The following is a 72,089-nucleotide window of genomic DNA, read 5'->3' on the forward strand; positions in this document are numbered from 1 at the left end:
AATACACCTTTTGAGGCTAGTTCGCCATAAAAAAAACTAAGAAGAAGAAGTCTGCTGGACACTGAGAGGTAGGAAGTCAAAGCCACGCCCAGACCTGATAATAGAGCTGTTGCCACTTCATAAGGTGGGGCTGAAAGGGTGTAAGGTCAGTTTTCTGTGGGTCTCAGCTCATGTTGGAGTAGGGGGAAATGAGACAACAGATAAGGTTGCTTTGAAGAGGGAGGAGGTAGAGGTTATGGTCCCGTTAGAGGGATGGAATGTATGAGCATCAAAGCAGAGGGGTTACACAGGAGTTGCAATGTGAGTGGGAGAGAGAGGAGCTAAGAAGGCAGTTTTTCTCTATCCAGAATTCTGTGTGGAAGGTCGGTTGGTATCTGGGAGTGAAAGGATGGATGGGGTTCTGTTGACAAGGCTGAGGTTGGGTCATTGTGGATTGGGAAGTGAGTTATTGTTAGTGGGGAAACACCCAGATAGCAAGTATGAGGAATGTGGTGAGGTAGCAGTAGTCTAAACTACTTAAGTAAAAATACTTTGAAGTACTACTTGAGAAGTTTTTTGGGGGAATCTGTACTTTACTTTACTATTTATATTTTTGACAACTTTTACTTCACTACATTCCTAAAGAAAATATTGTATTTTTTACTTTCCCTGACACCAAAAGTGCTCACTACATTTTTAAGGCTTAGCAGAACAGGAAAATTGTGAAATTCATGCACTTATCAAGAGAACACATGGTCATCCCTACTGCCTATGTTCTGGCAGACTCACTAAACATACATGCATCTTTTTAAAATAATGTCTTAGTGTTTTAAAACATTTTTATAACAAGAAATTGTGCCTTCTGGTTTGCTTAATACAAGGAATTTAAAATAATTTATACTTTTACTTGAGATAAGTATATTTTAGAAATTAAATTAACTTTTGATACTTAAGTATATTTAAAACCAAATACTTTTAGACTTTTACTCAAGTAATATTTTACTGGGTGACTTTAACTTTTACTTTAGTAACTTTCTATTAAGGCAGTGGTTCCCAAACTTGTTATAGTCCCGTACCCCTTCAGACATTCAACCTCCAGCTGTGTACCCCCTCTAGCACTAGGGTCAGATCACTCTCAAACATAGTTTTTTGCCATCATTGTAAGCCTGCCACACACACACTATACGATACATTTATTAAACATAAGAATGAGTGTGAGTTTTTGCCACAACCAGGCTCGTGGGAAGTGTCAAAGAGCTCTTATATGGCCAGGGCACAAATAATAATCAGTCATTTTGCTCTTTATTTAGCCATCTTACATATAAAACCTTATTTGTTCATTGAAAATTGTGAATAACTCACCACGGGTTAATGAGAAGGGTGTACTTGAAAGGATGCACATAGCTCTGCAATGTTGGGTTGTATTGGAGAGTCTCAGTCTTAAATCATTTTCCACACACAGTCTGTATTTTCCACACACTGTGCCTGTATTTAGTATTCATGCTATTGAGGGCCAAGAATCCACTCTCACATAGGTACGTGGTTGCAAAGAGCATCAGTGTCTTATTAACAGGCGATTTGCCAAGGCAGGATACTCTGAGCGCAGCCCAATCCAGAAATCTGGCAGTAGCTTTGGATTAAATTCAATTTTCACAGAACCACTTGTTGCAATTTTGATGAGGCTCTCTTGTTCAGATATCAGTAAGTGGACTGGAGCCAGGGCATGAAAGGGATAATGAATCCAGTTGTTTGTGTCATCTGTTTTGGGAAAGTACTAGCTTAATTGCGCACCTAACTAACTCAGGTGCTTCGCTATATCACATTTGACATTGTCCGTGAGCTTGAGTTCATTTGCACACAAAAAGTCATACAATGATGGAAAGACCTGTGTGTTGTCCTTGTTAATGCAGACAGATAAGAGCTACAACTTCTTAATCATAGCCTCAATTTTGTCCCGCACATTGAATATAGTTGCGGAGAGTCACTGTAATCCTAGATTCAGATCATTCAGGCGAGAAAAAACATCACCCGGATAGGCCAGTCGTGTGAGAAACTCGCCATCATGCAAGCGGTCAGACAAGTGAAAATGATGGTCAGTAAAGAAAACTTTAAACTTGTCTCTCAATTTAAAAAAACATTGTCAATACTTTGCCCCTTGATAACAAGTGCACTTCTGTATGTTGTAAAAGCGTTACATGGTCGCTGCCCATATCATTGCATAATGCAGAAAAAACACAAGAGTTCAGGGGCTTTGCTTGAACAAAGTTAACCATTTTCACTGTAGTGTCCAAAACGTCTTTCAAGCTGTCAGGTATTCCCTTGACAGCAAGAGCCTCTTGGTTGATGCTGCAGTATACCCAAGTAGTGTTGGGAGCTACTGCTTCCACGTGCTTTACCACTCCACTATGTCTCCCTGTCATGGCTTTCGCACCATCAGTACAGATACCAACACATCTTGACCACCAAAGTCCATTTGATGTCACAAAGCTGTCCAGTACATTAAGAATATCCTCTCCTGTTGTCTTGGTTTCCAGTGGTTTGCAGAAGAGGATGTCTTCCTTAATTGACTCCCCATAAATGTAACGGACATATACAAGGAGCTGTGCAGGCCCGCCACATCTGTTGACTCATCCAGCTGTAACGCATAGAATTCACTGGCTTGTATGCGAAGCAGTAATTGTTTCAAATGATCTCCTGCCATGTCACTGATGCGTTGTGAAACTGTGTTGTTTGATGGAGAGATTGTCTGTATAGTTCTTTGGGCCTTTTCCCCCAGCATTGTCCCAGCCATATCCACGGCAGCAGGAAGAATTAAGTCCTCCACAATAGTATGGGGCTTGCCTGTCCTAGCCACTCGGTAGCTCACCATATAAGATACTTCTAGCCCCTTCTTATTAACAGTATCTGTTGCTTTTATACATGTCTTACTACTCGAAAGTCATCTTAAATTCTCACTCCAAAAACTCCTGTGGCTTATTTTTCAAATTGGAATGTTTTGTTTCTAAATGTCTGTGCAAGGTGAAGGTTTCATCGAGTTGTGAGATAGTACTTTTGCACATATAACACACTGTGGCTGTGGCTGAGATACCAATGTGGCTGCTATTTCTTCTCTCATGATGTTAACATCTTTGTCCGTATTTAAAAAGACAATCGACTCTTCCTTCAGAACACATTCAGCATACTGAGGAAATAATTTGATAGGCATTTCAGTTTTCCCCCCCCAAAATATTTTACACTTAAGATTCTAATTTGCAATTATACAAAGACACAGCTATAATATAATGTGACAGTTCTGTTTTGCCTTGCAGTCTCAAGATAAAGGAGGGGGGGGGGGAGAATTTCTTCAGGCAAGAAATTAGCCTTGACAAACTCCTTCCCACTTCTTATTTCCTTAATTTTGTGGCTAGAGTCAAATACTTTCTGTGGCACATATCAGAGTCAAATGCTTTCTATACAACAAACTTCACGTCAGGATAGGCAACATTGAAGTTTACATTGAAGTTTACATTGAAGGTACCGTCCACGAAAGTGAATCTTAATCGAACCTAACCTTCATGGACAAAAATATAAAACCATGGAAGTAGTCATTATGTATAATGCACTTTGTAATATTCATGTTATACCAGTGCAGTGGTATATTTTTATGTAACCAACAACCGCACCAATTTTAGCATAGCGTTAATTAGCACCCATATGCACGTGAGCTAGCTAATTAGCAATAGCATCCTTTTGCACGTGAGCTAGCTAATTGCTTACAATGAGGGAATCTTATTTAGACAAATTTGACTACTTGAGCAGTAAGCCTAGGTTTACATGTACAGTTATGTAATCATTTTCTGTGTTTCTTCAATGTATGCTTTGTGTTTTGCTGGCTCTAAATGTGTATCGTTGATGCCGACGGCCATTCCCTAAGTTACACATAGCGAGTCTACACAGCCTACACATAGTATATACAGTAATTAAATGAAATGCCTACTGCTTATTTCATGCCTTTCTAATTATCGTGCATTTTATGTCTATGCTTATTTTCTTTGATGTACAGAGTGGAGGGCGAGTCCCAAAATGAAAAAATGCAGCAGCAGTTGACTGCATCACTGCCCCTTCTGCACATATAAAGCTGAGCAATATATGGCCAACAACCACATCAAAGGTCATGCTTCAGTGAGGCGTAGAGGTACTATTTAATTCTTTGTTTATTGAATATATTTGACATTCACGTTTTTTTGCCTTATTTTTTCAATTACATCAGTGTATTTAATGAAATTGTATAACATGTTACTTTACTGTTATTCTTCTCTTTCAGAGTTAACAATCATAAAGTGTGGCTTCAGTTGTAGAAATGCGACTGTCAGGGGGGAGCATTTAGGCACAACACCGGAAACAGACAAGTACACGGAAGTGAACAAGGCTAAGAACAACTTCCACGTTAGCGGTTTTATTTAGACGTTTTAACATCCTGGAACTCAACATCGGATTAATTGAACCGCACATCATCACCTCGTGTAGTGTTTAGTTCGAGTTTGAGAAAGGATTTATTTGATAGCTAACTAGCTAACAATGGCTAACTGTATGATTTTTCACAATCAAATTGCCTCCATCATGGAGGTTCTAGCGAATGCAGCCGTGGCAGAGATCTGTAAACTCGTAGACGACGACTATGCAGTGTTTCGTTTGGAAATAACTCAAAGCCAGAAAGAAAACAGGGCATTGCGGAGGAAACTACTGGAATCAAAGGTGGCACGGGAGCGCGCAGAAAGGACAACGCGAGAGCGCGTCCTCGCCAGTCGTCCCAGTAGTGTCAAGATTGTCGAACGATACAGAGGAATGGCAAGAGGTACATTTAACTGAAGGACGAGGATGCATGGCCTGTCGCGGTTCATAGCGTAGTGCCTGTCACCTCGTTCACCAATGCAGATATGTTCAGATGTGTTACCCAGAATTATGTCTGTATATTGTATATAGAACAAGTAGAATCGGACAGTCGCTTTAAAAACAAAAAACAATTGAACAAAACAAATGTAGGCATCTGGCAGTTCTTGGGCGATGGTCTTCCACAGCTTTGATGATAGGCAGTTCAGAAAGGTATTACCTTGAGAGGGAGCATACAGTGCATTCGGAAAGTATTCAGAACCCTTGACTTTTTCCACATTTTGTTACATTACAGCCTTATTTAAAAATGTATTAAATGAACCTTTTTCCTCAATCTACACACAATACCCCATAATGACAAAGCAAAAACAGGTTTTTAATATTTTTTTCAAATGTATAAAAAATATAACAGAAACACCTTATTTACTTAAGTATTCAGACCCTTTTCTATGAGACTCGAAATTAAGCTCAGGTGCCTCCTGTTTCTAGTGATCATCCTTGAGATGTTTCAATTTGATTGGAGTCTATCTGTGGTAAATTCAATTGATTGGACATGATTTGGAAAGGCACACACTTGTCTATATAAGGTCCTACATTTGACAGTGCATGTCAGAGAAAAAAACAAGCCGTGAGGTCGAAGGAATTGTCCGTAGAGCCCTGAGACAGGATTGCGTTAAGGCACCGATCTGAGGAAGGGTACCCCAAAACAATTCTGCAGCATTGAAGGTTCCAAGAACACAGTGGCCTCCATCATTCTTAATGGAAGAAGTTTAAAAACACCAAGGCTCTTCCTAGAGCTGGCTGCCTGGCCAAACTGGGCAATCGGGGGAGAAGGGCTTGGTCAGGGAAGTGACCACTCTGACAGAGCTCCAGAGTTCCTCTGTGGAGATGGGAGGACCTCTCGGAAGGACAACCATCTCTGCAGCACTCCACAAATCAGGCCTTTATGGTAGAGTGGCCAAACGGATGCCACTCCTCAGTAAAAGGCACATGACAGCCCACTTGGAGTTATCCAACAGGCACCTAAAGTCTCTCAGACCATGAGAAACAAGATTCTCTGGTCTGATTAAACCAAGATTGAACTTTTCATCCTGAATGCCAAGTGTTGCATCTGGAGGAAACATGGCACCCTCTCTACAGTGATGCATGGTGGTGGCAGCATCATGCTGTGGGGATGTTTGTCAGCGGCAGGGACTGGGAGACTAGCCAGGATAGAGGGAAAGATGAACAGAGCAAAGTACAGAGAGATCCTTGATGAAAACCTGCTCCAGAGTGTTCAGGACCTCCGACTGCGGCGATGGTTCACCTTCCAACAGGACAATGACCCTAAGCACACAGCCAAAACAATGCAGAAGTTGCTTCGGGACAATGTCCTTGAGTGGCCCAGCCAGAGCCCAGACTTAAACCCACTCAAACATCTCTGGAGAAACCTGAAAATAGCTGGGCAGCGACACTCCCCATCCAACCTGACAGATCTTGAGAGGATCTGCAGAGAAGAATGGGAGAAGCTCCCCAAATACAGGTGTGCCAAGCTTGTAGCATCATACCCAAGAAGACGCTAGGCTGTAATCACTGCCAAAAGCTGCTTCAACAAAGTACTGAGTAAAGGGTCTGAATGTGTATGTTAATGTGACAGCAGTTATTTTTAAAACATTTCTAAAAACCTGTTTTGTCTTTGTCATTATGGGGTATTGTGTGTAGATTGATAAGGGGGAAAAAAACAAATGAATACATTTTAGAATAATGCTGTAATGTAACAAAATGTGGAAAAAGTCAAGGGGTCTGAATACTTTCTGAATTCAGGACAGCCAGTCTGGGCAGCGTGGTAGAGACAATACAATATTTACTGAGATCTCTACATAGGATGGTCCAAGTCAGTTTTAGATAGAACACCTGCCTGTGCGGAAAACAACCTATGGTTACCTACATTGCCTTCAGAAAGTATTCATACCCCTTGATTATTCCACATTTTGTCGTGTTACAGGCGGAATTCAAAATGGATTCAAAATATTTTTCTCTCAACCATCTACACACAATACCCCGTTATGATAATGTTGTAACATGTTATTTGAAATTTGTTGCAAATTTGTTGATAATGAAATACAGAAATGTCTAAGTTACATAAGTATTCACACCACTGAGTCACCTTTTAGAACTGTGAATCTTTGAGTAAGTCTCTAGGAGCTTTCCATGCCTGTATTGTGCAACATTTGCCCATTATTCTTTTCACAATTCTTCAAGCTCTGTCAAATTGGTAGTTGATCATTGCTAGACATCCCTTTTTTAGCTCTTGCCATAGATTTTCTAGGAGATTGAAATCAAAACTGTAACTCGGCCACTCAGGAACATTCACTGTGTTCTTGGTAAGCAACTCCAGTGTAGATTTGGCCTTGTGTTTTTGGTTATTGTCCTGCTGAATGGTGAATTAGTCTCCCAGTGTCTGCTGGAAAGCAGACTGAACCAGGTTGTCCTCTAGGATTTTGCCTGTGCTTAGCTCCATTCCGTTTATTTTTTATCCTGAAAAACTCCCCAGCCCTTAATGATTACAAGCATACCCGTAACATGATGCAGCCACCACTATGTTTGAAAATATGGAGAGTGGTACTCAGTAATGTGTTGTTGGATTTGTCCCAAACATAACACTTTGTATTGAGGACAAAAAGTTAATAGCTTTGCCATTTAATTTGCACTATTACTTTAGTGCCTTGTTGCAAACAGGATGCATGTTTTTGAATATTGTTATTCTGTACAGGCTTCCTTCTTTTCACTCTGTCTATTAGGTTAGTATTGTGGACTAAATACAATGTTTTTCATCCATCCTCAGTTCTCTCGTCACAACCATTAAACGCTGTAACTGTTTTAAAGTCACCATTGGCCTCATGGTGAAATCCCTGAGCGGTTTCTTTCCTCCGGCATCTGACTTAGGAAGGACACCTGTATCATTAAAGTGGCTGGGTGTTTTGATACGCCATCCAAAGTGTAATGAATACCTTTACCATGCTCAAAGAGATATTCAAAGTCTGCTTTTTTAAATGTTTTACCTATCTACCAATAGGTGCCCTTTGCGAGGCATTGGAAAACCTCCCTGGTCTTTGTGGTTGAATCTGTGTTTGAAATCCACTGCTCGACTGATGGACCTTACAGATAACTGTATGAGTATAGAGATGAGGTAGTCATTCAAAAATCATATTAAACACTATTATTGCACACATTGAGTCCATGCAACTCATTGTGACTTTTTAAGCAAATCTTTACTCCTGAACTTATTTAGGCTTGCCATAACAAATGGGTTGAATACATTAAACTCAAACTCATTTCAGCTTTTAAATTGAAATAATTTGTTTAAAAAAATTATGAAAAACAATTCCAATTTAACACTATGGGGCACTGAGCACTGTGTGTAGGCCAGTGACTAAAAAACATACATGTAATCCATTTTAAATACTGTAGGCTGTAACACAAAATGTGAAAAAGGAGTGTGAATGCTTGCTTAAGGCACTTGTAGGTTACCACATTGGTTCACAGAAAAAACTTGATCATTTTCAAACAATTTTCTTGTCTGCTGTTTTAGTAAATTACAAAACTCCATTTAAGAAAAATGCATTTTTAACATTGCCTGCTTCAGAGAGAGAGAGTCCGGTGAACAGGTCAGGGTTCCAAAGCCGCATGCAGAACAGTTGAAACTGGAGCAGAAGCACAACCAGGTGGACTGGGGACAGCAAGGAGTTCAGGCCATGTAGTCCTGAGGCATGGTCCCAGGGTTCAGGTCCTCCGAGAGGCAGAGAGAGAGAATTAGTGGGAGCAAACTTAAATTCACACAGGACACCGGATAAGACAGGAGAAATACTACAGACATAACAGACTGACCCTAGTCGCCCGACACAAACAGTTGCAGCATAAATACGATACCCCCAGACAGGGCCAACCAGGCAGGATATAACCCCACCCACTTTGCCAAAGCACAACCCCCACACCCCTACAGGGATATCTTCAAACCACCAACTTACTACCCTGAGACAAGGCTGAGTATAGCCCGCGAAGATCTCCCCCAAGGCATGAATCCGAGGGGTGCGCCAAACCCGGAGAGGAAGATCACGTCAGTGACTCAACCCACTTAAGTGACGCACCCCTCCTAGGGACGGAATGGAAGACTACCAGTATGCCAGTGACTAGCAGTAAAACCTTGTAATCAGCCCTTGCCTTAACAAGAAGCCAATTTAGAGAGGCTAGCACTGGAGTAATACGATCAAATATTTTGGTTCTAGTCAAGATTCTAGCAGCCGTATTTAGCACTAACTGAAGTTTATATAGTGCTTTATCCAGGTAGCCGGAAAGTAGAGTATTGCAGTAGTCTAATCTAGAAGACAGAAGCATGGATTCACTTTCCTGCATCATTTTTGGACTGAAAGTTTCTTATTTTTGCAATGTTACGTAGATGGAGAAAAAAAACTGTCATTGAAATAGTCTTGATATGTTCGTCAAAAGAGAGATCAGGGTACAGAGTAATGCAGAGGACCTTCACAGTTTTATTTAAGACGACTGTACAACCATCAAGATTGTCAGATCCAACAGAAGATCTCTCTGTTTCTTGGGACCTAGAACTAGCATGTCTGTTTTGTCCGAGTTTTGCCTCCATCCACTTCCTTATGTCTGAAACAGGTTTCCAGGGAGGGCAATTTTGGGGCTTCACCATGTTTCTTCAAAATGTACAGCTGTGTAGCGTCCTCATAGCAGTGAAATTTAACATCATGTTTCCGAATGACATCACCAAGAGATCAAATATATAGTGAAAACAATAGTGGTCCTAAAACGGAACCTTGAGGAACACCGAAACTTACAGTTGATTTGTCAGAGGACAAACCATCCACAGAGACAAACTGATATCTTTCCGACAGATACGATCTAAACCAGGCCAGAACTCGTCCATGTAGACCAATTTGGGTATCCAATCTTTCCAAAATAATGTCATGATTGATGGTGTCAAAAGCAGCACTAAGGTCTAGGAGCACGAGGACAGATGCAGAGCCTTGGTCTAACGCCATTAAAAGTTAATTTACCACCTTCACGAGTGAAGTCTCAGTGCTATGAAGGGGTCTGAAACCAGACTGAAGTGTTTGTCTTCAGGAAGGAAGTAAGTTGATGCGCAACATCTTTTTCTTACATTTTTGAGAGGAATGGGAGATTCAATATAGGCCGATTTAGTTTTTAGAATATTTTCTTGGTTAAATTTGGCGTTTTTAAAGAGAGGCTTTATTACTGCCACTTTTAGTGAGTTTGGTACACATCCGGTGGATAGGAATCCCTTTATGTTCAACATAGGAGGGCCAAGCACAGGAAGCAGCTCTTTCAGTAGTATAGTTGGAATAGGGTCCAGTATTCAGCTTGAAGGTTTAGAGGCCATTACTATTTTCATGAATGTGCCAAGAGATATAGAATTAAAGAACTTTGATCCTAGGTGCTGGCAGTGTTGTACAGACTCAGGACAACTGAACTTGGGAGAAATACTCAGATTTAAAGAGGAGTCCGTCATTTGCTTTCTAATGATCATGATCTTTTCGTCAATGAAGTTAGTGTATTTATTACTGCTGAAGTGAAAGCCATCCTCTCTTGGGAAATGTTTTTTAGTTAGCTTTGCGACAGTATAATTTGTTTGGGGGGGGATTGTTCTTATTCTCCTCAATTAAGTTGGGAAAATAGGATGATCGAGCAGTATTGCGGGCTCTTCGATATTGTATGGTACTGTCTTTCCAAGCTAGTCGGAAGACTTTCAGTTTGGTGTAGCGCCATTTCCGTTCCAATTTTCTGGAATCTTGCTTCAGGGCTCGGTTATTTTCTGTATACCTGGAAGCAAGTTTCTTACGACAAATGTTTTTTGTTTTTAGGGGTGCGACTGCATCTAGGGTATTACGCAAGGTTAAATTTAGTTCATCCATTAGGTGGTTAACCGATTGTTGTACTCTGATGTCCTTGGGTAGGTGGAGGGAGTCTGGAAGGGCATCTAGGAATCTTTGGGTTATCCGAGAATTTATAGCACGGCTTTTGATGATACTTGGTTGGGGTCTGAGCAGATTATTTGTTGCGATTGGAAACGTAATAAAATGGTGGTCCGATAGTCCAGGATTATGAGGAAAAACATTAAGATCCACAATATTTATTCCACGGGACAACTAGGTCCAGAGTATGACTGTGGCAGTGAGTAGTTCCGGAAACATCTTGGGCAAAACCCCACTGAGTCGATGATGGCTCCGAAAGCCTTTTGGAGTGGTGGGTCTGTGGACTTTTCCATGTGAATATTAAAGTCACCAAAAATGTGAATATTATCTGCCATGACTACAAGGTCCGATAGGAATTCAGGGAACACTGTATATGGCCCAGGAAAACAGTAGCTATAAAAAGTAGGAGTAGGCTGCATAGATTTCATGACTAGAAGCTCAAAATATGTAAACTTAGTCGTTTTTGAAATTGAAATGCGCAGGGGATTTGGTCACTAGTGTAACCAGGAGGAGAGGCCTCTTCACACAGTAAATTCATCAGGCTTAAGCCATGTTTCAGTCAGGCCAATCACATCAAGATTATGATCAGTGATTAGTTTATTGACTATAACTGCCTTGGAAGTGAGGAATCTAACATTAAGTAATCCTATTTTGTGATATCACAATCTCTTTCAATAATGACAGGAATGGAGGAGGTCTTTATTCCAGTGAGATTGCTTATGCGAACACCGCCATGTTTAGTTTTGCCCAATCTAGATCGAGGCACACGGTCTCAATGGGGATAGCTGAGCTGACAACACTGACTGTGCTAGTGGCAGACTCCACTAAGCTGGCAGGCTGGCTAACAGCCTGCTGCCTGGCCTTTACCCTATCTCATTGTGGAGCTAGAGGAGTTAGAGCCCTGTCTATGTTCATAGATAAGATGAGAGCACCCCTCCAGCTAGGATTGAGATCGTGACTCCTGAGCAGGCCAGGCATGGTCCTGTTTATGGGTGAGTCCCAGAAAGAGGGACAATTATCTACAAATTCTATCTTTTTGGGAGGGGCCGAAAACTGTTTTCAACCAGCGATTGAGATGTGATAGTCTGTTGTAGAGCTCATCACTCCCCCTAACTGGGAGGGGGGCAGAGACAATTACTCGATGCCGGCACATCTTTCTAGCTGATTTACACACGGAAGCTATGTTGCACTTGGTGACCTCTGACTGTTACATCCTAACATCGTTGGTGCCGAGGTGGATAACAATATCCCTATACTCGCCAGTTTTAGCCTTAGCCAACACCATCTTAAGATTACCATTTACTTCTGTAGCCCTGCCCCCTGGTAAACAGTGTATGATCTCTGGGTGATTCTTTTTAAGTCTAACACGGAACACAAACCGGCTGCGCGCGTGCACCATCGTACATAAATGTATTTTGTCCCCCCACACCAAACGCGATCATGACAGGCAGGTTAAAATATCAAAACAAACTCTGAACCAATTATATTAATTTGGGGACAGGTCGAAAAGCATTAAACATTTATGGAAATTTAGTTAGCTAGCTTGCACTTGCTAGCTAATTTGTCCTTTTTAGCTAGCTTGCTGTTTCTAGCTAATTTGTCCTGGGATATAAACATTGAGTTGTTATTCTTCCTGAAATGCACAAGGTCCTCTACTCCGCCAATTAATCCACACATAAAACCAGTCAACCGAATCGTTTCTAGTCATCTCTCCTCCTTCCAGGCTTTTTCTTCTCTTGACTTTATATTGCGATTGGGAACTTTCATAAATCAGGTGCATTACTGCCACTGACCTTGCTCATCTTTCAGTCACCCACGTGGCTATAACCAATAAGGAGATGGCACGTGGGTACCTGCTTCTATAAACCAATGAGGAGATGGGAGAGGCAGGACTTGCAGTCGATCTGTGTCAGAAAAAGAACTGACTTCTATTTTAGCCCTTGGCGACGCAGACGCTCGTTGGCGTGCGGGGGCAGTGTGGGTGCAATAATTGAATTACAGATTTCTAAATGTATTTTGCACCGCAAGCGGTGTAGTCAGCCTGTAATCCTGCAGGTAATGGTCAGAGCTAGTGGTGGGAGGTTTTGGCGGCTCAGACGCCGTAACAGGTGGAGGAGAGACCTGAGAAGGCTCTGGCTTCTTGCTTAATGTGGAGAACCGGTTGAAAGTTTCACTCGGCTGAATGAGCGACACCAGTTGAGCATTTCGACAGCATTTGCTTCCAGAAGCCAAGAGAAAACTGTCCGCCTGCGGCGACTGTGCGAGAGGATTTATACTACTAGCTGTACTTTTTGGTGGCACCAACGCTGTTTCATCTTTTCCAACACTGAAATTACCCTTGCCTAACGATTGCGTCTGAAGCTGGACTCAACATAAGGCTATAGTTCTCCTGTATATTATGAATAAAGCGACTGCAATTAGATGGCATAATGTTAATGTTGCTACTTAGCTTCGGCTGGTGGAGGTCCTGTAGAATAATGTCCAGATAAAGCGTACGAGATTAAAAACGTTGAGCAAGGGGAAAAATAAAAATATAAAACGGTTGTTAAAAATGTAGAGTTTGCAACAAACCGCTCAGCAGCACGTAAACATTACACGTTTTCCACACACTTAGCTACGTGTAAGCTACTTGAGCACCTGGTCCCCACATTTCCCACGCCGAGTTGCCTAAAGCCACAGGGCTCTTCTTGCAGGCTATATTTCCCTACGTGGCAGCAATGCGATCCGTAGGTCAGGGTTTCTGACCTGCTTAGCAGTGGCGGTTCTAGACCATTTCATCTGGAGGGGCCAAGCTGTACTAGTTGTACTGTTAGAGGGACCAGTTACATTAGACGTTATTGTTGTCATATCATTTTCCTCACTGCATTGCAGGCATTAGCAGGCAAAAGACCATGTTCATAATCATTCAACAATTTATTAGCATTTTCTGTCTAATAACAGATGTAAAAAAGGAATGATAGCAAAAATTTGTGATGTAACAATTATTTCATACTCCACATTTAGGGGGGCCACAAGGGGGTCCAAAATTGTTGTCACAGGGCCCCCCCCCAGAACCACTAGTGTTGGTTACATGTGCATTGAACAACACAGCAGCTTTTCAGGCATGTTTTGTTATTTCTGTATGACCACGATGTCTCTTTTACAATAAAGGTGAACGGGAAAGAATATTTGTTTTCCAACATTTGTGGGCGTGGTCGAGGGGAATTCCTTATTACGTATAATATCGACCCTGAGTATACCTCACAGCGCCATGGAAACCACAGAGCAGTATGCGTATGCAGTAACTCCCGTGATTAGATTACTTACTTACTTAGTTAGCTAGCTATCTTGTAGTCTGGTTGCCGTCTCTGTTCAGCTACTTAATTCCACTCATTGTACTCCAAAGATGTGACAAGGAGTGTAATGTTAGGTAAAACGTCTGGTACGCAGACTAGCTCTCTTGCACAAAGAAAGAATATCATATTCTGACCAGATTCTTGATTTACTGCATTACTTACTGCATTATTTACTAAATGAAAACAATATGATGCATGGAACATAATACATCAAGTGTTACCTTACATCCTTGCCTATTGTAGACTTGGTCAGTAGTGTACAATATACCGTTGACAGTGTTTGACTTAACTAGGTACTAAGACTAATTTTGGGTGCCGGTACAGTTTATATTTAGGTGCAGGATCTCCACAATACTTTTGAACTAATATTCTATAAGAGGAACAGGAGTTGAAGCAGTAGAAAATTTGATGTGCTGGTACTCGGCTCCAGTGAGCTCCTGCACAAGTCCAGCACTGACATTGATCATTGACAGTAGCTAACCTAACCACATCTTTCCCCCAATCACACTCTCAGGTGAAGGACATCTCACTGGAGGCCACAGGAGCTTTGTGAAGCCAGTGGGACACAATACTTGGAGAGATGACCAACCAATCACTGTTGAGGGGAGTGGAACCTCAACCCAGCACGTTATCATGATAGAGGTTAGTGTAATAGTGTAGCATAAAGAAATTAGTTTGTAAATCAAATGTGTCCGTTTATTTCAGAACGCTCCCCTCAGCGATTCAGGGTAGCGTAGTGGTTAGAGTGTTGGACTAGTAACCGGAAGGTTTCAAGTTCAAACCCCCCCGAGCTGACAAGGTACAAATCTGTCGTTCTGCCCCTGAACAAGGCAGTTAACCCACTGTTCCTAGGCCGTCATTGAAAATAAGAATTTGTTCTTAACTGACTTGCCTAGTTAAATAAAGGTTAAAAAAAGAAAACAAACTTGCTTACATGTATATCCTCATTTATCTGCCATAGGTGAGCTTTGTGAGACTTCACATTGTTATCCAATTCAACTAATGTAATGGTAATAACCTCCTCTCTTCTTGTCAGTCTGCAGATGCAGAGGCTGAAGATCCTGGTGTCAAGCTAGAGAGGTCTGAAGGAGAGGAGGACCCATGGCACAGCAGAGACATCCAAACTGGAACGGCTGAAGCGCCCCATGTAAACAGAAAAGACCCAACCGCCCCAGCACAGCCAAGGACCCGACGCAGCATCACGGAGGTCAGTGGAATGTCGAACGCCGTCCTCAAGTCAGAGACAGACACCAAGACTTTAACTGTAACACACAGTCTCTTACACACAGGATGTGACCACAGATCAGATCCAGAGAGACTGGGGCTGGGGAGACTGGGCTGTCCTCCTGCTCCCGGCTCAGAGTACTTACCAGTATTTCAACAGAGCCAGAGAACGGTTAATTCCAGTGGGGATGGTAACTCGTTAGACACTAGTGGTGATGATTCATCTTGTTCTTACGCTACAGAGATGGACCCTGGCAACATATCCTTGGGTTTAGAGACACAAACTCATCTGTCCAGAGGGGACTGGAACCGGTACAGTAGCAGTGTATACTCTGAAGGGTGCCTAGATAAGAAAGGGGAGGGTCTGGTTGTAGATGAAGTGACCATGAAAGTGGAGGGCGACGTTCCTCCCACTCCCACAAATGCAGATAGTCACCTAGTAGACAGACACTCACAGGGCAGAGATTTCTTAAATTACAGGGGAAGCTTAGAGACAAATCCAAATGTCACGACCCACTCCCCTTTACACATGTTCAGGGATCATGACCAAGTGTCTACGTCGATGGGGCCTTCCGATTTACACAGCCGTGTCCTTTTCGATCAGGTATTGAATTCAAACGACAAGGCTAAAGCCCAGACTCGGGGAGGGGTAACCACATCAGGCAATAGCAAAGAGAAACGGTTCCTCTGCATGTTCTGTAACAAAGGCTTCAGCTGCCTCCAGAAGGTGGAGGTCCACCAGAGGATCCACACAGGGGTGAAACCCTTCAGCTGTACCCAGTGTCACATGCGCTTCGCCCAGGCTGGCACCCTGAAGAGGCACCAGAGGGTCCACACAGGGGTGAAACCCTTCAGCTGTACCCAGTGTAACATGCGCTTCGCCCAGGCTGGTGACCTGAAGAGGCACCAAAGGGTCCACACAGGGGAGAAACCCTACAGCTGCCCCCAGTGTGAGAAGAGATTTACCCGCCAGCACCAGCTGAAGATGCACATGAAGGTCCACACGGGAGAGAGGCCGTTCGCCTGTACGCACTGCGGGAAGAGATTCTCAGATAGGAGCTATCTCAGGATACACCAGCAGAAAAAACATTCCACTCAATAGTTTCAGACGTTTAGATGTATTAAATATAAAGATTAATTTTTGTTGTTGTCAGCAGAAAGGACCCACAGATGCATTTGGAATAATGCGAGTAGCAGATTTCAGTGTTGAATATTCCTGGGTAGAATATTGCATCCAGACATGTGATATATATTTTAGGCATATTTGTGCCTAAAAAGTCTGTTACATATTGTGTTTGTACTGTGTAGGCCAGGGATGGGCAGCATTGATGGGTGTGGGAGCCACAAAAAAATCAGAACTCAGTCAGAGCCCGCCCTAGCCTTTTGGGGGCCCTAAGCTATATTTTGCGAGTAAAGCATTTTAGCAAAGAGAAAAAATTGTAGTTTTAGAGTTCATTTCCTGCAATTCTACACATTTTGTCATGGGGCATAGAGAAAATGTTGCAATTTTTAAGCAAGTTTTCTGCAATTCTACACATTTTTGCCATGAGGTGGATAGAAGATTGCAATTTTTTAATGTAATTTTATGCAATTCTACGCATGATCATGAGGGCCCCCAGGTCAGTAATTAAATCATGATTGCTACAAGTTTGGAAATAATATGCATTTCGCCAGAGGGTGGAAACAAATGCTTGCAGTTTTTTATATGATATCTAACGATCAATTGGTTGCCCCCTGTCAGTAATTCGGCCATGATTACTACAAGTTTAGATAGCTTGGGGGGGGGGGGGGTTAATCCATAGACAAAAGGGTTGCCCATCCCTGGTGTAGACTATATGTGACGCGCTCTATAATAATCAGTCGGAAGTAGCAATTACTAATTTGCATATAAATTGTGTTTTTGTCGAAATTGAGATTTTTTGCTATTTGGGGGTTTCATCTGGTTTTAACAAAACAATGTCTTTGCTTTCATCATCTGTATGTGTTATTGCCAAATTCAGTATGAATATAGTTTTTAATCCTTTAAACGTAGGATGAAACGTAGCACTTTCCAATCCGTTTGGTGGATACTAGCTTGTAACACATCAGGCTTTTGAGGCACTAGCTTATCTGCACTATCAAAACTCTCATCTATTCCGAAATCATGAATGAATTACAAACTAGCTAGCTCACTATATAGTTTAAATCAAGCTACAATAAGCTATTCAATCAGATGATTTTCCTGTTTTCCCAATCAAAGCTACTGTAGTGTATCATCCGCGGGAAAAGGCTACACTCTCTCGCTCATAAAGACCCATCATACATAGTTACACTGTCACTACTGCCTACACCGTAGCTAGTTAGCTTTGCTTTCAACTGCACTGATGGATTTCCGGGAGAGAGAAATCGCAAGATTTTTAAATAGTAATGATGTGCTGGGAGCTGGTTCAGACGATCAGTGGCATCAACTTATTGCCGACTACTTTTTGACCCTGCGCCACAGAGCAATGACATAAGCGACTCAGACAAGCTCACTGAAGTCGAGGCCGAGCACCTTGAGGAGGCAACCGAGGAAGACCACCTGTGCACCTGTTAATGGTGAATCGATCAATGACGGCGCTTCAGTCGGTCGAGGGGAAATATGTCAGTGGTGCTGGGCAAGAAATTGAAAAGGATTGCGAGTTCAGGTGAACGTGCAAGTCCAATAAAGGGAAGCCGTGATATTTGGTTTTCACCCCCGAGGAGATGGTCAAGAGACGTGACCAGATGAATTAGCTAACTCACCAATGGTAAGTGCTTGCCATTCAAGTAGTAGTCAAGTTTATGTGGGTGTGTAATGTGTGCATGTTTTCTGTGCCTGTCTATCTGTTAGTGTGTTTGGGTGTGATAAGGCACACGTAGACTGACTAGCTAACTGTTCATGTATTAAAGCCAACTGTGTGTGTGTGTGTGTGTGTGAGAGTGAGTGAATGTGTGGCTTTGGGGGGAGAGAGTGAAGTGGGGGATGTGTAGCCCATGCAACCTAGCTATGTAGATAGTAACTTATGGGACCTGTGTGTTGTGGGTGCTGGTATTTGTCCTAAAGACAGGTTACATAAATCCATGAAATGGCCATCTATAAAGTTATGACATTTATTTATATCGAACCTGACCCATTTACACTACTAATAAAAGTGTGTGTGATTCACGCATGCATTTCGATCTGTACAGGTTGCGTAGTTTGTTTTCTTGAACATGTTTATATCACTTTAAAATGTATTGGCTAGAATAGATGATGACAATGACTGAATGTTAAAAAATAGTATATTGTTAGTTGTCTTATTTTTCAGATGAAAAACATCTAGTGCTCATTGGCAAGATCTCTGGTTCCATGAACCTCTGCAAGGAAATGGTCATCTCGAACCGGAACTAACAAAAAGAAAACATCAGAGGACATATTTCTTTGAGCAAATCTGCAGAGAAACATTCAAGTTCCGACACGCGTAAGTTTTCATTTGAGTAATACAACCTGATGTCCTCTGTTCTTATTGGGGCTGCAACAGTATTAACAAGTTCATGAGATATTTAAGAAAAAATGAGTAGTAGGCTAAATCATTAATAGAAATAAAACAGCTGAGAATACATTGTGCCTTTCAGCACATTTTAACAGGCATGTTTAAAAATGTCAGAATTTCTACAAAAAGCTGACTGCAGTGATAAAGTTCTATGGATCGTGATAAGGCTCCAAGGAAAAAAGAGGTGTGGTGGTCATCTCGCCAGAAAACAGGTGCTGTCCTACGAGGACACTCAGTGAATTGTCCACTATGTCAACAACTTCACCAATATCCACGCGGTGCCGCTCCCAGGACAGATCCCTGGATTTAAGAAGTCAGACATCCTGATGCTACCGACATTTGAGACCAAAGTCCTGTGTGTGGCGCTAGTACAAAAACGTTCATGCGTGATCATGGTGAGTGTTTTCCTAAATCTCAATACTTATATTTGTACCAAACGCTCATCAGCTCAAGCCAGTGACAAAGACTCCAACCAAAGCCCACACGAATCGGATCCAAAGAGACTGTCGGACCTTACTCTCTGGTGACGCACTGGTAGAGTCAGATTTTCTTTAACGTTTCTCATTTTAGTTGTTGCTTAGAGACCAGGACTTACTCTGACCATTTTTAGCTCATTCTGTTGCTTGTACACTACATTACCAAAAGTATGTGGACACCTGCTCGTTAAACATCTCATTCCAAAACCATGGGCATTAATATGGAGTTGGTCCCCCCTTTGCTGCTATAACAGCCTCCACTCTTCTGGGAAGGCTTTCCACTAGATGTTGGAACATTGCTGTGGGGACTTGCTTCCATTCAGCCACAAGAGCGTTAGTGAGGTCGGGCACTGATGTTAGACGATTAGGCCTGGCTCACAGTCTGCGTTGTAATTCATCCCAAAGGTGTTTTGATGGGGTTGAGGTCAGGGCTCTGTGCAAACCTGTCAAGTTCTTCCACACCAATCTCGACAAACCATTTCTATATGGACCTCGCTTTGTGGAGGGGGGCATTGTCATGCTGAAATAGGAAAGGGCCTTCCCCATACTGTTGCCACAAAGTTGTAAGCACATAATCGTCTAGAATGTAATTGTGCTGTAGCATTAAGATTTTATTTCACTAGAACTAAGGGGCCTAGTCCAAACCATGAAACACAGCCCCAGACCATTATTCCTTCTCCACCCAACTTTACAGTTGGCACTATGCATTGGGGCAGGTAGCATTCTCCTGGCATCCGCCAAACCCAGATTCTTCCGTTGGACTGCCAGATGGTGAAGTGTGATTCATCACTCCAGAGAACGTGTTTCCACTGCTCCAGAGTCCAATGGCGCCGTGCTTTACACCACTCCAGCCGACGCTTAGTGTTGCGCATGGTGATCTTAGGCTTGTGTGCGGCTGCTCGGCCATGAAAACCCATTTCATGAAGCTCCCAACAAACAGTTATTGTGCTGACGTTGCTTCCAGAGGCAGTTTGGAACTCAGTAGTAAGTTCTGCAACTGAGGACAGACGATTTGAGCTTCTCATTCTTTGAGCTCGTGTGGCCTACCACTTCGCGGGTGAGCCGCTGTTGCTCCTAGACGTTTCCACTTCACAATAACGGCACTTACAGTTGACAGGGGCAGCTCTAGCAGGGCATAAATTGTACGAACTGACTTGTTGGAAATGTGGCATCCTATGACCGGGCCATATTGAAAGTTACTGAGCTCTTCAGTAAGGCCATTTTATTGCCAATGTTTGTCGATGGAGATTGCATGGCTGTGCGCTCTATTTTATACACCTGTCAGAAACGGGTGTGGCTGAAATAGCTAAATTCAGTCATTTGAAGGGGTGTCCACATTCTTTTGTATACATAGTTTATGTGTACAATTGTGTGCACATGTATCCATATACGTGTGTGTGTGTGTGTGTGTGTGTGAGCGTGCGTAAGTGAAAAAGAAGAACATGGGCACTCGTCAATGGATTTCATGTATTGTTTTGTAATTAAGTAAATAGTTGTTGTTCATTATTTGAATAAATGTCTTGAAAGTAATTGCAAACGTTAACTGCGTTTTTCTCAAAAACATGATTTGGTGATACTCTGCATGTAATGGCACGTAACTTTCTTGTAATTTGGAGTAGAGTGATCATGATGGTCTCAGTAGAAAGCTAACATTCTCCTTTTTCCAGCATTGTGTTTTGGGGTCAATGTGACTGATTATGATAAAGCGAGTCACATATCAAGTTCACAAATGCCTACTTCATTATTTCCATTTAACTACTTCATTATTTTCCCAAAACACTTTTAATGAGATAATGAATGCAGTTCATCAAGTTCATGCCGATTTTAAATATAAATATATATAATAAAATGTATGTGATTTTCATATGGTGTATTGAACACTTGTTTATGTTTAATAAAACAATTGGACTTTTCATTCTAAGACTTTCATTGAGACTCTTTAATATACATCACATCTGATCTCACCCTATTCTGCATACACCAGACAGCACTTTATTACCAAAATACACTTACTAAATATACCTACACAAACCCAGACACTAACAAACACCTACTGTACATGTCAAAATAGTTTAGTCAGGTTTGTCTGATGATGACTTTTGACTTATCATTATTTATTTATTTTTACCCACAACATCATATTTATGTCCACCATGATGGGTTTAACAACAATTAAGTCATTCTGTAACTACAGTATAGGACTCAAACGTGGTGGGGATGGGTAAACACTCCATGTTGAAAGTGTGTTTATTATCTTTGTGTACATACCTGAGAGAGTGTATGTCTGTGTAATCTGTATCACCTGTCTCTTCCAGGAGGAGGAGGGTCTGGAGGTGCTGCTGGTGAAGGAGGAGGGGTGTGAGGAGGGTCTGGGGAACCCTGAGGGGACCATGGTCATGGAGGACAACCTGACTACACCTCCTCCTGAACCCACAGAGGAACCAACTAAGCAGCACAGGACCAAACACAGTCTCACTGAGGTGAGCCCACTGTATGGTATTAGGTCAGAACCCGTATCCAAAAAGTATCTTAGAGTATGAGTGCTGCTCAGTTCCGCCTTTTAAATCATAATGTAGCAGGGATGCAAACTAGTCACCTTTCGTCGAAAATCGCCGTTTTGAATCGTGTAGATCCGATGAGAGAAGTTTTTTTGTGGGGGGACTTGGATCACAACTGGCTGCAAGCGAACGAGGTAGGTGAGAAGCCTGGCCACGGAGACGGGGATGAGAAGGTGATGGAGCGTACTTCATGAGCAGTAACCGAAAAACAACTGGCATTTGGAAAGTTTGATGCGAGGGAGAAAGTGGTGGAACAAGTATTAGCATTGTTAAGTATCCTGCTAGCTGGATCGAATTCTCCGTTAGCTAGCCAGAGAACTGTTGAGCAACATTAGCCAACTTTGATGATCAAATCATTTAGTTTATTGTATGAAAATTAGCTGTTGCTTTTGTTGTGTTGAACTTGACCGTAACACTTTTGTGTGAGTGAGGGGGGATTAATAAATGTTTTACTCAGTGAATGTTATTTTTGTACACATGTAGCCTTGTGCACTTGATGATGTCTACTATAGTGGCCACTATAATAGAGCAAAAATAGAATGCCTGTTTGTTTCATTCTATTTCTACTTTAAGATTTTTTCCCCCAAGTCCAATATTTAGATGTGTTTGGGGTCACAAGCCTTCTATTTTAAAGGCTGTCATGGTAACAAGCGGTCTATTATAAAGGCTGCCATGGTAACAAGCATTCTATTTTAAAGGCTGTCATGGTAACAAGTGTTCTATTTTAAAGACTGTCATGGTAACAAGCGTTCTATTATGAAGGCTCTCATGGTAACAAGCGTTCTATTTTAAAGGCTGTCATGGCTAACTGGAATATTGTATTGTTTTTTTCTCAAGACTTGAGTGTCATTTGTTGTCAAATCTAGGCAACAAATAACATTGGATTGCTTTCCTTACATTTTTTAGCTGTGAGTTAGGTTCACATTAACCATTTTTTATTTTATACACAGAGACTGATAATGTAGATCATATTCTTTGTTTAATTAATTAGTTAAAACCAGCATTTCCCCCTTGCAGGGATTTTCTTTTGCATGTTTCAGTGCCCCCCAAAAAAGTGTTACCTCACCAGTTTGCATTCCTGTATATAGGCAGGTGGGGACCTGATCCTAGATCAGCACTCTTACTCTCAGACTGTGGATACTGGCCCAGGTCTTGATTAATTTTGTTTTTAAGTGTGGGACTAAGCCTTTGACTTAGCAAATCATTAAATAGTGTCAAGTAATCAAATCGACTAACACATTTGCATAGTATTCATAGCAATCCCTCATTGCCCAATCAGATGCGCCATAGCAGGGTGCTCATATCAGATTTCTTGATCCAACATCCTCTCACTCTGTATCTCTTACAGCCAGGAGACATGGAGGATGGGAAGATTGATCTGCTGGTAGTCAAAGAGGAGAGAATAGAAGACATATCCGAGAGCACTGACCTGTTGAGTGGACTAAAGATGGGGGAGCAAGGTAAGAGAGAAATACATATAGCCTACATACAGTAATAGATCTTCAATGGGATAGTGATGCACCTGGCTATGATTTTTTTCCATAACTCCATATGTCGAGTTCTCTGCCATGTTTATGAAGTCTATTTTGTAACCTCTTCCCGCAGGTGGTTGGCTAGAGGCTAACAGAGGAGTCTGGGTGTCCATCTTGGATTCCAAGACCGGTGTAGCCAAGATCCCAGGGGACGACATCACTGAGCAGGCCAGGACCAGATGCAACATAGTGGAGGTCAGCGGATGGGACAGCGTCCTCAATTCTGGGCTGGGGAACAACACTGTTAACCACAATCAGAAACAGACAGTGGAACACAAAACAACAGCTGAACTTAGTCTCCATGACAACAGCCTGGCTGAGACCAGGGCGAGACGTAGATTAGGTCTGCGAGGGCGGGGAGGTGTCTGTATTCAGCTGGAGAGAACAGACACAGAGTTGGTTAGCGATGCTCCCTCCTGCTCCTATAGTTGTGATTCAGAGAGACTGATGGTGCCTCAGGTTAACCCCCTAACAGGTGCTGCCTTCAACCTGCCTTCTATAGGATCTATCAACTGGAACATGGACCCTGAGACAACACAGACACTCCCTGGCCTTCGTCCTCCTCACACTTTCCTAATGTTAAACCAGACCTCAGACAATGCCAGTGCCTCAACACTAAATGGCTACACAAGCCCATTGACAAATGAAAGTGGTAGTAATGCTATCAGCAGATCCAGTGGCAAAGAGAAGCGCTTCCTGTGTTCGTTCTGTGGGAAAGCCTTCAGTTTCCCCAAACAGGTGGAGATCCACCAGAGGATGCACACGGGGGAGAAACCGTTCAGCTGCCATCTGTGCCGGGCTAGTTTCTCCCACTCGTCCAGCCTGAAAAGGCACCAGATGGTCCACACAGGGGTGAAACCCTTCAGCTGTACCCAGTGTAACATGCGCTTCGCCCAGGCTGGTGACCTGAAGAGGCACCAGAGGGTCCACACAGGGGAGAAACCCTTCAGCTGCCCCCAGTGTGAGAAGAGGTTCACCCGTCAGAACCAGCTGAAGATGCACCTGAAGGTCCACACGGGAGAAAGGCCATTTTCCAATACGCACTGCAGGAAGAGGTTCTCAGAGAGGAGCTACCTCAGGATACACCAGCAGAAAAACCATTCCACTCTATAACATTGAAAATAACCATTCCGCTGGATAGCTTCTGATGTGTTGATCAAACCTTGCAATAAAGACAAAGATGAATTTTCATTGTTGTCAGCAGAAAAGACCCACAGATGCAGATTTCAGTGTTGAATATTCTTTGGGAGAATATTTCATCCAGACATTGTGTGATATATATGCCTAAAAAGCCTGCATAGTGTTTGTATTGTGTAGGCTATGTGATTTTCAAAAATACCTATTTCATTACTTCCATTCAACTACCCCCCCCCCCCCCCCCATACAATTTTAATGAGAAAGTGAATGCAGTTTTAGTTGAGATGTGGGGTTTTCATATGGTCTATTTAAAACTGGTTTATGTTTAATAAACACTGACTTTTCAGTCTGACTTTTATTGACACTCCCTGAAGACACAGTGTACAAAACATTATGAACACCTGCTCTGTCCATGACAGACTGACCAGGTGAAAGCTATGATCCCTTATTGATGTCACCTGTTAAATCCACTTCAATCAGAACAGATGGGGAGGAGACCGGGTAAAGATGAATTTTTAAGCCTTGAAACAATTGAGACATGGATTGTGTATGTGTGCCATTCAGAGGGTGAATGTGCAAGATAAAATATTTAAATGTGTTTGTACAAGGTATGGTAGTAGATGAAGCATTGAGCATTTCCAGCCAGTTGTGTCCAAAATAGGTTCATTACTCAAGGCTTTGATTAACACAGTGTACACTAGTGGCACCTGCTGATGAAAAGCATTTAGAACAGCCAAATTATTATAGATGACGTCTCACAGGGTAGCCTTTTTGTCTTCTACAGAAGCCAATACCAAACCAATCAGGTTGCTAATCGGCAAAACGAAACGTTTCGGAAGTCATTGATCACGTGCATCTGATAAAATTATACAAGCATCGGCACACTGCTTCAAGTGAACTGCTAAGTGATTTCGACGCATGCCTCAGAGCTCTGGTATCAAACGTAACATCACGAGTAGTAGGCGCCATCCAGCCAACCTGACACAGCTGTGGGAAGCATTGGAGTCAACATGGCTCAGCATCTCTGTGGAACACTTCCGATGCCTTGTAGAGTCCATGGCCCAATGAATTGAGGCTATACTGAGGGCAAAAAGGGGTGCAACTCAATATTCTGAAGGTGTTCCTAATATTTTCTACACTCGGTGTACAACACATCTTTCACCCTATTCTGCATACACACAACAGTGCATTATAACCAATATACACTTACTAAATATACCCACACTAACAAACACCTACTCTATGTGAAGGGAGTCCGTATGCTGCTAATAGCTTAGCTTCCTCCACTGTTTGACTGCCCCATACTGGGCTTGAACCAGTGATCCTCTGCAACACTCATGACCGCCCTCCTTGACAGCATGCAAAACTACTTCGCCCTACAACAGGTACCTCTTGAATGGCTCCATCGGCAACATTTCAAGCTAGCTATGGAGTGAGTTTACGGTACGTTCTTAACTCGGTTACATGTACACTTCAAAATAGTTTAGTCAGGCTCATCTGATGATGACTTTTGACTTATCATAGCTGACTCATATTTATCCACAACATCATATTTATGTCCACCATGATGGGTTTAACATCAATGAAGTAATTATGTAACTACAGCGTTTATGTAGTTGGGATGGGTAAACACTATGTTGAAAATGTGTTTATTATCTGTGTGTACGTACCTGAGGGAGTGTATGTCTGTGTAATCTGTATCACCTGTCTCTTCCAGGAGGAGGAGGGTCCAGAGGTGCTGCTGGTGAAGGAGGAGGGTTGTGAGGAGGGTCTGGGGAACCCTGAGGGGACCATGGTCATGGAGGACAACCACACTACACCTCGTCTGAACCCACAGAGTAACCAACTGAGCAGCACACAGACCACACACAGTGTCACTGAGGTTTAGTCCACTGTCAACTACATGAATGGTATTAGGTCAGAGCCAGTACAGTATAGGCAGGTGGGGATCCTAGATCAGCGCTCTTACTCTGAGACTATGGATAAAGGCCCAGATCAAACCCTTGAATGAGTAGGTGTGTCCAAACTTTTGACTGGTACTGTGTAGTATGATGAGGCAGAGTAGATGATATGGTTGGTGGGATGGTGTCTGTAAAAATGCTTCACTGATGTAAAGTGACAACCCTATCCTGTTGTTTGATGCTGGTGTTTTATCAGGAAAGTATAGTGCTTTACTTCATGTTTACTTGGCATGAAGTAGTGAAGTTGTGTGTAATTTAATGTTGAACCTTTTCCAAAGTATTCTTACATTCATTTTATCAATTTGAGGGTACCAGATTTACAAACGATTGTGTTACCATAGTGAGAAAATGTATACTTCTTGTTACATATCATTTTATGAAATAAAAGTACTGTACTTCAAGTCCAGAAGGATAGAGTATGACCATTTTGTTGAAATTAAATAAAAAATCTAATCTGTGCTGATTTATTTAAAAAAAATCTATATTAATCTGAGGGACTGAGTTTCCCTTATCTCAGGCGAACCAAAACATTATACACTGCTCAAAAAAATTAAGGGAACACTAAAATAACACATCCTAGATCTGAATTAATGAAATATTCTTATTAAATACTTTTTTCTTTACATAGTTGAATGTGCTGACAACAAAATCACACAAATTATCAATGGAAATCAAATGTATCAACCCATGGAGGTCTGGATTTGGAGTCACACTCAAAATTAAAGTGGAAAACCACACTACAGGCTGATCCAACTTTGATGTAATGTCCTCAAAACAAGTCAAAATGAGGCTCAGTGGTGTGTGTGGCCTCCACGTGCCTGTATGACCTCCCTACAACGCCTGGGCATGCTCCTGATGAGGTGGCGGATGGTCTCCTGAGGGATCTCCTCCCAGACCTGGACTAAAGCATCCGCCAACTTCTGGACAGTCTGCAACGTGGCGTTGGTGGATGGAGCGAGACATGATGTCCCAGATGTGCTCAATTGGATTCAGTTCTGGGGAACGGGCGGGCCAGTCCATAGCATCAATGCCTTCCTCTTGCAGGAACTGCTGACACACTCCATTCACATGAGGTCTAGCATTGTCTTGCATTAGGAGGAACCCAGGGCCAACCGCACCAGCATATGGTCTCACAAGGGGTCTGAGGATCTCATCTCGGTACCTAATGGCAGTCAGGCTACCTCTGGCGAGCACATGGAGGGCTGTGCGGCCCCCCAAAGAAATGCCACCCCACACCATGACTGACCCACCGCCAAACCGGTCATGTTGGAGGATGTTGCAGGCAGCAGAACGTTCTCCACGACGTCTCCAGACTCTGTCACGTCTGTCATATGTGCTCAGTGTGAACCTGCTTTCATCTGTGAAGAGCACAGGGTGCCAGTGGCGAATTTGCCAATCTTGGTGTTCTCTGGCAAATGCCAAACGTCCTGCACGGTGTTGGGCTGTAAGCACAACCCCCACCTGTGGATGTCGGGTCCTCATATCACCCTCATGGAGTCTGTTTCTGACCGTTTGAGCAGACACATGCACATTTGTGACCTGCTGGAGGTCATTTTGCAGGGCTCTGGCAGTGCTCCTCCTGCTCCTCCTTGCACAAAGGCAGAGGTAGCGGTCCTGCTGCTGGGTTGTTGCCCTCCTACGGCCTCCCGTAGGAGGGCAACAGAAGTGTGAGTGACTTGGAGTTACATTGTGTTGTTTAAGTGTTCCCTTTATTTTTTTGAGCAGTGTATTTTTGTTCAGTATAAAAACCAGTACCGCGTTTCAAAGAACGGTGCGTGTACCTTTTTCATTTAACCACAACCTTTGAGCTATGACGCCAACCAATAAGATAATTTCCTTTAAAGTGTAAACGGAAGTAAACAGTGACCAAGAACAATTTCCATGTTAGTGTTTTTATTGTTGTTATTTAGACGTTTATTAACACGCTGGAACAGAAAATATCACAAACCTACCACAGGCAGTGTGTAATTCGCGTTGGAGACAGGACTTAGTTTATATGTTATCTAGGTAACGTTAGCTTGCTAGTTGATAACGTTAGCTAACGATGGCTAACTGCATGGTTTTTCACACTCAAATAGCTTCCATCATGGAGGTGCTAGCGAATGCAGCCGTGGCAGAGATCTGTAAACTCATAGACGACGAACATGCAGTGTTTAGTTTGGAAATAACTAAAAGCCAGACAGAAAACAGGGCATTGCAGAAGAAACTACAGCTACTCGAACTGAAGGTATCACGGGAGCGCGTCCTTGCCAGTCGTCCCAGTAGTGTCAAGATCCTCGACCGATACAGAGGAATGGCAAGAGGTACATTTTGCAGAAGGCTGTGCTGCCTGTCGCCCCCTTCCCCTTTGCACACATGTTCAGATGTGTTACCCAGAATTGGGTCTTAGTTAACCCATTCAAATAGACGGTAACTGTTATTTAAGCAGGAGTGGGGGGGGGGGGGGGGGGGGGGGGGGGCTGTAAACTGGGTATACCCCACGTGGGTTCTTGAGAGCTTGGTCAGTTCTTGGATAATAAGCAATAATTCCCCTGATTACTTAGCTATCTTGACACAATATAATATTCTAGCCAGATGTTTGTTTATTGTATTTCCGGTTTATTTATTCAATGAAAAAAATGTATACATAATACATCAATCAATAAATAGTATATCAAGAAGTTATGAGAAATGTTACCTTGCATCCTTGCCGATTCTAGACTGTGTCAATAGTGTACAATATACTGTTGAGCATTCACGGTAGCTAATCTAACCACTAGAGCCCGACCGATATTGGTATCAGTGGATCATTGAAACTAACCGATATGGAAAAAGGTAATCTGATGCTTATCTGAACAATTGCGGCCATTCTTACGTATAATCTGTCACAATATAAGAAATCAACATTTGAAGTAGTTATTTGGACAGCAATTTATGAAAATATTACACTTTAATTTTCCACTGTAACAGTATATCGGTAGATATATCTGTATCGTTAAGTTTTGTCACCCCAATACAGGAATCAGTATTGGACAAAAAACAAAAAAACATATCGGTCAGGCTCTACTAAGCACCTCTTTTCCCCCAATAACTCTCTCAGGTGAAGGACATCTCACTGGAGGCCACAGGAGCTTTGTGAAGCCAGCGGTACACAATACATGGAGAGATGATCAACCAATCACTGTTGATGAGGGGAGTGGAACCTCAATCCAGCATGTTATTTTGATAGAGGTTAGTGTAATAGAGTTGCCTAAAACTTGTTACTTTGTAAAGCAAATGTGGCCAGTTTATTTCAAAAAGGCTACCCCTCAGCTAGGGATGGGCATGGTTATTCGAATATCCAAACTGTTACTATTCGATTACTAGGGAGAGTATTCATTTTTCTAAAATTAAATAATGATCTATGTGACACTGCTACATAGCCTACAAGGATAGACCATTACATGACTTTTTTTTTATAAAACAGTTTGACAGTTTTCATTAAAAAAAAGGCACCGGTAGCCCACATACGTTTCACACTGGTGTAGCTTATTGTCGGTCAATCAAGAGGAACCATGTGTAGCAAGTGAAGTGGGAGCTTTCTAATCAATGCAAAATGGAATTAAAGTTACAGAATTAAGTTGGCTACAATGATCAACCAACAGGTAGGCTGTTTCATATGAACGGAGTTGAAGACAAGGGAGGGAAGCCCAGCAAAATAGCCTCAGCCTTGCTACTGTAGCTAGCTAGCGTCTTTACAACAATGCAGTCAAGACATGCATGACAGAAACTATGGCAGCAACAAGTTTGTCTAACTAGCGTGAGTTGGTTTGGCTACTTTCTCCCTCCGTGCTACACACATTTGCCCCGGCTCCTCTCTAAACCCTCCCCCACCCTTAGTGTAGAGCACCTTCTCTCTCTCAAATCTTCATTGAAGTAAAACATTTTTTAAATACATTCTTTAACACACAAAAACATCATGATATTATTTAAATAGTGAAATCATTTCAAATGCCCAATGCTACTTACTTGCTTACATGTAGTTGTAAATAAATATCACCTGGGAGCATGAGCAGCAGTGTGCTGCGTTTTCCTTTCTGTTTTCCATGAGTTTGCCTTCAACTCCAGGACCTGCGGAAAGTATCTGGATGTGCGTATGTTCTTTTTTATTTCTTTTATTTTAGCTTTATTTAAACAGACAAGTCAGTTAAGAACAAATTCTTATTTACAATGATGGCCTAGGAACAGCAGGTTAATTGCTTTGTTCAGAGGCAGAATGACATATTTTTACCTTGACAGCTCAGGGATTCGATCTAGCAACCTTTTGGTTACTGGCTCAACGCTCTAACCACTAGGCTACCTGCCGTTCTTCAGCTTTTGTACAGCCACATTTACCTGTCATAGCCTTCAGAGACCCGGAAAAAAAACATTTGGACATAAAAATTGATAGTGAATATGAACAGAGAACATTTATTAACAAGCTCTTGTTTAGATCTTATTTAGTGTGAAAATTATTCCACTGCTCTGAAAACTCAAACTATTCTTGAGATATTTACCTATTAGAAAATATTGAATATCAAACTCTCAAAAATAATTACACACAAGAACAAATTATGAAGGTGACACCGCTACACGTGATAATTGAAAAGCCCAAAATGTCCTCTCATAGGTACAACAGGACCTAACACAGTGGCATGTATGGCCTTAGAGATACGGATCAAAAACGAATGTCCATTAAAGAACATAAAAATGAATTGCTGGGTCTCAGGAGGATATAGGAGCTTGTGCGACTTCCCTATGACATTGTTATCCAATTCAACTCATGTACCACCCCTCTTCTCGTCAGTCTACAGATGCAGAGGCTGCAGGTCCTGGAGGATCGTCTCTGGTCAAGCAGGAGAAGACTGAAAGAACGGCTCCTTTAGCCACAGAGAACCCCATCACCGCCCCAGCGCTGCCCAGGACCCGATGCAGCATCGGGTCAGTGGAATACCGAACGTCGTCAGAGATGGACCCTGAGACTTTAACTGAAACCCACAGGCTCTTGCACACAGGATATGACCACAGATCAGATCCAGAGAGACTGGGCTGTCCTCCAGCTCCAGGCTCAGAGTACTTACCTGTATTTCACCAGAGCCAGAGGATGGTTCATTGCCGTGGAGATGGTGATGATAATGCACTAGACACGGGCGGTGATGACCTGTCTTGTTCTTACGTGACAGAAATGGACGCTGGCAACATATCCTTGGGCTTAGAGAGACAGACTGATCTGTCTAGAGGGGACTGGAACCAGTACAGTAGTAGTGTATACTCTGAAGGGTGCCAAGACAAGAAAGTGGAGGTTATAGTGGTAGATGAAGTGACTGTGAAAGTGGAGGGCGACGCTCCTCCCACATGGAATGCAGATAGTCATCTAGGAGACGGACAGTCCCAGGGCAGAGATTCCTTAGATTACAGGGAAAGCTTAGAGACCAATCCAAATGTTGCGACCCACTCTCCTTTACATTCGCTCAGGGATCGCGACCCAGTGTCCACGTCAGTGGGGCCTTGCGATTCACAAGTCCTTTTCGATCAGGTATTGAACTCAAACGAGAAGGCTAGAGACCAGGCTCAGGGAGGGGGAGCCACATCAAGCAATAGTAAAGAGAAACGGTTCCTATGCATGTTCTGTAACAAAGGCTTCAGCTGCCTCCAGAAGGTGAAAATCCATCAGAGGGTCCACACAGGGGTGAAACCCTACAGCTGTAGCCAGTGTGAGAAGAGGTTCTCCCAGACTCGTGACCTGAAGAGGCACCAGAGGGTCCACACAGGGGAGAAACCTTACAGCTGCCCCCAGTGTGAGAAGAGGTTCTCCCGCCAGGACAATCTGAAGATACACCTGAAGGTCCACACGGGAGAGGGGCAGTTCGCCTGTACGCAATGCGGGAAGAAGTTCACAGAAAGAAGCTACCTCAGGATACACCAGCAGAAAAACCATCCCACTCTATTAACATAAAATTGTAACCATTCCACTTGATAACTTCTGAAGTTTAGTTCAAACCCTGCATTAAAGGGTAGGTAAGCATAACAATTCAACCAAATGTAACATATGGAATTGCATTAGTATACGCATCAAAAGTCCAAATGCAAAGTTACCTCACTTTTCTATTTTTCAAGTTATTACATAAAACCCATCAGAATGCCGAAGTCATGCCGGAAGTTGTTTTTGCGCGGTGTGACGTAATATGGAGGCCCCAGGCAAGCCACCCTATTCTCCATAATGTAAACTCCAACAGAAATAACTAAACCATATCATTTACACTCATGATTACTGGTTTCAATTACATTTGAAACCAGTAGTCATCGGCCAGATTACAAGCAAATACTTTGAATTTGTTACAAATCAGCTTGCAAGGTTGCTAGCCAACTAGCCTGCTAACGTCGGTAGTGTAAAGTACTTAAGTAAAAATACTTTAAAGTACTACTTAGGTAGTTTTTGGGGTATCTTTACTTGACATTTTTTACTTCACTATATTCCTAAAGAAAATAATGTACTTTTTAATAATGTACTCTTCACTGACACCCAAAAGTACTTGTTACATTTTGAAGGCTTAGCAGGACAGGAAAATGGTCCAATTCACGCACTTATCAAGAGAACATCCCTGGTCATCCCTACTGCCTCTGATCTGGTGGACTCACTAAAAACAAATGCTTTGTTTGTGAATTATGTCTTATAGAGAGTGCCCCTGGCTATCTGTAAATTTTAAAAACAAGAAAAATGTGCAGTCTGGTTTGCTTAATATAAGGAATTTGAAATTATTTATACTTTTACTTTGGTACTTAAGTATATTTTAGCAATTACATTTACTTTTTATACTTAAGTATATTTAAAACCAAATACTTTGACTTTTATTCAGTAGTATTTTACTGACTTTCACATTAATATAGACCACAGTTTTGGAAACACTTAATGCCATCTAACCGGCTATCAAATCATGTTACCAGTACATGCAGCAGGGGAGGGCCATCCTCCTCAGTGAAATTTCATAAAAATAAAAAGTGAAACATTATAAAGTTATTTTTTTCAGATACAACTATACTAATTATATTCATATGTCATCAAATAATTGATTAAAACGCAGGTCTTTTGTAACCTCAACAGCACTTTCTGGGGAAGAACCATGGTGTAGCCGGAGGACAGCTAGTTTCCGTTTTCCTCTGGCTAGATTGACTTCAATACCCCCCTTCCATAGACCTACATGGTAATTATGAACACTTCCAGAGGATGACCTCCAACCAATCAAAGATTTTGCAGTATGAACTGACATCTTATCTATCCAATCATAGGATTATGATCAGAGAATGAACCTAGTGTGTTGTATTGGGGTTGTGATGCAGAGCATTCTGGGGGGTTCTGTGTGTCGAGAAGCTTGGTGACATTATTGGATAGAGATTGAGAGTAAAAAGGGATAGCAAGGCCAATTGAAATAACTTGCACTAACTGGACAATAATACAGTTCTAAAACCAAGAAAACAATTTCAAATCTACCTCCTTCTCCTGTAATTTGAAAAAATTAATTTGAATTGAATAATATCAAACTTCAGAATCAAGTAGCAGTAGCTAACTAGCTACCAGCACAAGCATGCAGTTTTCGTCAGCAGAATGGCTAACGCTACCGAAAATGTTGTGGACTTTTTGTTGAAGAACCACTTTCGTTCTCTGGGGTACACAGAAAAGGTGCGAATTAAAACAAAGGGTCGACCTCTGCCTGAGAACAGTTTCATGAAGAAGGATGAAATGGTGAGGGCGTTCAATACCAATTGGTATCAAATGTGCAGCAGGTTAACAGAGAGGGAGCCTTCCATCAAGCCACCTGTATTGCTGACCTTGCCTGCTTTTTGGAAAGTCAGAGCCTTGTGCGAAAGGGGGTACAGTGACCTGAAGAAAATCAATCAAATGTATTTATAAAGCCCTTTTTACATCAGCCGATGTCACAAAGAGCTATACAGAAACCCAGCCTAAAACTCCAAACAGCAAGCAATGCAGATGTAGAAGCACGGGGGCTAGGAAAAACTCCCTAGAAAGGCAGGAACCTAGGAAGAAACCTAGAGAGGAACCAGGCTCTGAGGGGTGGCCAGTCCTCTTCTGGCTGTGCCAGGTGGAGATTACAACAGTACATAGCCAAGATGTTCAAACGTTCATAGATGACCAGCAGGGTCAAATAATAATCACAGTGGTTGTAGAGGGTGCAACAAGGTCATCGCCTCAGAAGTAAATGTCAGTTGGCTTTTCATAGCAGAGCATTCAGAGTTGGAGACAGCAGGTGCGGTAGAGAGAGAGTCGAAAACAGCACATCCGGGACAAGTTGGCATGTCCGGTGAACAGGTCAGGGTTCCATAGCCACAGGCAGAACAGTTGAAACTGGAGCAGCAGCATGACCAGGTGGACCGGGGACAGCAAGAAGTCATCTGTCCAGGTAGTCCTGAGGCATGGTCCTTGGGCTCAGGTCCTCTGAGAGAAGAAAAAGAGAGAATTAGAGGGAGCATACTTAAATTCACAGGACACTGGATAAGACAAGAGAAATACTTCAGATATAACAGACTGACCCTAGTCCCCCCCCCCGACACAAACTATTGCAGCATAATTACTGGATGCTGAGACAGGAGGGGTCGGGAGACACTGTGGCCCCGTCCGACTACACCTGAGTATAGCCCACGAAGATCTGCCCCACGGCACGAACCTGAGCGGGGCGTCAACCCGGACAGGAAGATCACGTCAGAGACTCAACCCACTCAAGTGACGCACCCCTCCTAGACACGGCATGGTAGAGCACCAGTAAGCCAGTGATTCAGCCCACGTAATAGGGTTAGAGGCAGAGAATCCCCGTGGAGAGAGGGGAACCAGCCAGGCAGAGACAGAGGGGGGTTCGTTGCTCCAGTGCCTTTCCGTTCACCTTCACACCCCTGGGCCAGACTACACTCGATAGGACCTACTGAAGAGATGAGTCTTCAATAAACACTTAAAAGGTCGAGACCGAATCTGCGCCTCTCACATGAATAGGTAGACCATTCCATAAAAATGGAGCTCTATAGGGGAAAGCCCTGCCTCCCGCTGTTTGCTTAGAAATTCTAGGGACAATAAGGAGGCCTTGTGCCTTGTGACTATATCGAACGTGTAGGTATGTATGGCAGGACCAAATCAGAAAGGTAGGTTAGCAGTAAAACCTTAAACAGCCCTAGCCTTTACAGGAAGCCAGTGTAGAGAGGCTAGCACTACAGTAATATGATCTAATGTTCTAGTCAAGATTCTAGCAGCCGTGTTTAACACTAACTGAAGTTTTATTTAGTTCTTTATCCGGGTTAACAGAAAGTTTCTGATTTTTGCAATGTTAAGTAGATGGAAAAAGCTGTCCTTGAAACAGTCTTGATATGTTCGTCAAAAGAGAGATCAGGGTCCAGAGTAACACCGAGGACCTTCACAGTTTTATTTGAGACGACTGTACAACCATCAAGATGAATTGTCAGATCCAACAGAAGATCTTTGTTTCTTGGAACCTAGTATCAAAAATACATTTTCGATTGTGCTTATTCTCAATTAAGTTGGAAAAATATGATGATTGAGCAGCAGTGAGGGCTCTTCGATACTGCACGGTACTGTCTTTCCAGGCTAATTGGAAGATTTCCAGTGTGGTGTAGTGCCATTTCTGTTCCAATTTTCTGGAAGCTTGCTTCAGGGCGTGGGTATTTTCTGTATACCTGGAAGCTACTTTCTTATGACAAGTTTTTTTTTTTACGGGTGCGACTGCATCTAGGGTATTACGAAAGGTTAAATGAAGTGCCTCAGTTAGGTGGTTAATCGATTATTGTACTCCGATATCCTTGGGTAGGTGGAGGGAGTCTGGAAGGACATCTAGGAATCTTTGGGTTGTCCGAGAATTTATAGCACTGCTTTTGATGATCCTTGGTTGGGGTCTGAGCAGGTTATTTGTTGCAATTGCAAACGTAATAAAATGGTGGTCCGATAGTCCAGGATTATGAGGAAAAATATTAAGATCCACAATATTTATTCCACGGGACAAAACTATGTCCAGATTATGACTGTGGCAGTGAGTAGGTCCGGAGACATGTTGGACAAAACCCACTTAGTTGATGATGGCTCCGAAAGCCTTTTGGAGTGGGTCTGTGAATATTAAAGTCACCAAAAATTAGAATATTATCTGCCATGACTACAAGGTCCGATAGGAATTCAGGGAACACTGTATATGGCCCAGGAGGCCTGTAAACAGTAGCTATAAAAAGTGATTGAATAGGCTGCATAGATTTCATGACTAGAAGCTCAATTTTTGTAAATTGAAATTTGGTATAGTAAATGTTAGCAACACCTCTGCCTTTGTGGGATGCACAGGGGATATGGTCACAAGTGTAACCAGGAGGAGAGGCCTCATTTAACACAGTAAATGAAATCAGGCTTAAGCCATGTTTCAGTCAGGCCAATCGCATCAAGATTATGATCAGTTCATTGACTATAATTGCCTTGGAAGTGAGGGATCTAAAATTAAGTAGCCCTATTTTGTGATATCACAATCTCTTTCAATAATGACAGGAATGGAGGAGTTCTTTATTCCAGTGAGATTGCTAAAGCGAACACCGCCATATTTAGTTCTGCCCAACCTAGATTGAGGCACAGACACGGTCGCAATGGGGATATGACTACAGACTGTGCTAGTGGCAGACTCCACTAAACTAACCCTATCTCATCAATCGTTCAGCCAAACGCCATAACAAAAGCAGGGAGCATATACATGCCCACATCAGATTTAAGCTTCTGGGAAAAAGCTGCATCGATTATGTAATGGACGTAGGACTGCGTATTCAAACTGCGCAACACAACGAGAAAGTAAGAAGAAACAGACGGTATCAAGCTGCTTATCGACACATTTTTGGGCATTGTTAGGGTTGCGTCAATCGAATCTGGTATCAGTATAAATATGACAATGAGTCACCGATTGTATACTATGTACTTTTTATTAGCTAAGCAATAAGTGGTAAATGCGATTTTCGTATATACGGGCTCTCTGTCCCACCTCGCAGGGCAAACAGAGAACTGGCCAACACCCTAAAGGTATCTTCTTTAATACTCTGACAGAAGTAGTTCCTGCTTCCGAGCTGGCCTGTCAGAGTAGAGGTCAAGTGTGGTTTAAACTTACTCAACCTATCATTGATTGTTGGCGCACGAGCTGGTCCCAGCCCCCGGGTGCTCCAGTTGATAGATGTAACTGTTGCTGTGTAGAGTAACTATGCGCTCATACCTTAGATACCGTTATTACATATCTGGTTTCTGTTATTGCTAAGTTTGAGTTCTAACAAAAGACAGTCTGTGGTTTGCTACACTATGTTCTGTATGTGTCCCCCACAACTCATTGCACAGTTCCTGTCTTCATGTTACTCTGTATTTTTCCATCACGAGAAAGGCCCATGGCCCTGAAACTGTTAACAATGTCTCAAGTCAGCTATGTTGCATAACACATACACCCACGCAAGCCAACAGCAAATAATATTCCATCACATATTATATGGTAATGGGCTTTTAATATGTAACACAGAACCTCACAGCATGCAATAATTGGCTGTTTAGAGAACAGGAAGAGAGGGAAAGTTCCGCTAACAAGAGAAACTACTTGCAGAGGTAATTGCACGTTACGATACTTTACCTGCTTCACATTTCGACTGTATTTTCTGAGATGTCGTAATCCATTCAGAATATGTTGATAGCTTCCATCGCATAATACCTTAAGTGTGATTAAAGAGAGAGGTTGACGCGGCGCATTTGTATTATGCTCGCTCAAGTAGGCTTTCCACTTTCCTTCTGTATTTATTTAGCAAAGGTGATAACACAATCACTCCGGACAGACAAGCAATAACTCATTACATAAATGTTGCAGCAGCCTAGGCTGCACCTAAACAGAAATTGGACATGTTGTATGGGATGATAGTGATGACATGCAAATTAATGTTATTAGGCCTACAGTTGCATAAGCCCTGTGAGTTATATTGTCTAACAGTGGTTGTGTCTGTGTCTGGGTAGAGGAAATCCCCCTCTTAATCTAGTCTAAATATACACTACTGTTCAGAAGTTCGGGGTGACTTAGAAATGTCCTTGTTTTTGAAAGAAGGCCAGCATCCCTGGGTCACCTCTTCACTGTTGAGTTGAAACCGGTGTTTTGCGGGTACTATTTACTGAATCTGCCAGTTGAGGACTTGAGGCATCTGTTTCTCAAACTAGACACTCTAATGTACTTGTCCTCTTAATCAGTTGTGCACCGGGCCTCCCACTCTTTCTATTCTGGTTAGATCCAGTTTGCGCTGTTCTGTGAAGGGAGTAGTACCCATCACTGTTGAGATCTTCAGTTTCTTGGCAATTTCTTGCATGGAATAGCCTGCATTTCTCAGAACAAGAATAGACTGACGAGTTTCAGGAGAAAGTTATTTGTTTCTAGCCATTTTGAGCTTGTAATCGAACCCACAAATGCTGATGCTCCAGATACTCAGCTAGTCTAAAGAAGGCCAGTTGTTGCTTTTTTAATCATTACAACAGTTTTCAGCTGTGCTAACATAGCTAATCTAAGTTTATCATTTTAAAAGGCTAACAGAATGTACCATTGGAACACAGGAGTGACGTTTGCTGATAATGGGCCTCTCAACGCCTATGTAGAAATTCCATTTAAAAAGTATTATTTTTAAATCAGCCAGTTCCAGCAACAATAGTCATTTACAATATTAACAATGTCTACACTGTATTTCTGATAAATTTGATGTTATTTTAATGGACAAAAAAATGTACATTTCTTTCAAAAACAATGCCATTTCTAAGTGGCCCTAAACTTTTGAATGGTAGTGTAATTCATATGAACAAGTATAAGGTTGCTGCAGTTTGTCATTGTTTTTAAAAGCATGTGACCTGATTAGAAAAAAATGGTCCCATCATAACCCATGAAACTTTTTTACCACGTATTAATCACTGTCATACCTTATAGGGTCCAGAATTTTCCTGGTTAGGTTACCAGATAAGGAAAAACTCTAGGCCCCGGGGGAAAAAAATTGCAACACCCCTCTGGGACCTATGGTGCCACCAGTCTGCTTGAAGTTGTATGTGGATGATCGGGACTTTATTCAGGAACGTTTCTTGGGCTACTTTGATTTGTCATGTGGGCGAGATGCGCAGTCTGTGTTTGACTTTGTGAATTCTGAGATGTCTGAGTTTAACTTTATGGAGAAACTTGTTGCCCAAACCTAAGATGGCGCAGCTGTAATGGAATGTATCTGCTATTTGTATTTACATCGAAGTCCCCTCCTGTTACCTGATTTAAGAAGTGACTACCATTGTCAACTCCTGACATGAACTGAAGCCACATATCTCATTCTCATCCTCATCCACTGGTACATTGAATGTTTCCTCTCCAAGCACTGTGAGTACCCCTATCAACTTTCTCATTACTGTATGTAGAGTCACTCACATACGAGCACAATCCCATTATTACACATCAATGATTTTACTCCTGGCTTGGACTAACTCATTAGCTCTTTTGTTTAACTGTGTAGTGTTATTGTTTTTTTGTCTTCCTCGTCAAATCCTGTCCTGCCCTCAGTGGAAGAGTTGAGCTATTCTCCAACACCATCCATCCATGATGAGCCGGGCCTGCACTGAAGCCTGTGAACACCTCAACCCCTGTCCTGCACTGAAGTCAAGCCTCTGAACACCTCAACTCATGCCTTATACCCTCTTTCAATCACTGCTGTGATTGTACTATACATTTCTTAATTACATGCTTTAGGTTTGTAAGATTCTGGGTTAAACTTGGAACATTGTTATACTCAGAAGTATAGTATCTAAGGAGTGAAAGAGACTTTTTTTTTTTTAAATCCGTGAGATATACCTGCTGGAACGTGTGCTACAGGTGGGTGTTGTTATCGTGACCAGGGAACTGAGATAAGGCGGAGCTTTACCTAGCATAGACTTATAGATGACCTGGAGCCAGTGGGTCTGGCGACTAATATGTAGCGAGGGCCAGCCGACTAGAGCAGACAGGTCGCAGTGGTGGGTGGTATCAGGTGATTTGGTAACTAAACGGATGGCACTGTGATAAACTGCATCCAGTTTGCTGAGTAGAGTGTTGGAAGCTATTTTGTAGATGACATCCCCGAAGTCGAGGATCGGTAGGATAGTCAGTTTTACTAGGATAAGTTTGACGGTGTTAGTGAAGGAGGCTTTGTTGCGAAATAGAAAGCCGATTCTAGATTTGATTTTGGATTGGAGATGTTTAATATGAGTCTGGAAGGAGAGTTTACAGTCTAGCCAGACACCTAGGTATTTATAGTTGTCCACATATTCTAGGTCGAAACAAGGGTGGTGATGCTAGTCGGGCGGGCGGGTGCGGGCAGCGAACGGTTGAAAAGCATGCATTTGGTTTTACTTGCGTTTAAGAGCATTTGAAGACCACGGAAGGAGTGTTGTGTGGCATTGAAGCTTGTTTGGAGGTTAGTTAGCACAGTGTCCAAGAAAGGGCCAGAAGTATACAGAATGGTGTCGTCTGCTTAGAGGTGGATCAGGGAATCGCCCGCAGCAAGAGCGACATCATTGATATATACAGAGAAAAGAGTCGGCCCGAGAATTGAACCCTGTGGTACCCCCATAGAGACTGCCAGGGGTCTGGACAACATGCCCTCCGATTTGACACACTGAACTCTGTCTGCAAAGTAGTTGGTGAACCAGGCGAGGCAGTCACTAGAAAAACCAAGGCTATCGAGTCTGCCGATAAGAATACGGTGATTGACAGAGTCGAAAGCCTTGGCCAGGTCGATGAAGACGGCTGCACAGTACTGTCTTTTATTGATGGCGGTTATGATATCGTTTAGTACCTTGAGCGTGGCTGAGGTGCACCCGTGACTGGCTCGGAAGCCGGATTGCAAAGCGGAGAAGGTACAGTGGGATTCAAAATGGTCAGTGATCTGTTTATTAACTTGTCTTTTGAAGACTTTAGATCGGCAGGGCAGGATGGATGGATATAGGTCTGTAACTGTTTGGGTCTATGGTGTCACCGCCTTTGAAGAGGGGGATGACCGCGCGGGCAGCTTTCCAATCGCTGAGATCCTGATTGAAAACAGAGGAGGTGTATTTGGAGGGCAAGGGCATATATACTTGTGGTGGTTGAAAAAGTTTTTGTCGGAATTCAGCTGTATTGACCCTTTGAGCAGAATTAACTTGGTTAAGCTTTCATAAATGTCCATTGAGTTTTTTACTCTGAGAATTAGAACATAACAGGTTAAAAGTCTGACATTTAAAAAAATACAAATAAAATAGCTTTGATGTCTCTGTGCGTTCCACGTCTATACCGTGGTTCTCCCATCCTCCTCAATTTTTCAAGTCACAAGCCTCCACTGATATGCAGGTATGTTAGCCAGCCAGCTAAAGTTGGTTATTTTAGCCTGCTAGCTAGCCTAGCCAGATAACTAGCCATAGCTTGCAAACCACCACGGTCTACATAGCTAAGTAGTAAGAACAACTAGTCTAGCATAGGCAGGAATTCACATAAAATCAAGCAGATATAAATTAGAGAGAGATTAAATTTACCGATTTACGGTTGAGTTAGCTACCAAAGAAGAGCCAAGGAGAGGCCTTTAGAGGGAGAGTCAGCTAATCCAATAGTGATTTAGTGTGGTAAATCCACATTGAATAGCCGGTTTATCTCCATCACTGCTGACACTTGCGATGTACTGGTAGGTCGGTAGGAAACAGATTGCAGGCTTCACATTCACACTCGGCACAGCACCTGGTTTCCGTCTCATTCCGAATCTTGCATTCCACTGCTTAAACTAAGCCTTTGAAGTCCTCCGGGGTGAAATGAGCACCGCATACATTAGAAGTGCTCGCTTCAACCGGACAAACCGATCCCATTTCAAAGCTAGCTTCTCGTTTTTGGGTCACAAATGACTCGTAACCCAGTCCTTGTAGGTATTACTGCACTAGCTACGGACGATGGAAAACTACTACAAACGCTCGACTACCACGCACAGGAGAAGAGGATATGCAGTTTTTCCGCATGAATTTATATAGTTACTTCTTTGTGGATGTACATAGAGCTCGCCAACACTTGGTATTGAATTTAATGTTAGCCAGATTGAGCTGGCTAGGTAGCGCCGGTTTTCCATATGACGCTGACAATAGTGCATTTTGGGTTTGCTCCGAAAGATATCTGAAAATAATCGTAAATATTTCAAAACATAACTATTTTTGGAGTTATAGGTAACCACACCATGACTAAATGTGACCACACTACGTTGTTACTTTGAGTAAACTCATGCTTCCTACCCTTTAAAGACAAAGATTCATTTTCATTGTTGTCAGCAGAAAATGTCCAACGATACATTTGGAATAATGAGAGTAACAGATTTCAGTGTTGGATATTCCTGGATAGAATATTGCATCCAGACATTTTGTCATAAACCTAAAAAGTATTTCATATTGTGTGTGTACTGTGTAGGATAGAACATTTCATACATGGGAGATGGAAGACATGGTTGTATTTTGCTCCACCTCGGGTATGGGGCATCTCAAAAACTAAAGCCTATAGGCCAGTTTGGTCCACCATACAAACAGGCTGCTCAGAGCGCTATACTACTACAAATGTAGTTTGAGGAGTTAGCGAGGTAACTTTGGTCAACTCGGAATAATATGTACAACGAAAATGGCTTAGCTTTTAGCCAGGTACATTTCTATGGTAATGAATCCTTCAGAACGAACCCTGGTCTGGTTTTCCAAGAGCATCTTAAGGCTAAGTGCATCGTTAGAACCTTCGTAGGCGACCCGGTAAATCTCCGCGCTGTTTCCAAAACCATCGTTATTAACGTTGCATTTCAAAATGATTGTAATCTAACGTCTTAGATCTTAGACCAATTTGTAACTTTAATGGATTACAGAGTTAATGTTTACACTTAATTGATTGAGCTTTATCTACAGATATTTTCGTTAAGAGTTATTTACATATGTAATTGTATTAGAATTCGTGTGTTGGAGATTGAGAGAACCACATACATATGTGTTGTATTGGATTACGCCATTGACTACAAGTTCCAGAATGCCTTGCGACAGGAGGTAGCGAGAGAACGCGCCAGTTATGTGATTATCCTGATTTTCGATAGCAACTTAATGTTATTGTTTTGTAGAATCTAAAGTTGTTAAATGTAACGTGAACAAGTTGTATTACTAAAATAAGCTTTCATTTCAAACCCGACGTCCCGAGTCATTACGTGGCTGTTCTACGAGTGGTCTATAGAATAACTAAGTGCGTCCTTCGATGCTTTTTTGCCCTCCCGCTTCGCTTTATACACAGAAAATCTCAGCTAAACATAGAATCACGTGGTGTAGCTCTGTGACAAAAGTTGACTACTATTACAAAGTTGCCAATGTCTTTGCAATTTATACAAACAAGCGACGTATAAAAATGATTCAAATCAAATCCGAGATGACTGCATAAAAAAAAGCAGGCTATAGGGCTATACATGCAATCAATTGTTCTATTTTGCTATTTGCTAACGTGCGCCAAATCGGCGATTTAATGCATTTTGATTGGGTAAGCATTAGAAAAGCAGCGTCAATATTTGCAGCCGTAGGTGGTCAAATTTCTCTAGGAGCTGATCCGTCATCAGTATTGCGAAATAGTCTTAATGTTAAAGTAAGATATGAATTGAGAAAGCTGATCCGAGCACAGCGCTTAATTTCTTTCCGCCCAATCAGTATCGACACATGCTCCAACGATGCACTTAGCGACCATTCTCTCTGCGGGGTGTTTTGGGAAACGGATGTTACATTATTCGGAAAGATGCATCGTTAAAACACTCGTAAAGCTAAATTCCATCACTATCGGCAAACGAACTACATTTATCTTGAATGAGGTGTCTGAGCCGCGAGTTGAGGACCAATGAAATCAGAATCCCTCCCTTTCACAAAGATTTCGTCATCATCAACTTCACAGGAAAACTCATTTAAATATTGTATTAATCAAATGTGTTAAAATATAGTAATGTTAAAATACATAATCACATCAAATGTATTTGAAACTTTACGCACAGTAACTTTTGTATGACTTAATACAATTATTGTATCGATAGGAGTGGGGGAAAATATGCTTGTGCATTGATAAGCACACCAAAATAATAAAATAAAGACAGCACTTCTAAAAGCCTATTTCACACTCTAGCCTATTGAATTGGCAAGATAACTTTGCTTTAATTTTGATTTCGGCACTAAATGAAAATTAGGCAGAGACTTCCCCAAGGATTGATGTTTCAGCATTGTCTAAATAAAGAGTTTAGCGTTGGAGTAGCCATGAGCAACATGCACGTGCAGTTACAAACCTGCTAGAGTTAGCGGCAGGCAGATGAGCAATATCCAATGTCATAGTACAGATGAACGAGCTTGAATTGGATGCGAAGTGAAGCTAGCTAACTTTAGAAAACTGTGAGTAGATCTAGCTTGCTTCGTAGTATACCCCTCTCGCCCTGCATCTTCTTGAGACCTATTGAAAACAGTACAAGAATGATTTAACAAATTATGTATGCCTTTTTTTGTTTTGATGACAAAACAAAGTAGCCTACACACTTGTGGAAGTTTGTCACTTTCGGGGTCCAGCTTCAGATCCAACTGACAGGCTTTTGGGGTCCAGCTTCAGATCCAACTGACAGGCTTTCGGGGTCCAGCTCCAACTGACAGGCTTTCGGGGTCCAGCTCCAAATGACAGGCTTTCGGGGTCCAGCTCCAACTGACAGGCTTTCGGGGTCCAGCTCCAACTGACAGGCTTTCGGGGTCCAGCTCCAACTGACAGGCTTTCAGGGTCCAGCTCCAACTGACAGGCTTTCAGGGTCCAGCTCCAACTGACAGGCTTTCAGGGTCCAGCTCCAACTGACAGGCTTTCAGGGTCCAGCTCCAACTGACAGGCTTTCAGGGTCCAGCTCCAACTGACAGGTTGAATACCATGTGCCTTTTTGTTGTTGTTGACGATTCTATCAGCCAATCAGGGCCTGTATCCACAAATCATCTCAGAAAAGGTCCTAGGAATCCTGTTAAACCTTGTTTTAAGAAGAAGATGAAGAAAAATTCACCTCAGAGTTGGTTATAGGATGATGTTAAGACACTGCTCAGACAAACTGTGCCAGGAGTAAAATCAACTCTTAAAAGTTTATATCAGCTGATTATCACGACAGTTTGAGGTAACGCAAAGGAAAGCTAGTGACGCTCATAGACATTGTTGCAAATGATGGGGAATAACCAATCGCGATGAGGCATCGCCAGCTGTGAACATTACATCATGCTTCAGACAACTACGGTGAACGTGACTACATCAAATGTTGCAATGGTAAAACTTTTGATATAATTTTCACCTGACACGATCACTTTGCCTACTCTTAATTCTTGCCTAATATGATGACATATCTGTGATAATGCCTTAAATCATCTTTACTTGACAGGAAGTAGTGAAGCTGTGTGTAATGTAATGTTAACCCTTTTTTACCAAGTATTCTAAAATCCATTTAATCAAAGTGAGGGTATCAGATTTACAGAAAATGTAAAGTGTTACCATAGTGAGACGTTTTTCTACGTGATCATGTATTGTTTTGTGCAATAAAAGTACCGTACTTTACGTTGAGTGTATGACCATTTTGTTGAAATTGGCATGTTTTAACATCAGACCCAGCTCTGCCAGCTGAATTTAAGAACCCACCACTTATTGTGTATAGGAGGTCGCAATTTACGTGACAGATTGGTCCATGCCAACTGCCAGCCACAATAGAACATGAGCCAAGTTATTTTACTCCCTCTTCTGTATGGTAGTTATAAATGCAGAGGTTATATGAAGTTTGAATATTTCTGCCATCCACGTACAAAAAAACGGGTCCAAATAAATTACATTATTACGCGCTCCACCACCCATGTTATCTATAATTAAATGTCCATGTGGGCTGTGTTATGTAGGTAAAACCTCTCGTTCTCTCAAAGAGAATTAGTGAATGTAAAAGTTCTATCAGGAGTAACAACCTGGATTATCCAGTCGCAGTACATTTTAATGACATTTCTACCTTTTTAGATTTTGTGGCATAGAAAAAGTCAAGATATCATACGGGAGGTGATATAAATAATACTCTGAGCAAAAAATAATGTTTTGGGATTTTCACCCTCCAGACATTATTCCCTAAAGGTCTTAATAATGAAATGCCCATGTATGTGGTTTTAAATGTAAACTTGATAGGTCATGTAGTCATTGTGGTTTTAGTCTTGTTTAATACGTTTTATGTACACACTTTATAATACTTATGAAATGCACATTGTTATATTTGGTAACACTTGCTTATTTTCCCTCGACTCCAATACCCATTCGATGCATTGGTGGAGCAGTGTCTACGTAAGGGTGCAGGTTGTAAACACTCAAATCTCTGATGAAGGCCTTGAGGCCGATACTTAAAGCTTAATAAAGAGCAGTGATACTAGCAAGAGCAGTGTGCGGGTTTCTTCTATTTTTTTATATATTTCTTTTATCTTGAAATTAAATACAAAATGTAATCTGTGCTGACTGACTTTGTTGTTTTTGTACCATTGAGTCAAGATACTTATAACAAACTCAAATGGCTCCATATTATTAGGTACTTGAATCAGTGCTAAGAGACGGGCTTGGCTGTGGTTAGCATTTTATTATAGCATGTCATGTTTGTGTGTACAGCAAATCGGTTATGTAAACCTTTATGCTTTTCTGTGCAATCTTTGTTATAAGTCTACAGTCCATGGTGGACTGAACAACCTCAGCTTTGGTGGTCATCACCGAGACAGAGGTTCCAGTCAGGGATCCAGTCTGCAGCCCAGACCCTTCTTTTCACATTCTCAGTGCAGGGATGAAGCAGGACCTGGGGCTGATAGAGATGGACCTGGGGCTGATAGAGATATACCCTCCTGTTCCTATGATACAAACACCACAGTATCCATGATGAACAGAGCAGGTCAACCTGGGCTGCAGCCTTCACAGAGAGTTGTGGGAGACTCCCCTGGTGGGAGTCTAACAGGAAGTCTGTCTTCTCCTTCAGGGTCTCGTCTAATGCCTGGTGACTGGGTTCATAGAAGACCAGGGTCTAGCCTTCCTCAGTTACCTCATGGTTACCCCACCAATACAGACATGGTCAGGATGGGCATTCACCACAAGAGGTACTTAGCCTATAACATAGCACACAATGCCAACAACACCCACACAATGGCTAGAGGTCAAGGAGGGAGCTCAAGGACTAACCACATTGGTGGTATCTCCTGCTTCTACTTCCTGGGGTGTCATTGGGTCACAACGTGGAAGGCCGAGCATTAGGATGGACGCTGACAAGCCGTATGCATGGAAAGCGCATCGCTGAGACAAACTATGTGAAGAAGCACTCCGTTCACACTAAGGAGAGGCCCTTCAAGTGTAAACTATATGACAAGCGCTTCTCTTTCCTGAGTAACCTTATCAGACATAGGAGTGTCCACAATGGGGAGAAATCTTAGAAGTGTGGTTTAGATGTACACTTGGGATATCTGGGAACCATTCTTTAGCGCTGACATATTATAGTTATATTATATTTGTATTCAGTAATGTAACTTTTGGATTATGTGGTGGATATTATAAAATAAGGATTTGCTGGATTCCAAGTCAAAGTAAGATTCTTTATTTTTCTGAGCTCAGGAGAATAACAGAGTTACACAGTCCGAATTAGGAAGCATTGGGTGATAAGCACATATCTTAATAGTTTCCTGTTCTTGGGCAGGACTTTCAGTTCTCCTTTTATCTATATGAGGACACAGAAGCAAGCTGGTTTGTAACACAGAACTATAATCAGAACAGGAGATTATAATATGACAGTTTTACAAGGTTAGTCAAATACTCAGTTATGTGGACACAACTTTTTAATATTTCCATTACAATTACCCAAACTCAGTAACGTAATATGATTACTTTGGTACTTTTGGATCAATCAAACGCGTTTGGTGTCATCAGTGGTCTCTGACTTGTGGTCAGAATCACTCAGATGGAACAAACTTAAACTTGCACCTGTTTTCAATGCTGAATTGAATTTCAATGAGAAAACAGAATGAATTCAACCACACATTTGTTTCATTACAAAAACTGTAGGGTGAAGTCACAAAAAATATTGCATGTAACAGTTACATGACCTACAGCATGGTCAAGCAAGGTAATGTTTCCGACATTTTTGGACTGATAAACAACTATTGATATAGGACCGCAGTGAGTTACCGCAAGTCGCAAAGAAAACAGGAGCAGCCTCCATTATTCCAGCACCATTTCAGCATCATCTTATCACCTATGCTTAGTCTAATACAGTGACAGTGTAATACAGTGACAACTAAACAATACCAACAACCATTTATGAATACACGCCACTTCACCATCCATGAATGAATACACGCCACTAAATGCGTGTGTTAGTGAGTACATGTAATTAGTTACTCCCCAACACTGCTGAACATAGGAGATTTCATGTATAATTTAATAAACTGTGCCGTATTTCAAAGAACAGCGCACAAACCTTTCATTTAACCACACCCTTTGAGCTATGACGCCAACCAATGAGATCTTTTCTTTTCCGTGTAAACGGAAGAACAATTTCCACGTTTGGGTTTTAATTTATCTAGCCGTTTATTAACACCCTAGATATCAAAATGAATCTTAACTGCACATAATCACATACTTACATCAGGTAGTATTTCATTCTCGTTGTAGACAGGACTTGGTTGATATTTTATAGTTAACGCTAACAATGGCTAACTGTATGTTTTTTCACACTCAAATAGCCTCCATCATGGAGATGCTAGCAAATGCAGCCGTGGCAGAGATCTGTAAACTCGTAGACGACGACTATGCAGTGTTTCGTTTGGAAATAACTAAAAGCCAAAAAGAAAACAGAGCAATGCGGAGGAAACTACAGCTACTAGAACTGAAGGTGGCACGGGAGCGCTCCGAGAGGACAACGCGAAAGCGCGTCCTCGACAGTCGTCCCAGTAGTGTCAAGATCCTCGACCGATACAGAGGAATGGCAAGAGGTACATTTTCCAGAATGTCGAGTTTATTATTTTAAAGAGACAGTGCACATTAATAATCGTTTCAGTAAAAGTGCCGGTTTTGGTCAGACGGCTAATTATAATACAGATACGAAATTAGCAATGAGCACATGCAAAGCAACACAGGACAAGCCACACGTAGCACAAAAAGCAACAAACCACAATAAATAAAAGCAACAAACAGTGTTTACACACCTCACAAGCTACAGACAACAGATAATATGGAAAGCGGCAATACACAGCCAGGGATTGTGTTCACAAGTCTGATTGTCTTTTAGCCATGTCTCTATGTTTTTGTGATGGTGCAGTTATTTGTTTCTGATGGCAGTATGTTCCAGACATGGGAAGGTCTCAGAGAAAGCAGTTTGACTAAAGGTGTTTTCCTTAAGGGAACTAACTATACTGTCACTTCTCATGGGAGACCTTGTGGCTGCTACCATGGGTTTGAGTTTTCTGTTTCACAAAAGTACTAAGTTGAGGGGGGGCCAGGCCGGTTAGGATCTTGAATACAAGACATGCGTTGGTGTGTTGCACAAGCATTTCTCAGATCTGAGGATGTAACAGGGATGATGTCTATCAAGCACTTTGAGAGCCTGTTTGTAGACAGACTGAATGGGTTTTTAATGTTTTACAGCAAGCTTGGGCCCAACTTGTCAAGCAGTATGTTAAGTAGGGGAGTAGCATAACATTGAAGTACAGTTTTGCTGCCTCTGTAGTGAAATAATTTCTAATGTATTGGAAATTAGCTAGGTTCCACTGCGCATGTGTTTAGATATCTTGCCCAGAATCAATGGTGGAAAAATTACTCAATTGTCATACTTGAGTAAAAGTAAAGATACCTCGATAGAAAAGTATTCAAATTAAAGTAAAATACTGCTTGAGCAAAAGTCTAAAAGTATCTGTTTTTTTTTAATGCAAAATGCATCATACCGGCTGTGTTTGAAATCAAGTTTGAAATCTTGATTGCTGACAGTCCCAAAATGTTTTGCATTTATCAGCAATGGACTAATGAAACAAATACCAAAATATAGTATAGTTTTCCATGAAGTACAGTAATGGAAAAAGGTACTCAATATTCATACTTGAATTTCATGTATAGTATTTCTTATATTAAGCGAACCAGAGAGCATGATTTGTATTTTTTTACGGACAGATAGGGCAAACTACAACACTCAGACATAATTTACAAACTCAGTATTTGGGTTTAGTGAGTCTGCCAGATCAGAAGCAGCAGGAATGACATTGCGTTATATTGATAGGTGCGTGAATTGTACCATTATTCTGTCTGCCTGAGTATTTTTACTTAAGTAATTTACACCACTGCCCAGAATTGGTTCTTGGTCAGTTTTTGGATAGTGTGCCATACTTCCCCTAATTACTTAGCCATCTTGAAAAACATTTTTATTTTACCAGGCAGGTCAATGAAGAACAAATTTCTTGTATACACAATATCATATTCTAACCAGATTCTTGATTTACTTAATTTCCTATTGTCATACTCAATTAAAATAATGTGATGCATGGAACATAATCAATCAATCAATCGATAGCATATCAAGAATTTATGAGAATTATTACCTGATATCCAAAGCCGGATTACCGAACGGCATGCACAAGCTCTATTTTCATGTAATCTGACCAAAGCACCGGTTCCAATCCAAGTGCCAGTGCCATTTAGCAAACTCCAGGCGTTTACATATGTTGGATGACATGAAAATAGAGCTCTTTGGCCAGGCACACCAGTGGTGGGCTTGGTGTTGAAATGAGGATGCATGGAGCAGAAAATAACCCCATACCTACTGTAATATATGGTGGTGGGTCTTTGATGTTATGGGGTAGTTTTGCTTCCACTGGTCCTGAGGCCCTTGTTAAGGTCAATGGCATCATGAACTTTACCCATAACCAGGACTTTTTTGCCAAAAACCTGGTTGCCTCGAACATGGCTGCAAGTGAATCTTCCAGCAAGACTATAACCCAAAGAACACATCAAAATCCACAAAGAAATCACAAAGAATTATAAAATCAACATTTTGCATTTTCCATCACAGTCTCCGGACTTGAAACCCATTGAAAACCTTTGGTTTGAATTTAAGTTGGCAGTCCATAAGCGCAGACAAAGGATATCAAGGATCTGGAAGTATTCTGTATGGAGGAATGGTCTATGATCCCTCTCAATGTGTTCTCCAATTCATAAAACATTTTAGAAAAAGGCTATGCGCCGTTATCCTCACAAGGTAGGGTATTGAAAGGAATTGAAAACTGGTGTACATTTTTTTTATGACTTGTTAAACAAAACCTCTCTCTGAGCAATTGTAAGAAAAGTATATAATTTCCCCCTTTTTTAAATTGCTCAGTATTTATCAAGGGTGTTAATAATTTCGGACCCCACTGTAGGTGCCCCGGGGCCCCAGATGTGCTAGTCCAGCCCTGCTTACATCCTTGCCAATTGTAGACTGTCAATAGTGTACAATATATCATTGAGCATTGACAGTAGCTAACTTAACCACCCCTTTCCCCCCAATCACTCTCTTAGATGGAGGACATCTCACTGGAGGCCACAGGAGCTTTGTGAAGCCAGCAGAACATGTCTCGTGGAGAGATGACCAACCCATAGCTGTAGATGAGAGGAGTGGAACCTCAACCCAGCATGTTATTGTGATAGAGGTTAGTGTCATAGTGTAACATAAAAAATTACACTACATCGAATGTGGCCTGTTTATTTCAGAAAGGCTCCCCTCAGCTATTCACTTGCTTACATGTACATTCTTATTTATCTGCCAAAGGGGAGCTTGTGACGACAACATTGTTAACCAACTCATGTACTGATAATAACCTCCTCTCTTCTTGTCAGTCTGCAGATGCAAAGGCTGCAGGTTATGGAGGATCGTCTCTGGTCAAGCAGGAGAGGACTGAAGGAGAGGAGGACCCACGACACAGCAGAGACATCCATACTGGAGAAGAGGCTGTAGCCACAAAGATAATTGCCACCTCACCCCAGCCCAGGACCCGATGCAGCATCACGGAGTTCAGTGGAAAACCAAACGCCGTCCTCAAGTCAGAGACAGACACAGAGACTTTAACTGTAACACACAGGCTTTTACACACAGGATCTGACCACAGATTAGACACAGAGAGACCACTGGGCTGTCCTCCTGCTCCCGGCTCAGAGTATTTACTTTATGGTAATCCAAACCCAAGGACTGTCCATTCCCATCGGGACGCAGGTGACGTGTTAGAGACTGGCAATGATCCGTCTTGTTCTTACACTATAGAGATGGACCCTGGCAACATGCCATTGGGTTTAGAGACACAGACCGATCTGTCTAGAGGGGACTGGAACCAGTACAGTAGTAGTGTGTACTCTGAAGGGTGCCTAGATAAGAAAGGGGAGGTTATAGTCGTAGATGAGATGACTGTGAAAGTGGAGGGTGATGCTCCTCTGACATGGAATGTAGACGAGACTCACTTAGGAGAAGGACACTCACAAGGCAGAGATTTATTAGATTACAGGGAAAATTTAGAGACAAATCCATATGTTTCGACCCACTCCCCTTTACACAAGCTCAGGCGTCGCGACCCAGTGTCCATGTCGATGGGGCCTTCCGATCAGGTATTGAACTCAAACGACAGGGCGAGAGCCGAGACTCAGGGAGGGGGAGCCAGATCAGGCAATAGTAAAGATAAACCTTTCCTCTGCAAGCTCTGTAACAAAAGTTTCAGCTGCCTCCAGAAGGTGGAGATCCACCAGAGGGTCCACACAGGGGTGAAACCCTTTAGCTGTACCCAGTGTCACATGTGCTTCGCCCAGGCTGGTGACCTGAAGAGGCATCACAGGGTCCACACAGGGGAGAAACCGTTCAGCTGCCACCTGTGCCGGGCCAGTTTCTCACACTCGTCGAACCTGAAGAGGCACCTGAAGGTCCACACAGGAGAGAGGCCCTTTGCCTGTACGCACTGCGGGAAGAGGTTCTCAGAGAGGAGATACCTCAGGATACACCAGCAGAAAAAACATTCCACTGTATAGCATAGAAAGTAACCATTCCACTTGATAGCTTCTGATGTTTAGATCAAACCCTGCATTAAAGACAATATTCATTTTCATTGTTGTCAGCAGAAAAGATCCACAGATTCATGTGGAATAACGAGAGTAAATGATTTCAGATTGTTTAATATTCCTGTGTAGAATATTGCATCCAGACATTGTGTGATATATATTGTGTTTGTACTGTGTAGGCTATTTGATGTTCACAAATGCCTGTTTCATTACTTCCATTCAACTACTTAATTATATTCAAGACTTTTGATGAGAAAATTAATGCAGTTTATCAAGTTCATGCAGATGTTTTGCTGAGACGTGTATGTGTGGTTTTCATATGGTGTTTTTGAAACGTGTTTTATTTAGTTAACACAAAATGGGACTTCATTCTGACCTTCTGACTTTCTTCATTCTGACTTTCATTGAATCTCTTTTTAGTATACATCACATTTGATCTCACCCTTTTCTGCATACACCAGACAGCGCTTTATAACCAATACAGGGACAGAAAGTAGCCTATGAATGGGAGGCTAGGAGCCATTCACAGTGCCTTCAGAAAGTAATCACACCCCTTGACTTTTTCCACATTTTGTTCTGTTACTGCCTGAATTTAAAATATATTTTTTTGTCACTGGCCTACACACAATACCCCATAATGTCAAAGAGGATTTATATTTTTGTGTAAATGTAATAAATGAATGTAATAAAAAATGTAATGTCTTGAGTCAATAATATTCAACCCCTTTGTAACGGCAAGCCTACATAAGTTCAGGAGTAAAAATGTGCATACTAAGTCACATAATGGGTTGCATGGACTCACTCTGTGTGCAATAGTCGTCTTTAACATTATTTTTTAATGACTACCTCATCTCTGTATCACACACATACAGATAATATGGTCCCTCAGTCGAGCAGTGAATTTTCAACCAGATAAACCAGGGAAGGTGCATATTGGTAGATAACAAAAAAAAAAGGATAAATAAAAAAGCAGACATTGAATATCCCTTTGAACATAGTGATGTTATTAATTACACTTTGGATGGTGTATCAATACACCCAGTCACTAAAAAGATACATGCATGGATTTCACCATGAGGCCAATAGTGACTTTAAAACAGTTACAGAATTGAATGGCTGTGATAGGAGTAAAAAGAGGATGGATGAAAAGCATTGTAGTTACTCCACAATACTAACCTAGTTAGAGTGAAAAGAAGGAAGCCTGTACAGAATGCAAATATTCAAACATGCATCCTGTTTGCAACAAGGCACTAAAGTAATACTGTGTTATGTTTGGGGCAAATCCAATATAACACATTACTGAGTACCACTTTCCATATTTTCAAGTATAGTGGTGGCTGCATCATGTTATGGGTAATGCTTGTAATTGTTAAGGACTGGGGAGTTCAGGATTTAAAAAAATAATGGAAGTGAGCTAAGCACAGACAAAATCCTAGAGGAAACCCTGGTTCAGTCTATTTTCCACCAGACACTGGGAGATTTATTCACCTTTCAGCAAGACAATAACCTAAAACACAAGGCCAAATCTACACTGGAGTTGCTTACCAAGAAGACAGTGAATGTTCCTGAGTGGACGAGTTACAGTTTTGACTACAATCTGCTTGAAAATCTATGGCAAGACCTGAAAATGGTTGTCTAGCAATGATCAACAACCAATTTGAGAGAGCTTGATGATTTTGGAAATGAATATTGGGCAAATGTTTCACAATCCAGTGTGGAAACCTCAAAGACTCGCTGCCAACAGGTGCTTCTACAAAGTGTTGACTCAGGGGGGGTGAATACTTATGTAAATGAGATATTTCTGTATTTCATTTTCAATAAATTAGAGAGCATTTCTAAGAACATGCTTTGACTTTGTCATTATGGGTTATTTTGTGTAGATTAGTGAGAAACATTATTTTTTAACCATTTTGAATTCAGGCTGTAACACAACAGCATGTGGAATAAGTCATGGGGTATAAATACTTTCTGAAGGCACTGTACATATTTTGTGTCCTCCACCAATACGGCGGTCGTGGACATATTTTAGGACTTCCAGAGGACCATCAACCTTTTGAGTTTGCTGACTTTTCATACACTGACTGTGTATTGAGTGAGCGACAGGGAGAATACGCAAGAGAGAAGGGGGAGAAACTTTACATGACTCACCAAGGGAGTTCTGTTGAATCAGGACACAAGGGCTTTGCATCTGAAAAAAAGGTTAGTTAAAAGGATTTGATTTTCTTTACAAGCGTATATTATATTATTAGAAGCAGTACTATATCAATTGGATCGACTTACACTAAGATAATGCAATCATGGGCAGATGAATAGCCACCGTGCTTCTACACCTGCATTGCTTGCTGTTTGGGGTTTTAGGCTGGGTTTCTGTACAGCACTTTGAGATATCAGCTGATGTAAGAAGGGCTTTATAAATACATTTGATTTGAATAGCATGTCTCTTTGGGAATCCAATCTCAGTGAGACCTGATGCAGAGAAAACACGTTAATGTTCATCAGCACAGCTAGTACAAGCCTAGCTCTTACCAAGCTGGTTAGTAGGGATCAATACACATTGAAGATCAGGGATTCAAAGTGGGGGAAAAATTTTTTTGCACACAACTTGCCAATCACTAAGGATTTGGAGGTGTGGTTCTGCTCTCTTCTTTCCCTGGGATGTGGCAGAATCGGTCACTGGAAACTGAGTGGGTGGCCAAACACTGCTTTAGAGGCCATCAGGTCAATGTGTGCGGTTCAATGCACACAATAATACGATTATTGCGGACAATCAGATTAATATAGTTCGATTAAAACGAGAAGAACGATGTCCCTAATAATGCTGTTTACATGGACGCATCTGAAATTAGGCTACCTGATGGCACTCTGATGTACAGAAAATCGGCGATCAAAGTAAACGTTCTACCACAGCAAACTTTATTTTTGGGAGGCATATTTGATTCCGAGTTCGGACATATAACGTTTGTATGTGAAAACTACTTGTAAGACTTATACATTCCGTTGTTTCCGACGCATTTAATTCGCGCTAAAGACGGTGGCTCACTCGGCTGGTGCTACCACATGCGCAGATTAAATACACGGCTGGAACCCAAATTTGAGTCATTTCGACATCCCGGCGCTGGGTCAATATTGGCCAAAAACAGCATTGGGTTAATTCAACCCAGCGGGTTTGAGTTGTGCATCTAACCCAGCGCCTTGGGTTGAGTGCTTGACCCAACTGCTAGGTAAATTAGACTATTTTGCTGGGTTAAACAACCCAGTGTGTTGGATTGGACATAAACACAGAACATTAGATTGGGGGATTGACCCAGCAGCTGGGTAATTATTTATGTAATCCTTATTTTCAGTGTCATCCCAATTATAATGTTGCTTGCATATTTTTGCTGTCTGAAACAAAGCACTATTGTATAAATATGTGTTATTTCACAAGATAAGATTTCATAAGATAATATAAATACATTTTAATAATCAATATTATTTCATGAACCAAACAGTCCAAACATCAGGCTAAAGACTACGCTCAACTGGATGTGCCCCCTCAGATTGTGCCCCCTCAGATTGCAATGTCTTAAGTGGTGTTAACACAGAACCATCTGTAAGACAGTGCCAGAGCTGATCAATAGATATTCACATGCACTGACACTCTTCAGCTATTTTAGGTGACAGCACACACACACACACACACACACACCATGTGATTTTGCCATACAATAATGGTCTACCTTTGGGTCGAGTTAAAACATTGTTAGACAAGTATAAAATATTACAAATGAAGATCACTACTAAAGGACATGGACTAGTGACTCATTACTTAAGTAATAACTGCCATCACACACAATTTATTTTGTATACTTTATAGCAATTTATATCAATCAACACCCAATCCCTGTTTGATGCATACATCTTCCACTCATTTGGGGCTCATAGGTTCATTTACACAACGCTAACCACTGACGCAAGCGGATTAATTACCTGATTGGGCTGATGGAAACATGAAATGCCGGTACAATTTTATAAATACCTACTGACAATGTTCATTCGACATGGTGGGATCTGTCTGTGTCATTCAAATTAATTATGTGAGAAATGGTAGTGGAAACTCTTCGGTGGGGGTTAATCGGTGGTTGGCATCCAACGTTATGGCGCATTACTGTCACCTACTGTACTAGAGTGTGGGCCAAGGGCAGGGAGAATCTAAATCCTACCTGCCAGCCCCATTGCTCTTAAAAAGATAACAAAATATTTGAGACTATATCTAATGATGTTCTACTCAATGTACTCTTTAAACTAATGTTTAAATGATGAGGGAGTCTCAGTCTGCTGTTCCCACATGCTTCAAGAGGGCCACCATTGTTCCTGTTCCCAAGAAAGCTAAGGTAACTGAGCTAAACGACTACCGCCCCGTAGCACTCACTTCCGTCATCATGAAGTGCTATGAGAGACTAGTCAAGGACCATATCACCTCCACCCTACCTGACACCCTAGACCCACTCCAATTTGCTTACTGCCCAAATAGGTCCACAGACGATGCAATCTCAACCACACTGCAATCTCAACCACACTGCACACTGCCCTAACCCACCTGGACCGGTTTTCCCCATTAAGCAGCGGGTCGGAGTCAGAGGCCGATTCTTCTCTGGTCTCTACTCCTCCCGTTACGGGGTCTGAGACGCCGAAGCTTCCCACCATTAGCTCTGACAAATTGAAAACTCTAGTCATTGGCGACTCCATTACCCGCAGTATTAGACGGGTAAACAGCGATCATACACTGTTTACCCGGGGGCAGGGCTACCGACGTTAAGGCTAATCTGAAGATGGTGCTGGCTAAAGCTAAAACTGGCGAGTGTAGAGAGTATAGAGATATTGTTATCCACGTCGGCACCAACGATGTTAGGATGAAACAGTCAGAAATCACTAAGCGCAACATAGCTTCTGCGTGCATATCAGCTAGAAAGATGTGTCGGCATCGAGTAATTGTCTCTGGCCCCCTCCCAGTTAGGGGGAGTGATGAGCTCTACAGCAGAGTCTCACAACTCAATCGCTGGTTGAAAACTGTTTTCTGCCCCTCCCAAAAGTTAGAATTTGTAGATAATTGGCCCTCTTTCTGGGACTCACCCACAAACAGGACCAAGCCTGACCTGCTGAGGAGTGACGGACTCCATCCTAGCTGGAGGGGTGCTCTCATCTTATCTACCAACATAGACAGGGCTCTAACTCCTCTAGCTCCACAATGAAATAGGGTGCAGGCCAGGCAGCAGGCTGTTAGCCAGCCTGCCAGCATAGTGGAGTCTGCCATTAGCACAGTCAGTGTAGTCAGCTCAGCTATCACCATTGAGACCGTGTCTGTGCCTCGACCTAGGTTGGGCAAAACTAAACATGGCGGTGTTCGCCTTAGCAATCTCACTAGGATAAAGACCACCTCCATTCCTGTCATTACTGAAAGAGATCATGATACCTCACATCTCAAAATAGGGCTACTTAATGTTAGATCCCTTACTTCAAAGGCAATTATAGTCAATGAACTAATCACTGATCATAATCGTGATGTGATTGGCCTGACTGAAACATGGCTTAAGCCTGATGAATTTACTGTTTTAAATGAGGCCTCACCTCCTGGCTACACTAGTGACCATATCCCCCGTGCATCCCGCAAAGGCGGAGGTGTTGCTAACATTTACGATAGCAAATTTCAATTTACAAAAAAAAAAATGACATTTTCGTCTTTTGAGCTTCTAGTCATGAAATCTATGCAGCCTACTCAATCACTTTTTATAGCTACTGTTTACAGGCCTCCTGGGCCATATACAGCGTTTCTCACTGAGTTCCCTGAATTCCTATCGGACCTTGTAGTCATAGCAGATAATATTCTAATCTTTGGTGACTTTAATATTCACATGGAAAAGTCCACAGACCCACTCCAAAAGGCTTTCGGAGCCATCATCGACTCAGTGGGTTTTATCCAACATGTCTCTGGACCCACTCACTGTCACAGTCATACGTTGGACCTAGTTTTGTCCCATGGAATAAATGTGGTGGATCTTAATGTTTTTCCTCATAATCCTGGACTATCGGACCACCATTTTATTACGTTTGCAATTGCAACAAATAATCTGCTTAGACCCCAACCAAGGAACATCAAAAGTCGTGCTATAAATTCACAGACAACACAAAGATTCCTTGATGCCCTTCCAGACTCCCTCTGCCTACCCAAGGACGCCAGAGGACAAAAATCAGTTAACCACCTAACTGAGGATCTCAATCTAACCTTGCGCAATACCCTAGATGCAGTTGCACCCCTAAAAACTAAAAAAATGTCTCATAAGAAACTAGCTCCCTGGTACACAGAAAATACCCGAGCTCTGAAGCAAGCTTCCAGAAAATTGGAACGGAAATGGCGCCACACCAAACTGGAAGTCTTCCGACTAGCTTGGAAGGACGGTACCGTGCAGTACCGTAGAGCCCTTACTGCTGCTCGATCATCCTATTTTTCTAACTTAATTGAGGAAAATAAGAACAATCCGAAATTCCTTTTTAATACTGTCGCAAAGCTAACTAAAAAGCAGCATTCCCCAAGAGAGGATGACTTTCACTTTAGCAGTGATAAATTCATGAACTTCTTTGAGGAAAAGATTATGATTATTAGAAAGCAAATTACGGACTCCTCTTTAAACCTGCGTATTCCTCCAAACCTCAGTTGTCCTGAGTCTGCACAACTCTGCCAGGACCTAGGATCAAGAGAGACGCTCAAGTGTTTTAGTACTATATCTCTTGACACAATGATGAAAATAATCATGGCCTCTAAACCTTCAAGCTGCATACTGGACCCTATTCCAACTAAACTACTGAAAGAGCTGCTTCCTGTGCTTGGCCCTCCTATGTTGAACATAATAAACGGCTCTCTATCCACTGGATGTGTACCAAACTCACTAAAAGTGGCAGTAATAAAGCCTCTCTTGAAAAAGCCAAACCTTCACCCAGAAAATATAAAAAACTATCGGCCTATATCGAATCTTCCATTCCTCTCAAAAATTTTAGAGAAGGCTGTTGCGCAGCAACTCACTGCCTTCCTGAAGACAAACAATGTATACGAAATGCTTCAGTCTGGTTTTAGACCCCATCATAGCACTGAGACGGCACTTGTGAAGGTGGTAAATGACATTTTAATGGCATCGGACCGAGGCTCTGCATCTGTCCTCGTGCTCCTAGACCTTAGTGCTGCTTTTGATACCATCGATCACCACATTCTTTTGGAGAGATTGGAAACCCAAATTGGTCTACACGGACATGTTCTGGCCTGGTTTAGATCTTATCTGTCGGAAAGATATCAGTTTGTCTCTGTGAATGGTTTGTCCTCTGACAAATCACCTGTAAATTTCGGTGTTCCTCAAGGTTCCGTTTTAGGACCACTATTGTTTTCACTATATATTTTACCTCTTGGGGATGTTATTCGAAAACATAATGTAAACTTTCACTGCTATGCGGATGACACACAGCTGTACATTTCAATGAAACATGGTGAAGCCCCAAAATTGCCCTCGCTAGAAGCATGTGTTTCAGACATAAGGAAGTGGATGGCTGCAAACTTTCTACTATTAAACTCGGACAAAACAGAGATGCTTGTTCTAGGTCCCAAGAAACAAAGAGATCTTCTGTTGAATCTGACAATTAATCTTAATGGTTGTACAGTCGTCTCAAATAAAACTGTGAAGGACCTCGGCGTTACTCTGGACCCTGATCTCTCTTTTGAAGAACATATCAAGACCATTTCGAGGACAGCTTTTTTCCATCTACGTAACATTGCAAAAATCAGAAACTTTCTGTCCAAAAATGTGGCAGAAAAATTAATCCATGCTTTTGTCACTTCTAGGTTAGACTACTGCAATGCTCTATTTTCCGGCTACCCGGATAAAGCACTAAATAAACTTCAGTTAGTGCTAAATACGGCTGCTAGAATCCTGACTAGAACCAAAAAATTTGATCATATTACTCCAGTGCTAGCCTCTCTACACTGGCTTCCTGTCAAAGCAAGGGCTGATTTCAAGGTTTTACTGCTAACCTACAAAGCATTACATGGGCTTGCTCCTACCTATCTCTCTGATTTGGTCCTGCCGTACATACCTACACGTACGCTACGGTCACAAGACGCAGGCCTCCTAATTGTCCCTAGAATTTCTAAGCAAACAGCTGGAGGCAGGGCTTTCTCCTATAGAGCTCCATTTTTATGGAACGGTCTGCCTACCCATGTCAGAGACGCAAACTCGGTCTCAACCTTTAAGTCTTTACTGAAGACTCATCTCTTCAGTGGGTCATATGATTGAGTGTAGTCTGGCCCAGGAGTGGGAAGGTGAACGGAAAGGCTCTGGAGCAACGAACCGCCCTTGCTGTCTCTGCCTGGCCGGTTCCCCTCTTTCCACTGGGATTCTCTGCCTCTAACCCTATTACAGGGGCTGAGTCACTGGCTTGCTGGGGCTCTCTCATGCCGTCCCTGGAGGGGGTGCGTCACCTGAGTGGGTTGATTCACTGTTGTGGTCATCCTGTCTGGGTTGGCGCCCCCCCCCCTTGGGTTGTGCCGTGGCGGAGATCTTTGTGGGCTATACTCAGCCTTGTCTCAGGATGGTAAGTTGGTGGTTGAAGATATCCCTCTAGTGGTGTGGGGGCTGTGCTTTGGCAAAGTGGGTGGGGTTATATCCTTCCTGTTTGGCCCTGTCCGGGGGTGTCCTCGGATGGGGCCACAGTGTCTCCTGACCCCTCCTGTCTCAGCCTCCAGTATTTATGCTGCAGTAGTTTATGTGTCGGGGGGCTGGGGTCAGTTTGTTATATCTGGAGTACTTCTCCTGTCCTATTCGGTGTCCTGTGTGAATCTAAGTGTGCGTTCTCTAATTCTCTCCTTCTCTCTCTCGGAGGACCTGAGCCCTAGGACCATGCCCCAGGACTACCTGACATGATGACTCCTTGCTGTCCCCAGTCCACCTGGCCATGCTGCTGCTCCAGTTTCAACTTCCACCTGACTGTGCTGCTGCTCTAGTTTCAACTGTTCTGCCTTATTATTATTCGACCATGCTGGTCATTTATGAACATTTGAACATCTTGGCCATGTTCTGTTATAATCTCCACCCGGCACAGCCAGAAGAGGACTGGCCACCCCACATAGCCTGGTTCCTCTCTAGGTTTCTTCCTAGGTATTGGCCTTTCTAGGGAGTTTTTCCTAGCCACCGTGCTTCTACACCTGCATTGCTTGCTGTTTGGGGTTTTAGGCTGGGTTTCTGTACAGCACTTTGAGATATCAGCTGATGTACGAAGGGCTATATAAATAAATTTGATTTGATTTGATTTGACAAGAGGAATACCAATATGCTGTTCATCGACTACAGCTCGGCATTTAACACCATAGTACCCTCCAAGCTCGTCATCAAGCTCGAGACCCTGGGTCTCGACCCCGCCCTGTGCAACTGGGTACTGGACTTCCTGATGGGCCGCCCCCAGGTGGTGAGGGTAGGCAACAACATCTCCACCCCGCTGATCCTCAACACTGGGGCCCCACAAGGGTGCGTTCTGAGCCCTCTCCTGTACTCCCTGTTCACCCACGACTGCGTGGCCACGCACGCCTCCAACTCAATCATCAAGTTTGCGGACGACACAACAGTGGTAGGCTTGATTACCAACAACGACAAGACGGCCTACAGGGAGGAGGTGAGGGCCCTCGGAGTGTGGTGTCAGGAAAATAACCTCACACTCAACGTCAACAAAACTAAGGAGATGATTGTGGACTTCAGGAAACAGCAGAGGGAACACCCCCCTATCCACATCGATGGAACAGTAGTGGAGAGGGTAGCAAGTTAAGTTCCTCGGCATACACACCACAGACAAACTGAATTGGTCCACCCACACAGACAGCATCGTGAAGAAGGCGCAGCAGCGCCTCTTCAACCTCAGGAGGCTGAAGAAATTCGGCTTGTCACCAAAAGCACTCAAACTTCTACAGATGCACAATCGAGAGCATCCTGGCAGGCTGTATCACCGCCTGGTACGGCAACTGCTCCGCCCACAACCGTAAGGCTCTCCAGAGGGTAGTGAGGTCTGCACAACGCATCACCGGGGGCAAACTACCTGCCCTCCAGGACACCTACACCACCCGATGTTACAGGAAGGCAATAAAGATCATCAAGGACAACAACCACCCGAGCCACTGCCTGTTCACCCCGCTATCATCCAGAAGGCGAGGTCAGTACAGGTGCATCAAAGCTGGGACCGAGAGACTGAAAAACAGATTCTATCTCAAGGCCATCAGACTGTTAAACAGCCACCACTAACATTGAGTGGCTGCTGCCAACACACTGACTCAACTCCAGCCACTTTAATAATGGGAATTGATGGGAAATGATGTAAAATATATCACTAGCCACTTTAAACAATGCTACCTAATATAATGTTTACATACCCTACATTATTAATCTCATATGTATACGTATATACTGTACTCTATATCATCTACTGCATCTTTATGTAATACATGTATCACTAGCCACTTTAACTATGCCACTTTGTTTACATACTCATCTTATATGTATATATTGTACTCTGTACCATCACTCATTCATATATCTTTATGTACATATTCTTTATCCCCTTACACTTGTGTCTATAAGGTAGTAGTTTTGGAATTGTTAGCTAGATTACTTGTTGGTTATTACTGCATTGTCGGAACTAGAAGCACAAGCATTTCGCTACACTCGCATTAACATCTGCTAACCATGTGTATGTGACAAATAAAATTAGATTTGATTTGATTTTGATTTGATCTCAGCCTCTCGCTTTCCCTCTGATACTGTCCACACTGTAGCAATACCTGCTCCACGGTCTCTGTTTCCTGGCAATAATCACACTTTCCTGTTGGATGATTTCCTATCACATGTAAGGTCTTATTCAACTGGCTGTGTCCCACCCTTAATGTTAGAAATATAGCCTCCTCTCTTCTATCTCTTCCTGCTGTCCTCCCCTCCCCGACTTTCCTCTGTACTTGAAATAAATGCCTGCCCTTAGTATCTCTATTCCACTGCTCCTGCCATCTCTGCACCATCACTGTCCATTTCAGGCTTTTTCCTCTGCCTTGCTCATTGAAACTACAACATCAGCATCCCTACTTCTACACACTTGTTTAGCCAGTACATCAACTGCCTCGTACCCCTCCACCCCCACATGGGCTGGGACCAAAGTAAATCTTATCTGTATACCCATCTGTCCATCTGTAGCACCTCATACAGCAGATCTTGTCTGCTATGTGACCGAAAGGACTGGAGACTCATCAACACTGCACATGAATCAGAGCAAATAACTACTCTGTCTGGCTTGACTTCCTCCACCCACTGCAAGGCCAACAGCTCCGCCTTATATACAGCCAGATAATCTGTAATATGTTCTGACTTCCACACCACATACCTGCACTACAAATGCTGATTCAGTGTGTCCTGTCCTTTGATCTTTTGAACCATCACTGTAAATGGCCACAAAGTATCCAGATGTCTCTTAAACAAATCAGATGGATCAACGCCCTCCCTATCTTTCTGTAATCTCTACAACACTTCTAGATCAACTACTGGAGGCGGGTGTAGCCATGGAGGATTTACAGGAATAGCTACCGTTAGACTAAACTCCCTTCCTTACAGTCCCATCTCCTTCGCCTGGGTATTACCCACCCATCCAAAGCTTGTGTTCTGTCTTCGCTCATGTTCCCAGGATGCCTGTAAAATCTCTTTTGCAATCCCTGTAGATTGACCCAATAATGAATTGCCAGCTGCTGTATCCTAATCTGCAATGGTATATCCCCCATCTCCACTGGGGACGTCCGATGTCCCACTACATATTCTGAGTCCTTGGCCCTGTATGACATCTAGCCTTTCCAATGATGTCCTGGCTGCTGAACCATACGCTATACTGCCATAGTCTATTACAGATCGGATCAATGCATCATACATGGTCCTCAATGAGGTATGCCCAGCCCCCTACTCCTTCCCTGTCAGACAGTGCATCACATTTAGCACCTTCTACACGGAACCCAAACCGTCTGCGCGCGTGCGCCATCATGCATAAATGTATTTTGTCCCCCCACACCAAACGCGATCATGACACGCAGGTTAAAATATCAAAACAAACTCTGAACCAATTATATTAATTTGGGGACAGGTAGAAAAGCATTAAACATTTATGGCAATTTAGCTAGCTAGCTTGCACTTGCTAGCTAATTTGTCCTATTTAGCTAGCTTGCTGTTGCTAGCTAATTTGTCCTGGGATATAAACATTGAGTTGTTATTTTACCTGAAATGCACAGGGTCCTTTACTCCGCCAATTAATCCACACATAAAACGGTCAACCGAATCGTTTCTAGGCATCTCTATTCCTTCCAGGCTTTTTCTTCTCTTGACTTTATATTACAATTGGCAACTTTTATAAATTTGGTGCATTACCCGGCACTGACCTTGTTCGTCTTTCAGTCACCCACGTTAGGTGTAATCAATGAGTAGATGGCACTTGGGTAGCTGCTTCTATAAACCAATGAGGGGATAGAAGAGGCAGGGATGGCAGCGAGATCTGCGTCCGAAATAGAACTGTCTTCTATTTTAGCCGTTGGCAATGCAGATGCTCATTGGCGCGTGCGACCAGTGTGGTGCACGCAACGCGAGCGTGTAGTCAGCCTTATACACTTTTCCACCACTCTCTCAATGTGTTCTGCCCAGGTCAGTCTAGTGTCAAAGTACACCCCTAGGAACCTGAAGGCCTCTCTCTCCAAATTTCTCCCATACCTCATCTCCCACCTTCCTCCTGGTAAAGAACACTGTCTGAGTTCTTTACAGAGAACCTGAATCCCCACATTAACAGCTCACAGATCACTGCACCTGTACATAAATAGACCATCCAACTACCTCATCCCCATACTGTATTTATTTATTTATCTTGCTCCTTTGCACCCCAGTATCTCTACTTGCGCATTCATCTTCTGCACATCTACCATTCCAGTCTTTAATTGCTATATTGTAATTACTTCACCACCATGGTCTATTTATTGCCTTACCTCCCTTGTCCTACCTCATTTGCACATACTGTATATATACTTTTCCTACTGTATTATTGACTGTATGTTTGTTTATTCAATGTGTAACTCTGTGTTGTTGTATGTGTTTAACTGCTTTACTTTATCTTGGCCAGGTCGCAGTTGCAAATGAGAACTTGCTCTCAACTAGCCTATCTGGTTAAATAAAGGTTAAATAAAAAATTTAAAATCAATAAAACAGTGCCCATCAAGCCTGACAATAGAGAATGAATTTTAAGCACCAATGTGTGTTAAAGTGTGTTTGTCAAAATAATATCTGAAAAAGTCAGTTGTTGAACATAATACTTCTATTTGCAATAGCAATTTATGATATATGCAGTTTATTCCATGTATCAACACTACATGTAGGACGGACATAAGACAGTCCCACATACAGTATGCACATACATAGAGGCATTTTCCAGCTATGATTTTACCACTCAGAATCCAGAATGGATATGACAATGGGGCCATCACAGGATGTTATACACCCTTACAACAATCCACTTTTTGATCTTCTTGACTTCTTATCTGGTAAACTGCTACCGTGTGTCAAGAAAAGAGACCCAATTTGGGGTCAGTGTACTCCAGTAAAAAAGGTCTGGTTTAGATTAAAAACTATTCCCCTGTGTCCCCATAGGGGCTTGAGAGACTAGTCAGTGGTAGAATTGAGTTGGCACTTTATTGGCCCAAACACCCACAAGGTTGAGGTTACTCATGGACAGTAATTAGTAACTATTTATTTTGTTTGCATTGTGTCTTCTGATTGTCCAAGAATAGAATCCAAAGTGTTAGGAAATATTTGTTCCCATAAATACAAATGAGGATGTCTCTCCTCATTCCTCTGGCACTTTAGTCAGACTGCCAGAGTGTGTAAAAACTTTATGATGGGGCCGGCAACAGAGTTCCCATTGACTAAGCACTACGGAGACCAATCAGAAAGAGTATAGAATACATACAGATCAAGGGTGCCAATTGAAAGTCAAGGGGTGTGTCTATGCCTTTTGGATTACTCTCTCTTTACAGAGAACCCCTGTGGTTCAAGTCAAGAGCTACCCTTCCCCTTTCAGTCTGCTCTGTGCATGCCTGAAAGTGACAGAGTCAGCAGCCAAGAGAGTTTTTCACAGTATGTCATAAAAAATTATTACACGTATGAATGTATGTAAAATGCTAATATATATACTAGATCCAGTACAATGTAATAACTATAGTCCACTGACTATATAAGGGTAGTCAGTGGACATTCTGAACCTTGTTTGAAGTCAGTAGGTCACATGAACAAGGAGCTATTGAAATTTGAACGTTTGAAAAATTAATGTAAAAACGTGTGAGATGAAAATGGACAAACTAAAGGGTGTGCAATGTGCAGGCCCACTGAGTGGACATTCTGAACCTTGTTTGAAGTCAGTAGGTCATATGACCAAAGAGTTATTGACATTCAAAAATGTTAATAAATAATTTAAAATAGTGCGAGTTGTAAATCGACCCTAAAAAGTTTTTGGGGAGGGGGTATAGTGGTGAAAACATTTTTTGGGTTAGATGGTAGTGCAATTTATTTTCTCAATTTCCCCTTATTTTTTTGTGACAAAATGTGCAATTCACACTCCGACCTGTGAAAGGCAACAATAACCAACACAGCGTCCAGTCTACCGGAAACTCACACGAAGAAGAAGTAAACAGAAAGTGAACAGTGACTAAGAACAATTTCCATTTTAGCGTTTTCATTGTTATTTGGACGTTTATTAACACCCTGGAACTCAATAGATGACTCATTTCACTGCACAGCACCACATACTTGCAGCGTGTAGTGTTTAATACGCGCTGGAGACTGGACTTGTTTGATAGATGTTTTCTAGGTAACGCTAACAATGGCTAACTGTATGGTTTTTCACACTCAAATGGCCTCCATCATGGAGGTGCTAGCGAATGCAGCTGTAGCAGAGATCTGTAAACTCGTAGACGACGATTATGCAGTGTTTCGTTTGGAAATAACTCAAAGCCAGAAAGAAAACAGGGGATTGCGAAGGAAACTACAGCTACTGGAAATGAAAGTGGCACGAGAGCGCGTCCTCGCCAGTCGTCCCAGTAGTGTCAAGATCCTCGACCGACACAGAGGAATGGCAAGAGGTACATTTTGCATAAGTGTGTTGTGAACATTATTATATTGCACACTGCATTATTATATTGCAGTGTACATACAGCCTTACCCATGGATCTTGGGTCCATGAAATGAGGTATCAGCCTACTCAGTGACACCCACAAATTACAATTCTGAAGAGTTTGTAGACATATTTGTGTATTTGCATATTTGTAAATAAGAATTTGTTCTTAACTGACTTGCCTAGTTATATAAAGGTTAAATAAATATCGTGCCTATTTAATATTCACATTGCAATGTACATCCTTACTTATGGATCTTGGGTCCATAAAATGGGGTATTAGCCTACTCAGTGACACCTACAGAACACAACTGTGAATAGTTGAAACAAATATTAGCATTGTAGAACTTATAACTGTGGGAAATCACCTCATTATACAGCCTATTCCGTACCAAGATCATAGGTATAAGGGTGCACATTGCAAAATGCTTTTCAATACAATAGACTGAATAGCGATGTGATTTCCCACAGTTAAATACAATAAGAGCTACGCCGCTAATATTTGTGTAAACTTTTCAGAATTGTAATCTGTGGTTGTCACTGAGTAGGCTGATACCTATGGATCTTGTGTCCATGAAATGGGGCAAGGCTGTACAGTGCATATAAGTACGCCTTCAATGCAATTATGAAGTCTACATCCACAGTGCGATTAACATATTTTGTTGCGTTAAACTAAATTGTCTTTTGTTGAATTTATAATACATTTCAACCTTGTTTAGAATGATCTAGTCAAATTGTGGCATGATTCCACTATTTTAATCCTTTTGCATCAATGGGGGACTTTCAGTTTGAAGGCGAACAACCACTATCGTTGCTCATGCTAATGTTGTTCATGATACACACACATTTTTCAGAAGGCCAAGGCTGTGCAGCCTGTCGCCATTCATATATAGCGCACTGCCTCTTCCCTGTTCCCTTCTGCATGTGTTACCTAGAATTGGGTCTTGGTCACTTTTTGGATAGTATGCAATAAATCCCCTGATTACTTAACTATCTTGCAATGACACAATATCATATTCTAACCAGATTCTTGATTACTGCATTTCCTATTATTTCCTCAATGAAAACAATGTGATGCAAGTAACAATACATTGATCAATACAAAGCATATTAAAAAGTTATGAAAAGTGTTACCTTGCCAATTCTAGACAGTATCAATAGTGAACAATATATCGTTGATCATTGACAGTGCCTACCTCTTTACCCCCCAATCACTCTCTCTCAGGTGAAGGACATCTCACTGGAGGCTACAGGAGCTCTGTGAAGCCAGCGGGACATAATACATGGAGAGATGACCAACCAATCACTGTTGATGAGGGGAGTGGAACCTCAACCCAGAACGTTATCATGCTAGAGGTTTGTGTAATAGTGGTGCATTAAAAATTACGGTTAATTTGACTAACATTTGGCAAGTTTATTTCATAAAGGCTCCCCTTAGCTATTCACTTGCTTACATGTACATCCTTATTTATCTGCCATAGGGGAGCTTGTGAGTCTTCCCTATGACATTGTTATTCAATTCAACCCATGTACTGGTAATAACCTCCTCTCTTCTTGTGTCAGTCTGCAGACGCAGAGGCTGCAGGTCCTGGAGTCAAGCAGGAGAGGTCTGAAGGAGAGGAGGACACACAGCACAGCAGAGACATCCAGGCTGGAGCGCCCCCTGTAAGCACAGAGGAACCCACCACTGTCCCAGCACAGCCCAGGACCCGACGCAGCATCACGGAGGTCAGTGGAACGCAGAACGCCGTCCTCAAGTCAGAGATCGACACCAAGACTTTAACTGTGACACACAGGCTCTTACACACAGGTTCTGACCACAGATCAGACCCAGAGAGACTTGGGCGGGGGAGACTGGGCTGTCCTCCTGCTCCCGGTTCTGACTACTTACCGGTATTTCACCAGAGGATGGTTCACTGCCGTGGGGATGGTGATGATGACGCGATAGACACTGGTGGTGATGATCCGTCTTGTTCTTACACTACGGAGATGGACCCTGGCAACATGCCCTTGGGTTTAGAGACACAGACTGATCTGTCTAGAGGGGACTGGAACCAGTACAGTAGTAGTGTATACTCTGAAGGGTGCCTAGATGAGAAAGAGGAGGTTATAGTGGTAGATGAGGTGGCTGTGAAAGTAGAGGGCGTCATTCCTCCCACATGGAATGCAGATAGTTCCCTAGGAAACAGACACTCACAAGGCAGAGATTTCTTAGATTACAGGGAAAGCTTAGAGACAAATCCAAATGTTGAGACCCACTCCCCTTCACACGCATTCAGTGATCACGACCCAGTGACCACGTCGATGGGACCTTCCGATTCACACGCCCGCGTCCCTTTTGATCAGGTATTGAACTCAAAGGACCAAAGGGCCAAGGCTCGGGGAGGGGGAGCAACATCAGGCAATAGTAAAGAGAAACGGTTCCTCTGCATGTTCTGTAACAAAGGCTTCAGCTGCTCCCAGAATGTGGAGATCCACCAGAGAGTCCACACAGGAGAGAAACCTTACAGCTGCCCCCAGTGTCACATGCGCTTTGCCCAGTCTGGCAGCCTGAAGCGGCACCAAAGGGTCCATACAGGGGAGAAACCCTACAGCTGCCCCCAGTGTGAGAAGAGGTTCTCTCGCCAACACCTGCTGAAGACGCACCTGAAGGTTCACACGGGAGAGAGGCCGTACGCCTGTACGCACTGCGGGAAGAGGTTCTCAGAGAGGAGCTCCCTCCGGATACACCAGCAGAAAAATCATTCCACTCTATAACATAGAAAGTTTGTTTAGATCAAACCCTGCAATAAATATAGACTCAGCGACATGACTTAGATGCACAAAGTAAACAGCGGTAGTGGGTCAATTTCTACAACTAAGAGCGTTGATGCACAATGCTAAACTTCTCTGATGTTTTGGTCCTGCACCTTGTAGCAGCGTGAAGCGAACCCGTGTACATGTGCAGATACTCTTTCTGACTGTGTGAGACCATCACGCTCATCATAATATGTGGTTCTGCTCGTGGCAACCACATAACAAGTCTTCCTTTTAAAGACAGGTTCATTTTCATTGTTGTCAGAATAACAGATTTCAGTGTTGAATATTCCTGGGTAGAATATTGCAGTCAGGCATT

The 72,089-nt window shown here is 42.4% G+C and overlaps 4 protein-coding genes and 1 long non-coding RNA gene across 6 annotated transcripts in view; 4 read left to right on the forward strand and 1 right to left on the reverse strand.

The window, feature by feature from the left end:
• Window positions 1-4,351: 4,351 nt before the first annotated feature.
• LOC109894068 (uncharacterized) lies at window positions 4,352-24,988 on the forward strand. 2 transcript variants are annotated; one of them, XM_020487295.2, is made up of 6 exons: window positions 4,353-4,813; window positions 14,691-14,818; window positions 15,213-15,383; window positions 21,725-21,889; window positions 23,316-23,427; window positions 23,573-24,988. In XM_020487295.2, exons 1-6 carry the CDS (start codon window positions 4,537-4,539, stop codon window positions 24,610-24,612), a joined length of 1,893 nt encoding a protein of 630 aa, XP_020342884.2. In that variant the 5' UTR covers window positions 4,353-4,536; the 3' UTR covers window positions 24,613-24,988. The 2 variants fall into 2 exon arrangements, 1 of the variants encoding a protein (XP_020342884.2); XR_002255839.2 differs by lacking the exons at window positions 21,725-21,889; window positions 23,316-23,427; window positions 23,573-24,988 and adding an exon at window positions 18,709-19,657 and having other exon boundaries at window positions 4,352-4,813; window positions 15,213-18,168.
• Window positions 24,989-28,436: 3,448 nt separating this feature from the next.
• On the forward strand, window positions 28,437-34,556 carry LOC109894101 (zinc finger protein with KRAB and SCAN domains 1-like). The gene is made up of 3 exons (XM_020487331.2): window positions 28,437-28,900; window positions 29,677-29,807; window positions 31,402-34,556. Exons 1-3 carry the CDS (start codon window positions 28,642-28,644, stop codon window positions 32,548-32,550), a joined length of 1,539 nt encoding a protein of 512 aa, XP_020342920.2. The 5' UTR covers window positions 28,437-28,641; the 3' UTR covers window positions 32,551-34,556.
• Window positions 34,557-41,515: 6,959 nt separating this feature from the next.
• On the reverse strand, window positions 41,516-49,599 carry LOC116374625 (uncharacterized). The gene is made up of 3 exons (XR_004210517.1): window positions 49,315-49,599; window positions 45,190-45,656; window positions 41,516-45,106 (listed from the first exon to the last, which is right to left on the reverse strand). It is a non-coding gene; the product is annotated as an uncharacterized LOC116374625 (long non-coding RNA).
• Window positions 49,208-54,703, forward strand: LOC116374617 (zinc finger protein 34-like). Its single transcript, XM_031828203.1, has 3 exons — window positions 49,208-49,662; window positions 52,214-52,344; window positions 52,532-54,703. The coding sequence occupies exons 1-3, from the start codon at window positions 49,380-49,382 to the stop codon at window positions 53,702-53,704; spliced, it is 1,587 nt and encodes a 528-aa protein (XP_031684063.1). The 5' UTR covers window positions 49,208-49,379; the 3' UTR covers window positions 53,705-54,703.
• Window positions 54,704-68,451: 13,748 nt separating this feature from the next.
• LOC109894078 (zinc finger protein 263-like) overlaps window positions 68,452-72,089 on the forward strand; it is a 12,025-nt gene continuing 8,387 nt past the window's right edge. The window contains exons 1-3 of the mRNA XM_020487306.2: window positions 68,452-68,942; window positions 70,200-70,330; window positions 70,538-70,702. Coding sequence (XP_020342895.2) covers window positions 68,684-68,942; window positions 70,200-70,330; window positions 70,538-70,702 — 555 coding nt within the window. The 5' untranslated portion in view covers window positions 68,452-68,683. The remainder of the gene's footprint in view (window positions 68,943-70,199; window positions 70,331-70,537; window positions 70,703-72,089) is intronic.

The sequence above is a fragment of the Oncorhynchus kisutch genome, linkage group LG7, assembly GCF_002021735.2.
Source record: "Oncorhynchus kisutch isolate 150728-3 linkage group LG7, Okis_V2, whole genome shotgun sequence".
NCBI lineage: Eukaryota > Metazoa > Chordata > Actinopteri > Salmoniformes > Salmonidae > Oncorhynchus > Oncorhynchus kisutch.

Coding starts and splice junctions, on each gene's coding strand:
- LOC109894068 (XM_020487295.2), top strand. CDS start 4,537: ATGGCTAACTGTATGATTTTTCACAATCAAATTGCCTCCATCATGGAG. Junction 14,819..15,212: donor AGCACGTTATCATGATAGAG/GTTAGTGTAATA, acceptor TCTTCTTGTCAG/TCTGCAGATGCAGAGGCTGA. Junction 21,890..23,315: donor CCAAACACAGTCTCACTGAG/GTGAGCCCACTG, acceptor TATCTCTTACAG/CCAGGAGACATGGAGGATGG.
- LOC109894101 (XM_020487331.2), top strand. CDS start 28,642: ATGGCTAACTGCATGGTTTTTCACACTCAAATAGCTTCCATCATGGAG. Junction 28,901..29,676: donor ATACAGAGGAATGGCAAGAG/GTACATTTTGCA, acceptor TAACTCTCTCAG/GTGAAGGACATCTCACTGGA. Junction 29,808..31,401: donor AGCATGTTATTTTGATAGAG/GTTAGTGTAATA, acceptor TCTTCTCGTCAG/TCTACAGATGCAGAGGCTGC.
- LOC116374617 (XM_031828203.1), top strand. CDS start 49,380: ATGGCTAACTGTATGTTTTTTCACACTCAAATAGCCTCCATCATGGAG. Junction 49,663..52,213: donor ATACAGAGGAATGGCAAGAG/GTACATTTTCCA, acceptor TCACTCTCTTAG/ATGGAGGACATCTCACTGGA. Junction 52,345..52,531: donor AGCATGTTATTGTGATAGAG/GTTAGTGTCATA, acceptor TCTTCTTGTCAG/TCTGCAGATGCAAAGGCTGC.